The sequence below is a fragment of the Telopea speciosissima genome, chromosome 3, assembly GCF_018873765.1.
Source record: "Telopea speciosissima isolate NSW1024214 ecotype Mountain lineage chromosome 3, Tspe_v1, whole genome shotgun sequence".
In the NCBI taxonomy this organism is placed as follows: domain Eukaryota; kingdom Viridiplantae; phylum Streptophyta; class Magnoliopsida; order Proteales; family Proteaceae; genus Telopea; species Telopea speciosissima.
In genome coordinates, this window is record NC_057918.1 from 65,153,323 (window position 1) to 65,225,411 (window position 72,089).

A 72,089-nucleotide genomic window follows, 5' to 3' on the forward strand; every position below is an offset into this window, starting at 1 on the left:
CCATCACCAACAAGGCCCATCAAATTTGGCAGATGACATGGCCCAAACCCATCTAAATACGGACCTCACTGGGACTGATGTTCAAGACCCAAGCCCACCCCCAAGCTTATTACCACTTATTCACCCACCTCCTATGGTAACTACAAATTACCCACCACCCATCACTGAATCTCCACAGGTACAACGCCTCCCAAATCCCCTGCACCAGCAACTTGCCATTACCACCTCTCAGTGTTAAATCCGTGCCCAAAACCCGGTTTGAAACCCGGTCTGACCACCGATCTGGTTTGAACCTTTTATGTAGAACCGGGAACGGAGTACGCTCGTGAACTGTGGGCCATGATACTCAAGCCATCCCACAAGATTGTTGACCGTGACTCGGAGAAGTCGTTGATGATAGGTACATCGGCAGAGATAGGGAAAGTTTGTCTTCGAGGTGCATTCTTAGAATTTCCTCATTCCGAGGATCCGCCTGGCCCTCGCCGTGTACCCGTTCCCACTTACAGATGATTGGGAGTAAGTTAATATCCTAATAACTCATGAGTATAAATATTAGAATGGGCTTAGGACCTGATGTCCCTTCTAATCATATTATGGGCCTAGTAGTATAATGGGCCCAATAACTTAAAATGGACCTAAAGACCTAAGACAACCAAACATGACTTAAGACTAAAGTGAGGTAAATAGGGGTCAATCCACTATTCACCTCACAATAGAAAACCTAAATCGTGGAGAGGAAAGGAGAGAAGGAAAGAAAGAAGAAGAAGAAGAAGGAAGAAGGAGAAGAAAGAAGAAGAAGAAAGGAGAGAGGTGGAACCCAAGCTTGCTCTCCTACATTGGTGAGCATTCTCTATCTCTCTCTCTCTCTCTCTCTTTCCCTAATTCTACTACCTAAGGTTTGAATCGGTTGAGCACACCTTGAGTGCTCCATCTACTCAATTAGAAGAGCCATTAATGGCAAATCCTTGATGCTTAACTATGAAGCACCTAACCCTACCTTGAACCCATTCACCCTTCTCCATTTATGAACCCTAAGTTGGGGATTTACCTCCATTTATGGGTTTTCTTTCCATATGTATTTTAATGGAAGAAAACCTAATCGATCATGGGGTTTACAAACCCATGTTGGGTGTATGCTATGGCACCTTGGTTGGAGTTGTTCTCATGGCCAAAGAGACCCCTAAAAACCCCTAAGAATACCCCATTTTAGCCCAAGACTTTGGGGCTGCAAAACCATTCTCGGAATGGCATGAACAAGCAAGACGCACATGGACAGCACATGCAAGTGCGCGTCCGAGAAAGTAGATCGCGGTGGGAAGTCCGAGAGGGACAGGCACATGGACAGCACATGCAAGTGCCGTCCCGAGAAAGATCTGCGGTGGGAGGTCCGAGAGGGACAGCACATGCAAGTGCCGTCCCCCGAGAACCTAGATCTGCGGTGGGAAAGTCCGAGAGGGACAGACACATGGATAGGCACATGGACAGCACATGATATAGCCTTGCTGTATGTGCCGGTCCCCTATTTTAGCCTTGTTTGATAACTTATGGGGCCCAACTCTTCTAGCCCTAAGGCACTAATCTCTCCCCACGTTGTACACTCTCTTAAGGTTGACGACCGGCTCGGGCGTATTAGTACGTGGGACAGTGTACTGGCATCGAACGCCGATTTGAAGAGCTCCGTCTCGACGATTGACCGAGAATCGGTGAGTGAGTTAAGCAAACGTCTTAATTTATGGAATGTTTGTGTGTCGTGTCTTGCGAATGTCATTCATGCATGTGTGCTATAATATATAATTATTAGTAAGATATAGGACGATATAAATGTTTAGATGTTGATAGGACTTTACATTCTTGTCTTGCGATATTATTTATTTTCTTGCACTATGGTGCTAATGGTATTGGATTTAGTTATGGGACTCGGGTGCGGTTGGTGCTGGACTGGGATTCCATAATATGGACTCACTCATGGCATGTAGATCTAGGGCTTCGGAGCGGGATCCAAGTGCCGGTGGGTCTTGGGCTTGAGATTACCGTACTTGAAATTGCATTAGAGTTGTCCATTGCATTAGGTGGAAACGGGATGGTGACCGACCGACTACCTTCGGTATTCACATCTCGTACTTGTATACGCGTATGGGCTAGAGGGGCGAGAGGATAGCCGGCCGACCGTATTTGGTATCTATGGACTCGGCCTGGCTTATGCACATGCGTACCTCACTCATACAATAGGTGAATCTTGGCTAGGATAAATGTTTACCCAGTACTATGACCCTTACCGACGGGGGTTAGGTGTCGGTCAAATCCGTGGGTTCCGACCGTTATTCGGGTATACCCACCGGGAAGTTCGGCGCCAACCGTATTTTGGGCCGAACGCCGGACGGGATTTGACTTGGGGTTTGCGATATCTCTTGGTGGAGACCGACACAAGAGGCTTCCAGTGCGACTCGGGTTTGTCATCGCGGTATACCATCCGTTTATGGTACCGATGTCGGGATGCTACCTAAGGTGTTGCTATAGTACTATACCGACTTAGTTGTGTGTTAGGTGGATAACAATAAAACTATACATCATCATTCATTCATGTAGCATGATTGTAAATTGTATGTGATGTACGGTCTACCTTGGTGGTATGGGACACCTTGGTATCCGTCCATCATGTACGATTTGCGATCAACCCCATTCATTATTATTATTGTGTATGTTTGTGTGGCTTAGCCACTCATTGGGCTCGATTGGAGCTCACTCCTCGAGGAAACATATTTTTAGTTGATGCGGTACATTCGAGCGAGTGGCACGAGCACGAGACTCCCGAGGCTGGTTACGTTGATTGGTGGGCTCGGAGATCGTGGAGCATGGACCGCAGTGTTTGCGATGTGTGTTCCTTGGTGGGACGGTGACTTATGGCGGTGGCCATCTTTTGATGCACTTGATTATTCATTTTGAATTATAGGTGTATTCTTTTGATTCCTTTCATGATAGATGTATTATTTATATAGTAGGTATTACATAAGTCCGATTGGAATGATTTGTACTGGGAGGATTGCTTAAACAACATTATATAAGTTATCACGTAGATTCGTGAGACTCGATATTATTATTTTAATCTGTTTTAATCTTCTATGGTCGTGTGTATGAGTTAATCCTATTTATGCATCTGCGATCTTGGCGGTTTGGGAGCGTAAGTGCGTTCCGATTGCATTCCCGTGGTTCAGGAATGGGGGTGTAACAGCTTGGTATCGAGCGTGATGCTCTACCATGGGATTAACTCAAGATTCATGCGACCTGATTTACTCTTTATTAGGATTGTGTAATAAAAGCCTTATCAACACATAAGATGTAAGAAACCAAATGAAAAGACAGAACATAGTTAATGTGTTGATACGTCACCGACATGTACAAAAAAAAAAAAAAAAAAAACTAGGAAATACATAAAGTCTTAATGGTGTTCTCGATGAGAAGCCATATATAGGCAACAAAATGGGGAACAACTCCTAGACTTTCATCACTAATCAATGGCGGTGGTGGTGTGTCGGGAGAACTAGGATGCCTCGAACGATGCTCCATGTGAACCACCCTATCATGCATAGCTCCATCTGAGACTCGAAGCTCTCTCGATGCCGGCGGCGTTACTCGGACGACCTCGATCCAACGTAGCCGTGGGCAGCAATGAACCCCAAGCTAGGCTCTACTACTCCGAAGATGAGGCCTCGGCATCGTGCCTACCGGCAAGTCGGGCGCGTCCACCGCGGCGCCTAAGCGGGGAGAGGGCTCTCCGTGTTGGTTTTCCGAGGCTGCACATCAGCTCCTGCTCCTCACCTACCTCCTCATTTAATTCCTCCTCGTTCTCATCATCATCATAATTCCTGCCGGCTTGTCTCTCTGTCGGCCCGGGTCATCCCCACTACCCTCATTACCCTTCATGCGCATCTTTCGTATTTGACAAGGTCGAACCACGACTCTCCGTCTCCTTCCAATCTTCCTCGTCAACCTCAATGCCAAAATGACGAAAGACTTTTGTCAATAGCCTTCCGACGGTAGGTCGGTCTCGTGGGCTTATATCCCTTGCGGGCCATGTTGCGAATGATGATGTTGGGCAGGTTAAGTGGTGCCCCTCGTATAAGCAAAGAGCGATGTAGGAATGCATCAAGGAAGCTCGATGCAGGTGACCGGCGATAGGTACGAGATTTTGTTGCGCTAGTCGAGCCAATACCTTGAAGGTGGGGCGAAATGTGCAATCAATAAATCCTTTTCCCTCCCATCACTTCTCAAACTCTTCCTAAGATGGGAGTTCTCACCCTTAGTCAAGTGTTTTAACGGATTAGTCTTACCAGGGAAGTATCGGACCTCCCCTTCATTGGGAACGCCAATGATGGCCGCTAACTCGCCGCATGAAGGAAAAGTCTTGACCCTTGACCGGCTGGATATACGGAATCCCCTTCTAACATGCTCCTCGACGGTGAGATTCTTGTAGAAGCGCCTCACAAAGTGGGGGTACACCGTGTCGGGAGGATGAAGCATGCTGGTCCAACCCTGGGCTGCGAATCGTTGTCCTATCTTGAAGGAACAAAGCTCTTTCTCATCAACTTTTCGCTCACTAAGGACCAACTTTTCCTCGAGGAGGCTCCAACGGTCGGCATGCTCTACCGTACGGAACATGACATGGTTGAATTCACGAGGTTGTGCACCTCTACCTCTACCCCTACCTCCGCCTCTAACTCTCTTGCCCCCACCTTGGTCTCCCTCTTGGTCTTGTTGGAGTCGAGCCCCGCCCCTTGATGCCTTTGGTGGCATGGTAATGACCTACACGCCATAAGAGAGAAAACATGGACGACAAGTTAGGTTATGTATAAAGAGATATAAAAATAAATAAATAAATAAATAAATAAATAAAAAATAAAAAAATAAAAAAAAAAATAACAACAACAACAACAAACCACAATGCACAAAGGTTAAATAAGAGGATCATTATGCAAGAACCCTCACAACATCGAAGTATGTTGTTACTAAAGTTAAATCTATGAGAAATAAACCAAACACCATCAACCACTAAACTCATCATTCACATTTCACAAAAAAAAAAAAAAAAAAAAAAAAAAAAAGAAAGAAAAGAAGAAAATTCCCAAATCCCAAAACCCATAATTGTTAGAGGGGAAAGAAGCTTAGAGATGAAGAGAGGAAGAAGAACCCAAATTTTTATTTTTATTTTCTAAGATCTAGAATTATAGAGAAATAAAATAGATAGATTGTCTATCTAAGGTGGGTTTATGATGGAGCAAACAAAAAAACAGCAATCAATGGTGGGTCATGCTCATCACATAATACCAAGAAATCCCAAACCCTATCAAGAAGGTATTGATGATGATGGCATAGGAAAGAGAGAACGCTTGGTGGATAACCGAATACCAGGATCACTTTCCAACCATTGCAAAACCAAAAAAATATAATAAATAAATTTGGGTGGGAAGACTCACCTTGATCGAGCTTGGATGAACGAGCCTAGGAACGAATTGGAATCAACTCAGAACACCTCTAGTCGCAAGTGAGAGCTTCTCTTAAGTTGGGTTTGTCTCTTTCTTCTTTTTAAAAAGAAACAAATGGAAGTAATGGGGGGTTTTGTTTTTATATTTAAAATAGGGAAAGGGATAGAAGTCGTGGAGGATTTTGAAGTAGTGGGGTCTTTTTCTGGTTTGTTTAGAATAGGGAAAGTTAAGATCGAATGGGGTTTTTAACTTTTATAGGGACCGGCAGGAACAGGTTAGTGGGACTGGCACATGCAAGTGCCTGTCCTCGAGAACCTGATTCATGCCGTGTCCGAGAGTGACCGGCATTTGTGATCGGCGCAACACCATGACATCTGTTGGTCACATTACCCATCCGGTCACCCAAAAAAAAAAAAAAAAAAAAAAAAAAGAAGAAGAGGAGTTTCATTTTATTTTATTACTATTTTGATTGTTGTTTGTTGTTCTTATTTATTTAATTTTATCTATTGCTTTATTTTATTTGGCCTTGTTTTGATTAGTTATATCCTTGTGGGACCCACCCGCCATACCAAGACATGTATGTATGCCTGGTATTTTAATCATGTGTGATTTATGCGTGTAGTTTATTTTATTTTATTTATTCATGTATTATTCTAATAATTTGCAAAATTATGACTACGCTTAGGGATTCGAGATGGTTCAAACTCGGCAACAACAAGCGGGGATCCGCATGCGACGGGCAATGAGATCGTCGTGACCCCGACTTGAGTGATCCACCCCTCCTCCGCCTCCAGTGCTAGTCATGCCGCTGCGGGAACCGGGCACTTCCATTCCTCCTCCTCCATGGCGGGGTCTCGGTCCACGAGGTCACCACACTTGTCGGTGACATTCTTAGAGACTTTCGGGAGGAGCAAAGACAATATATGGAAACCATGATGATGCAATCGGAACAACGTCAAGAGCGTCTCTTGGCCCAAATTGGGAATCGGTTTCAGTGCCGCTGCCGGACAAGCACCTCAAGTCCGAGCCGCTCCTCCATCACTGTGGTTCACGCAGAGTTGCTATACCACCTCCCTTGGTATATCACCCACCTCCCCTTGGGCAGCAGGCCTTACCTTTTGTGAATCCGATGATTCCAATAGTTGAGCGATTCCAAAAGCTCAAACCTCGCACCTTCTCCGGACTCAATGATGATTTGCTCTTTCCTTCTAAGTGGGTCCAACAAATGGAAAAGATCTTTGATTTCCTGGGCTGCCAGACGAGCAAAGAATAGCTTGTGCCGCTTTCAACTTGAGGGAGACGCCGAGGCTTGGTGGAAAAGTACTCGACCCAATCTCATGACTCTTCATCCCAACCTCACTTGGGACCAATTCAAGACCGCCTTTACGAGAACTACTTCCTCGAAACTTTCGAGAAAGAAGGAAGCTGAGTTTATGTCACTTGTTCGGGGGTCGAAGTCGGTACAAGAGTACCAACGAATTATGAGGAATTACACCACTTCGCTCCTCCTTACCTCGGGGATGACCAAGGGAAGGCGAGCGATTTGAGAGAGGCCGAGAAACACTATTGGGGCCATAGTGTTGAGTCATAACCTCGATGTACGCGCAGATGGTTCAAATGGCGAAGTCCATCGAGGATCGAGCAGAATGAAACTTCTTACCCATCTAGTATCGGAAGCGAGTGCATCTTCACAGAGCACTCAAGGGCCTAGCAAATATCCTCGGCCATATTATGTGAACCTGCGCCATTTCGATCAGGAAGCGGAGGCACCTGGCCAATCAAATCGGACAAGCTTCATCCACTTTGATCATCTATGCTAGGAGCTCGTTGTTACAAGCCGCAACCAGTATGGTCATTTCTCTAAGTCTTGTTCGAGCAAGAAATCGGAGTCATCACATCCTCCGCTCGACCACCTATGCCTCGTCATTTTAGCCGCACAATTCAGCCTTACACTGGCAATAGGTTGCCGGACGGTGTATCTTTGTCACCAAGGAAGATGCGGAAGCGCACCGGGAGTAGTGGCAGGTATGACAACTATTTTATCAATAATAGCTTTTACTTGTCTTTTTCGCTAACCATGCATGCATGCCATGAAGTAAATCGTATCATGTGTAGTACTTTAACAATTTCTAATTCACCCGCACATGTGTTGTTTGATTCGGGGCATCCCACTCGTTCGTATCCCCTTCTTTTGCAAAGGAGATGCACGTCTCCCCAAAGAACCTAACCCAAGGGCTAGCGGTCGGTACACCTACAGCAGTGTTGTGCAGCTGGATATAGTCTACGAGCCTTGTATGGTGGAAGTATGTGATCGAAAAAGCAGCACGTCTCATCGAACTTGAGATGATCGACTTGACGTTATCCTCGGTATGGATTGGTTGGCGAGTACCAAGCAAATGTGGTGTGTGCCAAGAAGCATATAGTCTTCAAACCCAAAGGAGAGAAGAAATTCACATTTGTTGGGCACCAAGGGAAGCATAAGAAAACAATCATTTCGCTCTCCAAGCACGAAATTGATGAATTAATTGTCAGGGCTACCTTGCCTCGGTATTGGATCGAAGCTAAGATCAGGCCTTTGACCGAGATTGCGGTGGTAAGGAGTATCGGACGTGTTCCGGACGATCGACAGAGCTACCTCCCGATCGGGAAACGAGTTCATGATCGATCGACCCCGGCAGACACGGTGTCTAGGGCTCCATACGGATGGCCCCTACGAGTTGAAGGAACTTCAAACCCAATTGCGGGACTTACTAAAGAAGGGTTTTATCCGACCCAGCGTGTCCCCTTGGGGTGCACCGGTCCTTTTGTTAAGAAGAAGGACGGAAGCATGAGGATGTGTATAGACTACCGAGAGCTTAATAAGCTAACCATCAAGAATCGGTATCCACTACCAAGGATAGATGACTGTTTGACCAGTTACAAGGTGCAAAGGTCTTTTCCAAGATTGATTTGAGGTCGAGTTATCACCAGCTCAAGATCGGGGAAAGTGACATAAGCAAAGACGGCTTTTAGGTCCCGATATGGACATTACGAGTTCTTGGTAATGTCGTTTGGGACTGACCAATGCCCCACTGCCTTTATGGAATTAATGAACCGAGTGTTTCAAGACGTATTGGACAAGTTTGTCATTGTCTTCATTGATGACATTTTAATTTATTCCAAGAATGCGGAGGAACACTCCCAACACACGAGGATGGTACTACAGAGACTAAGAGAAAAGAAACTATATGCCAAATTTAGTAAGTGTGAGTTTTGGCTCCCACAGTGGCATTTCTAGGGCATATAGTTTCGAGAGAAAGGTATTGAAGTAGACCCTGGTAAGGTGAAGGCTGTACTTGAATGGGAAGCGCCAAAGAATGTCGGTGAAATTGAAGTTTCCTAGGGTTGGCGGGATACTATCGAAGGTTCATTGAGAACTTTTCTCGCATATCAGCCCCGATGACTAAGCTGACCCGAAAGGGCGTGAAGTATGAATGGTCGAGGAATGTGAAAAGAGCTTCCAAGAGCTGAAACACAAACTTGTCACTTGCCCCGTTTTGACACTCCCATCGGGAAGCTGGTGATATGACAAGGTGTACGTGATGCATCGAGGCTAGGGCTTGGCTGTGTCTTAATGCGAATGGCAAGGTAGTGGCGTACGCTTCTAGACGGTTGAAGGACTATGAAAAGAACTACCCTACTCATGATCTTGAGTCGGCGGTAGTATTCGCTTGACGAAAATTTGGCGTCATTACTTATATGGCGAAAAAAGTGAAATCTTACGATCACAAAAGCTCGAACTTCTTCACTCAGAAGGAGTTAAATATGAGGCGGGCGATGGTTAGAACGATAAAAGATTATGCGCACCATCCAATACCATCCAGGCAAAGCCAATGTGGTGGCGGATGCACTTAGTAGGAAATCACAAACCCTTTCCTTGGCGCCTTAACGATCAATGGGCAGCTCATAGAGGAGGCTAGAAGAATGGAGTTGGAAGTGTTAGTTGGTGATGCTACTATGTTATTCGCCGCCGACAATACAACCCTCATCAATAGAGAAGATCAAAGTAGCCCAACCTCATCGATGCAGAATTCCAAAAAGTGATGGATGGCATTCGGAAAGAGACGCGGAGGAATCAGATTTTACCTTATCCGAAAATGGCATCCTTCGATTCGGGGGTAGGTTGTGTGTACCCAATGATGAGAAGTTGAGGGAAGAAATTATGAGTGAAGCCCATTGTTCTCCATACTCAGTCCATCCGTGACACCAAGATGTACAAGGATTTGAAGCTACACTTTTGGTGGATAGGCATGAAAGCGATGTGGCAACATTTGTATCGAAATGCCTCACCTGTCGGAAGGTAAAGGCGGAGAGACATCGACCCTACGGATTACTACGTCGCTTCCCATCCCAAAGTGGAAGTGGGAGCACATCACCATGGACTTTGTCACAGGGTTACCCTTACGATTAGGGGTGTTGATGCCATATGGGTGATTGTGGATCGGCTCACCAAGACCGCACACTTCATTCCGATTAAGGTAACTTACCCAATGGAAAAGCTAGCAAAGTTGTACATGGACAATATTGTTACTGCATGGGGTTCCAGTAAGCATCATCTCCGATCGTGATCCCAGGTTCACATCCAGATTTTGGGATGGTTTCAGAAGGCTATGGGTACACTATTGAACTTTAGCACGGCCTTCCACCCACGAGACCGATGGGCGGTCGTGAGCGAACCATACAGACTTGGAAGACATGCTCAGGGCTTGTGCCATTGATTTGAAGGGTAGTTGGGATGAACATATCTCACTTATTGAATTTGCTTACAACAACAGTTACCAAGCTACCATTGGTATGGCACCGTACGAAGCACGGATGGTAGAAAGTGTAGGACACCACTATCTTGGGACGAGGTTGGTGAGCGAAGAATTTTGGGGCCCGAATTGATACAAGCCACATGTGAAAAGGTAGATTTGATTAGAGACCGAATCAAGGTGGCGCAAAGCAGTAAAAGCTATGCTTGACTTGAAGAGAAAGGACCTTGAGTTTACTATAGGTGATAAGGTATTCCTTGGGTATCACCAACAAAAGGCGTGCTACGATTCGGTAAGAAGGGGAAACCGAGCCCTAGGTACATCGGACCATATGAAATCCTGGCAAGGATTGGACGATGGCATACTGGCACTTGCCCCATCTTTAGTCGGTGTTCATGATGTATTTCACATATCTATGTTGAGGAAGTACGTTGCGGATCCGACCCACGTGTTGACCCAAGAATTACGAACTCTTCGAGGACGACTTACGTCGAGGAGCCTGTGAAGATTCTTGAGAGGAATGAGCATAATCTTCAAATCGTGTCGTCTCTTATGTTAAGGTACGATGGAGAAATCATTCGACGAGGAGGCATCTTGGGAGCGAGAGCGAGATTCGAGCAACGCATCCCCATCTATTCAACATGACAGTCGTCTTAATTTCGAGGACGAAATTCTTATAAGGTAGGGAGGATGTTAAATCCGTGCCCAAAACCAGTTTGAAACCGGTCGACCACCGATCTGGTTTGAACCTTTTATGTAGAACCGGGAACGGAGTACGCTCGTGAAGCGTGGGCCATGATACTCAAGCCATCCCACAAGATTGTTGACCGTGACTCGGAGAAGTCGTTGATGATAGGTACATCGGCAGAGATAGGGGAAAGTTTGTCTTCGAGGGTGCATTCTTAGAATTTCCTCATTCGAGGATCCGCGGCCCTCGCCGGTGTACCCGTTCCCACTTACAGATGATTGGGAGTAAGTTAATATCCTAATAACTCATGAGTATAAATATTAGAATGGGCTTAGGACCGATGTCCCTTCTAATCATATTATGGGCCTAGTAGTATAATGGGCCCAATAACTTAAAATGGACCTAAAGACCTAAGACAACCAAACATGACTTAAGACTAAAGTGAGGTAAATAGGGGTCAATCCACTATTCACCTCACAATAGAGAAAACCTAAATCGTGGAGAGGAAAGGAGAGAAGGAAAGAAAGAAGAAGAAGAAGAAGGAAGAAGGAGAAGAAAGAAGAAGAAGAAAGGAGAGAGGTGGAACCCAAGCTTGCTCTCCTACATTGGTGAGCATTCTCTATCTCTCTCTCTCTCTCTCTCTTTCCCTAATTCTACTACCTAAGGTTTGAATCGGTTGAGCACACCTTGAGTGCTCCATCTACTCAATTAGAAGAGCCATTAATGGCAAATCCTTGATGCTTAACTATGAAGCACCTAACCCTACCTTGAACCCATTCACCCTTCTCCATTTATGAACCCTAAGTTGGGGATTTACCTCCATTTATGGGTTGTCTTTCCATATGTATTTTAATGGAAGAAAACCTAATCGATCATGGGGTTTACAAACCCATGTTGGGTGTATGCTATGGCACCTTGGTTGGAGTTGTTCTCATGGCCAAAGAGACCCCTAAAAACCCCTAAGAATACCCCATTTTAGCCCAAGACTTTGGGGCTGCAAAACCATTCTCGGAATGGCATGAACAAGAGATGGCACATGGACAGGCACATGCAAGTGCTGTCCCGAGAAAGTAGATCTCCGGTGGGAAGTCCGAGAGGGACAGGCACATGGACAGGCACATGCAAGTGCCGTCCCCGAGAAAGATCTGGGTGGGAGGTCCGAGAGGGACAGGCACATGGGACAGCACATGCAAGTGCAGTCCCCGAGAACCTAGATCTGCGGTGGGAAAGTCCGAGAGGGACGACACATGGATAGGCACATGGACAGGCACATGATATAGCTTCTTGCGTATGTGCGGTCCCCTATTTTAGCCTTGTTTGATAACTTATGGGGCCCAACTCTTCTAGCCCTAAGGCACTAATCTCTCCCCACGTTGTACACTCTCTTAAGGTTGGACGACCGGCTGGGGGCGTATTAGTACGTGGGGCGGTGTACTTGGCATCGAACGCCGATTTGAAGAGCTCCAATCGCGATTGGCGAGAATCGGTGAGTGAGTTAAGCAAACGTCTTAATTTATGGAATGTTTGTGTGTCGTGTCTTGCGAATGTCATTCATGCATGTGTGCTATAATATATAATTATTAGTAAGATATAGGACGATATAAATGTTTAGATGTTGATAGGACTTTACATTCTTGTCTTGCGATATTATTTATTTTCTTGCACTATGGTGCTAATGGTATTGGATTTAGTTATGGGACTCGGTGCCGGTTGGTGCTGGACACAGGGATTCCATAATATGGACTCACTCATGGCATGTAGATCTAGGGCTTGAGCGGGATCCAAGTGCCTGGTGGGTCTTGGCTTGAGATTACCGTACTTGAAATTGCATTAGAGTTGTCCATTGCATTAGGTGGAAACGGGATGGTGACCGACCGACTACCTTCGGTATTCACATCTCGTACTTGTATACGCGTATGGGCTAGAGGGGCGAGAGGATAGCCGGCCGACCGTATTTCGGTATCTATGGACTCGGCCTCCGGCTTATGCACATGCGTGCCTCACTCATACAATAGGTGAATCTTGGCTAGGATAAATGTTTACCCAGTACTATGACCCTTACCGGCGGGGGTTAGGTGTCGGTCAAATCCGTGGGTTCCGACCGTTATTCGGGTATACCCACCCGGGAAGTTCGGGCGCCAACCGTATTTTGGGCGAACGCCGGACGGGATTTGACTTGGGGTTTGCGTATATCTCTTGGTGGAGACCGAACAAGAGGCTTCTAGCCGACTCGGGTTTGTCATTGGTATACCATCCGTTTATGGTACCGATGTCGGGATGCTACCTAAGGTGTTGCTATAGTACTATACCGACTTAGTTGTGTGTTAGGTGGATAACAATAAAACTATACATCATCATTCATTCATGTAGCATGATTGTAAATTGTATGTGATGTACGGTCTACCTTGGTGGTATGGGACACCTTGGTATCCGTCCATCATGTACGATTTGCGATCAACCCCATTCATTATTATTATTGTGTATGTTTGTGTGGCTTAGCCACTCATTGGGCTCGATTGGAGCTCACTCCTCGAGGAAACATATTTTTAGTTGATGCGGTACATTCGAGCGAGTGGCACAGTACGAGACTCCTGAGGCTGGTTACGTTGATTGGTGGGCTCCCGGAGATCGTGGAGCATGGACCAGTGTTCTTGCGATGTGTGTTCCTTGGTGGGACAGTGACTTATGGCGGTGGCCATCTTTTGATGCACTTGATTATTCATTTTGAATTATAGGTGTATTCTTTTGATTCCTTTCATGATAGATGTATTATTTATATAGTAGGTATTACATAAGTCCTGATTGGAATGATTTGTACTGGGAGGATTGCTTAAACAACATTATATAAGTTATCACGTAGATTCTGTAGACTCGATATTATTATTTTAATCTGTTTTAATCTTCTATGGTCGTGTGTATGAGTTAATCCTATTTACTGCATCTGCGATCTTGGCGGTTTGGGAGCGTATTGGTACGTTCCGATTGCATTCCCCGTGGTTCAGGAATGGGGGTGTAACACTCAGTCCCAGAGGACCAGGAATACCAGAGACCCAAACAAAATACCGTCAGGGGAGTCTTCAAAGAACATAAGACAACGGCTGTCAAGCGTCACTATGCAGATGAAGATTAAAGCAAAAAGGAGAAGCATTGAGCAGATTTGGAACGCTCAGGATGACCACGAGATCAAAGAGGAGCATTTTTTAACGGCAAGCCCCATGGAATCTGTCGTCGAAAATCCACGGGAAGCAATGAAAATCTGAACACCCAGACAGTTCCAACGGCAAGCCTCGTGGACTCTTTTACCCCACAGGAAGCAATGAAAATCCTTAGCTGGAACTGCAGGGGTATGGGGAGTCCCCTAACAGTTCGAGCGTTTCAAAACCTCTCCAAATCTGAACACCAAGATGTGCTTTTCCTGATGGAAACTAGGTGCCCTCAGTTTAAAATCGATCAAGTGGCTAAGAAGATCAAATCGGCCAATATTTTCTCGATTAACCCAAGTGTGTCTACCGGAGGTGGCCTATCTCTATTATGGAATGATGCTTATAAGGTAGATATCCTCTTTGCAAGTGATAGGATTATAGATTGTAAGGTCTCAGCCCCAAATGCTCACTCTTTCTTTTTAATAGCAGTATATGGCGACCCCATCAAGGTGAAGAGATAGACGGTTTGGGACACTCTTGTTGAGATCAGTCGAGGAAGGGATGAATGTTGGCTATGCCTAAGAGATTTCAATTCTTTTCTGGCTTGGCATGAGAAAGATGGGGGGAATTGCAAAGGGGGGAGAGATGTTCACAACTTCAGACATATGGTCGAGTCCTGCAATCTTATGGACCTGGGAGCTCAAGGCCCAACATTCACATGGAGCAATAAGAGAGTAGGATTGGCAAACATCAAGATTCAACTTGACAGGGCGTTTTCAAATACAATTTGGGGAATGAAATACCTGGAAACTGTTGTTTTCGCTAAGCCCGCAGTTGGTTCTGATCACACACCGATCTAGGTGGATACTGACAGCAAACCAAGTGAAGGACCAAGGCCGTTCAGATTCCAAGCAATGTGGATTAAACATCTAGACTGTAAGAGGGTGATTACAGAAGCCTGGAATGAAGGTAAAGATGAAAATCCGAATCTTAGCCTTCGGAGGAGGATGGGTAAGTGTGAAAACAGTCTTAAGGAGTGAAACAAGTCTACCTTCGGCAACCTTCAGAGCTCAATTAAAAGGTTGAAAGATGAGTTCGCAAAACTTCAAAGACTCCCGACAGTAGCCGCTTCCCAAGTAAAGGAAAATGTCATATCAACATCCCTTGAGGAGCTCCTCGCCTGTGAAGCAGATTTTTGGCATCAGAAATCCCGTACTGAGTGGATTCAAGGAGGGGATCTTAACACTGCATATTACCATGCTTCTACCATCCAAAGGCGTCAACACAACCGTATATTGAAGCTCAAGACTATCTGTGGTGCTTGGATTGAATCTGAAGAAGAGGTATACAAGGAAGTGGAGAGATACTATCAAGAGATCTTCACTTCGGAAGGGGTGGATGATGAAGCTCTTGAAATGGTGTTGCAATCCGTCCATTCAAAGGTCTCGAAAGAAGACAATGATTTATTCAGTTCCACTCCCACATTGAAAGAAACCAAAGCTGCTCTGTTTTCCATGGGCCCTCTCAAATGCCCAGGTGTTGATGGATTTCCCCCTCTCTTCTTTTAGAAATTTTGGGAGCTAACATACTTGGACCTTTTTGCTTTTGTGGTGAGCATTTTCTCTATAGGTTCTGTCCCATCCGCCTGCAATAAGACACTCATATGACTGATCCCGAAGGTAACCACCCCTGAATCCATTGAGAATTATAGGTCGATTAGTCTATGCGGAGTTGCCATCAAGGTTGTTACCAAAATTTTGGCTATGAGATTGAAGACTATCTTGCCTCGGTTTATTGACTCAGCCCAATCAGCTTTCATGCCGGATCGCAACATACTGACAGCATCTTTATGGCTCATGAGACATTCCATTATGTTAAAAAGAAGAAGAGAGGAAAAAAGAAGTTTCTCATCTTGAAGATGGATATGAAAAGAGCCTACGATCAGGTTGAGTGGCCTTTTATTGAAAAACTTCTCTTACATATGGGCTTTGAAAGGAAAATGGTCTCCCTTATTATGAGCAGCCTTACCTCAGTGCATTACTCTATATTGGTGAATGGAGCTCAAAGATGCACTATCAAGCCCACAAGGGGTATTTGCCAGGGGGACCCCCTCTCTACAGCCGTGTTTGTCATGTGTGCCCAAGCCCTTAGCAGTCTTATTACCCAGGAGAAGTCTAAAGGTCACATATATAGAATTAAAGTGAGAAACCGTACCCAGCCACTGTCCCACCTCCTCTTTGCTGATGATTGCCTCCTCTACTCCGAAGGCAAGCTCCATGAGATCCACAATTTGAAAGATTACGTTCAAAGCTATTGCAAAGCCAGTGGTCAAGCCGTCAACACCAATAAATCTAGCTTGGGCTTTAGTCCTAACACCCCTTCAAAAATTAAAAGGTGGTTCTCTCGAATCCTAAAGATGAGATATGGTGACGGACTGACAAAGTACCTTGGCCTTCCAACAAGTGTGGGTGTTAACAAGACTGCCCTATTTCATGAAATTTCAAATAGGATGATCAAGAAGATGAGTGGTTGGGCCAAAAATTTCTTAACTCATGCAGGCCGCGAGGTGCTTCTGAAATCAGCCTTCCTTCCATGTACTAATTTTGTTGCGATGCACTTCAAATTACCAATGGCTTCTCATGAACGCACTCGAAAGGAAGCTACTCACTTTTATTGGGGGGGGGGGGGGAATCATGACAGTTCCAAGACTCCTTGGATCTCCTGGGAGAAACTTTGTCATTCGAAAGAGAGAGGTGGACTTGGCTTCAGGGAGCCGGCTCTTCACAGCAAGGCTTTATTGTCTAAAGCAGCTTAGAAGCTTTTCACCTCGACCCATGAGCCTTGGGCTAGGTTTTTAAAGAAGATCTATTGTCCAAATTACGACTTCATGAAGGCAGCAGTTGGAATCAACCCATCTTGGGGCTGGAGGAGCATTATTGAGGGTCGGAAGGTCATTGAGATGGGACTCCTTTAGAAGGTCGGTAAAGGAGATAGGGTTCAAATATGGAGCGATACATGGATTCCCACTTTACCTCACTTTACTGTTTAAACCTCAAAACCCCCAAGCTCAAATGAAACTTCGGTTTCAGATCTTATTGATGAGGAGAACAGAATGTGGAAAGGCGACGTTATTGATTCTCTATTTGACCCCGAAGAGGCTAAGGCAATTAAGAGCATTCAGCTATCTCTTCCCATCTGATGATCAGCTTGTTTGGGCAGCTGCTCGAAATGGAAAGTACCCGGTTAAATCGGCATATCACCTTCTGTGTAATGCTAAGGATGAGAAGATCAGGGCTTCTCCCTCCTCCTCAAGAGCTGGTAGATGGATCGCTACCCCTTAGTCTGCTTGGAAAGCGTTGTGGAGTTACCATACGCTCTCCAAAATCAGATCCTTCCTTTGGCGCGCATGTGTAGGGGGGGCCTGGAGAGGCTTGCTCTTTGAGAAATTTTAACTTGGATCCTCACTACTTTAGGTGCGGGGATACGTTGGAATCCATTGAGTATACAATCTTTCACTGCCCCTTCTCAAAGGCAGTCTGGTTCGGTTGCTCCCTCTCGATCAAAATTCCGGATGACTTTAATCGGCCCATTTCAAGTTGGATCGAGGAATGGATTAACCTCCAAGGCATGGAGACTAAGTGCCATAAGCAAGCTAACAGCCTCTGCAGTTTTATCGCATGGTACTCGTGGATTTCCCGTAATGATGGAGTTTTTGAAGGCAAAGCTGGTCCCCAGAGGAGGTAATCCATTCCGCAACTGCTACATTTTTGGAGTTCTCTCAAGTTCATAAGTCCGCCAAGCTGCCCCCTGCTCCACCCAGCTCTATTCCTGCTCCAACATCGACCTCGTGGAAGACGCCAGCCCATCCTTTCAGCAAACTAAATTGCAATGCCAACCCAACAAAGGTGAATCAAGGCATTGGGGTGATTATTAGAGACTTTAATGGCAACACCCTATTTGCTAAATCTGAGGTATCCCACTTTCTCGACATTGCTGAAGGGTAGGCTCTAGCGATTAGACCTAGTATGTTGGAAGCCCTGGCTTTGGGTATGGACTACCTCGAGGTGGAGTCAGATAGCAAGAGGACTATCGAACTGATTTCGAATCCTGGAAGACCAAGCACCTTTCAGGAACAACCTATTATTTCTAATATTCTCTTCCTAGCCTCATATTTCCTCGAATGTAAGTTTTCTTTTATTTCTAGGGAGACAAACCATGTGGCAGATTCCCTAGCAAGGATGGCCCTGTCTTTGCAGAATTCGGCAGTTTGGCCTTTGTCCAGTCCCTGGTTGGTTGAGGGATCTTTGTAGTTCCCAATCCAGTGTTTCTCTTTTGCTGATCAATAAATGAAGTTTTACCCCCAAAAAACTAAAAAAAAAAGGGAAATAAAGGGAAGAGAAATGTAATCAAATCAATATAAAGATGAAATTTTTTTATAGTCATACTGTACCACTAAATTTGATTATTAAATTTCACTTTATTTTGCAATCAAATTCTTGTGATTTAAAAGTAAAATAGTTTATACATTTGAAAAAGTACATTGGGAGAGATCGCAGTGCCATTTCCCACGAGGGGCAATTGAATCTTCCAAAAGGGGGTTTTAATGAGAAGAGAGAGTTGGATCCACAAATAGATGTGAGGGCATGTGCAGGAATTTACACAATGGTGTCATGGCAATTCTTTTCCCAAAGTATATTTACCAACTATCGTAAGAGTTATAAATTGGTTATACACAATCATAGTAACAAAAATTAACTAATTCTTTTCAAAAATGTTTTCAATTCCCTTGACTTCCCTTGCAACCAAATGGAGCCTTCATTCATCATCACAAGGGCGTTTTTGCATTCAACATTTACCTTCTATATTATTAGTTTATTTGATTCTCCACTTTCTTAGTAGAATACAGAGCTATCAAGGCTACTATGCAACCCAAGGCATTGGAGGGGCGTTTACCTAAGTATTGCTTAGGCACCTACGCGTGTCGTATATGTTTATATGTAATATAGCAATATACTTATGCTTGTCTGCAAAATAGAAGTCATATCAATGCAATATGATACAATTATGCTAGTAATGACCTAATATGAGAAAATCAACATATAAATAAACAAAAATTGAATATAATACACTAATATTCATCGAAAACTAAGCAATAAGTATAAATCAACGTAAAACGTACTTTTGCCTTGGCCCAAAGAAAGAGCTTGGACACCGAAGTGGTACCAAGGTAACGCCTTGACAACTATAGTAGAATATCAATTGAGATACACTTCCAGGTTTTTTTTAGCGGGGTAGGGGGGGTTAGTGGATGTAAAAGAAAGAATCAACTGGATAAAATCCAAACTCCATTGGAAAAAAAAATTTGCAACCAGTCATTGTAAAACAGCCAGCTTTATTGGGTGATCTCTCGGGGTTTTCAGTAAAAAGACTTCTAAATTCACTTCTTACTGTGAATTTTGATTTTTCCAAACCTACAAAATGTGTTACAATGAAAAATCAATTGGTGAACAGGTTTCACTTACGATACAAAAATCTGAATGGACACAATGGAATGGGAGGAGCAAGTGATTCCCCTAGTTTGCAGTTGCTTTAACTGCTTTCTCAGCTGCATCATCTAGATCTTCTGCAGTTATCAATGTCATTCCACTCTCCTACAGATACATTAGTGGTCAGGAAAAAAATTTCAATCAGCTGATATCTTTAATTCCTTTTAACTTCGCAAATTTTCCATAGATAGAATAAGGTCTCATGGATAATCAGATAGCGGAGTTGGACTAGAAAGCAGACCAGGTTTCACATTTACCTTCAAAATTCTCTTCCCTTGATCCACATTGGTGCCTTCAAGACGAACGACCACAGGTACTTTCAAATCAACCTTCAAAACAAACCCCAACAAATGCTCTTGTCACTTTTACAGCAATTATTTTCTAACAAGGACACAATTATTAATTATGCCAAATTTAATTGCCACAAAGTTAATCCAAGCACCAATTTATACCATAACTTTACTTCTCAATGCTGGAATTGGAACTTACAGAAAAAGATCCATCTTATTAATCAAGTTGAAGAGAACCATGGTATACATGCACACGAGTACCCAAATCAATTGAATGCATATGCAATATATCACCTGTTTGGCAGCATTGACGATCCCACTTGCAATTACATCACATTTCATGATCCCTCCAAAAATGTTGACCAAGATAGCTTTCACCTTCTCATCAGATGTCAATATTTTAAATGCCTCCACAACCTGCTCACCATAAGCAGTAAATATCAATAAGAGCAGATACGAATCCATACTTTTAAGGGTATTACCCATCCTTGATGCACATGCTTGAGCTTCACTGTAATGGAAGACAATGCCTTTCATGATATTCCACAAGGAAAGCCACTAACAGCCACACAATGAATAAAAAGAAAAAATCTAGTGGTAGTAACATCAACTACTACATGATCCACCAACATTTTGGCCGTTCTTCTTTAAAATAAAACTTGTACATGGAAAGAGAATTTGGATAGGCTAAAGTGTAAAGTCATTTTTGGGCTGGGCTGTCTGAATTTGACCATTGGCACTCTTAACTTAGAGCTGAACACCATGATGCTTCATATGAACATATCAAGATATTAAATTCTTATGCATATGCTGAATTTAGTACACATGGTCAAGCAAACATGTATTCCGCAAAATATCTAGATGCATGACAGACTCCATTATGTTGAGGACTGCAAGATGGACTACCACTATTGACATATTTAGGGGCCTTCACCTCTGCTGAGGATTGTTAAACTGAACCCTCACTCTCTCTTTTTGTTTTTTTTGAGGGGGGGGGGGGGAATTTGGGGTGGGTGGGGAGGGGGTGTACTTTGTTAAATTGAACTTTTCTATGGTGCTTTGGTCCAGCTGGGATTGTTGGGGTCTTTAGAAACAAAGAAGGGGAGATCCTATTGGTCTTTTCTGGTCCAACAAGGAGAGCAGACTCTGCTACAACAGAGTTGAAGGAAACTAGTAAAGGTTTAGAGATTGCCATTTCTAAAGAGTGAGGGAAAATTTCATCGTTGACGGAACTTGGCTGTGACAAGTCGATGGATGAAGTCCCTCTTCGGAAGTCCTTGAAAATAGCTTCATCTGATCCACAAAGCTAGATCACCTCTAGCTCAAGGAACTCTCTCCATCATGGAGAAAGAGATCAGCTAATTTAGTGGCAGACACTTTAGCTAGAGGATGGGACTCCACGGAATCTTTTTATTTGAAAAAAACCTCTTATTATGTAATTAGTTTCTCCTTTTCCTTTCCATCTTCCGTTATGTAAGCCTTGGCCTTTCTTCTTCTGCTTGATTTTACCTCCTTCTATCAATAAATTTTGTTACTTATCAGGAAAAAAAAAAAAACAGATTTTATGTTTTTCAAATGCAACACATTACCTGGCCTTCTGAGGCATTCCCACCAACATCTAGGAAATTGGCAGGAGTTCCACCATGCAACTTAATAATATCCATTGTAGCCATTGCCAATCCTGCACCATTAACCATGCAACCGATTTCTCCATCTAAACCAATATAGTTCAAATCTGCTTTGGCAGCAGTAACCTGTCAAAAAATGAAGAGCATCATAACAAGAAATTCAAAACTAACAAGTTAATGATCCTCGTCCCACCCTCCCCACAACTATTTTGAGTTTTTTTTTTCTAACCCTTAATTAAATCTTTCTTGCTTGCTCTTTCCCCAATATGTGAATAACATCAAGTAGGGGGATTCACCCAAAAAAACATCAAGTAGGGGGGACAAAGTCTTAGGCCTACAAATCTCCCAAGAAAATTCACAGATTGACCAACAGAACCTCTCAAAACTTCAGCTGAAGATGAAAATAACATCTTTTGGCACAAAAGCAGATTCTTTACAGTTTTGTATCATAATTTATACAACAAAATCCTATGATTACCCCTCCCCAGGAAAAATTGCTGAGAACAATAAGTTCAGCCTAAGGGAACAAAAGATAACAGGAAACTACCATTGTAGTTTAATACAAGAGGTGTTGGCACCTTGCTGCCCCACAGTTTTGGAAAGACTTGCAACAGCCAGATTTTGGCAATAAATTCCAAACTTCTATTCATACTTTGGTATTCTGACCACAGAACATGATATAGAAAAATTGCAAGCCATCTCCAAACTTTAAGTCAGCAGGGTCCTTGTCTTATATAGATCATTATATGAACGAAAAGAATACCTCCCGAGGGTCCTCCTGGGATGAATCACGAAGAGCAAATATCTCTTTATGGCGGAAAGCAGCATTATCATCAAAGTTCAACTTTGCATCAGCAGCTACCAACTGGTTATCAGATGTCTCGGCAATGGGATTGATCTGTCCAGGAAAAATCAGGCATACTGAAGCCAGCAACAAAGAGAATGGACAAATGGAAAAAACTTATGACCAGAAGAAAATGACCATTTGAATGTTGTTTGATAGAAATAAGTTTACATGCTCACCTCCAAAAGTGTGCAGTCAGAATCGCAGAAAAGTTTGTATAGCTTTTTCACTTGTTCTATGGCAGAATTTCTATCTGCTCCCTTGAGAGCCAAACCATCTACAACTTTAGCAGCATCTTCATCTGTGATACCCTCAAAAACGTCGATAGGAACCTGGTTGAAAACACATGATTAGATTACATATCTAAACATAATATGAGGGGGGAAAAATCAATGAAAATGTCAGCAAATGCTGAGAGAAGACGTTAATAATAACCTTAATGATCATGTCAGGGAATTTCTCTGCAAGGTCTTCAATGCTGGTCCCACCTTTACTACAGGCAATAATGATCTGGAGAAGAAGACATGCACATACCACATAGAGTCATCATCATAAAACATCCATTTCTAACATGCAAGAAATAAAATCCTTCATGTGGAACTTACTAGGCAATGGTTTATAGTAAGAAGTGAGAGCAACGTACATCATGAAAAAACACACACACACACAACATGAAGAAAAGGATGTGAAGGAAAGAGAATGAGGTAAACTTCATCATTGAAATAAAAAGTAAAATTCAATGAAAGCAAACAAAAGTATAGTATTACATTTGGAACTTACCGGACCAGCAGTTTTACGGTCAAGAGTGATTGCAAAGTACATCTCATTGACAAGGGATAACTTTTCACACAAGTAAACCTGCAGAGAGGGAAAAAGTCTTTCATCGTAGGTCCTCCCACAACTGGTTTTTTTGAAACGTAAGTCGGTAAATACTTTCACAAAAATAGAAGTTAGAATATAAATTTTCAGTTCTTGGTGCATACACAAAGAAAACAACACTAAAACACAGTAAAATCCTAAGAAGAGCAAAGATACTTGGAATATATCTATATAGAAGTTCATCTTTTGTTATGCATGATATTTTATGTGATAATATTATGGAGGTTGATTTAAGTCCCATAAACCAAAGGTCCAAATCCCCAGCAGCATTGGCATACATTTATACTCCATATTGTTGCCCATATATGATAAAAAAACAAATGAAAAGGAATCCATTTCCTTTAACCCCTGACGTACCCAGAAAGTTGGAGAGAAAATATTTCTATCTGTAATCTATCCATCATAATTGTAATAAGAATAAAATCATGATCATCTCCTTCAAACAAGAGGCAAAACAGCTATTCAAAAGTTAGAACTGGCCAACAAAAACAGTAGGACATCAAAAGTACGGAAAGAGATTTGGCAATACACGCTAGAATCAAATCTTAATGAGTTTATTCAAAAAAGTTCAACAGCTTTGACGCAGGGCAGCTGCCGACAATTAATGCAAGGTGTAACAAGAAGCAGATAGGGGCAATGAATGGCAAACATGATCAGCAAGAAAACCAAGGAAATGAATCAGCCAATTCTCCTCTTGTCACTGCATCCTCCCCAACCTCAACCCCAACCTGGCTCACTGCTTCTTCCCATTCATTGCTTCCGCACATGTCATACAGTAGAAGGTAATGGTAAAATGAAAGTTAAAGTTGAAGGACAAAAAATGTTCAGGAAAAGATAGTAGTAAATTCTGGTGGGATGTCGACAAAAAAACTGTCACCAGATAAAGAAACAGTCCTAAAGAAAAGGAGAGGGGGGGGGAGAAGAACCTTAACCTCTAGCCGTCCCTAACTCTTCCCACTGCCCCCTATGACTTGATCACTAGACTTTATTTTATTCTTCTACACATAAAGTCAGAAACATTAATAAAGGGCTGAGACTAAAGTCATTAGGGCGGAATTTATAAAGGGGCTGGGCATATACTACTGATCCTTCAGTTTTCTGGATTCTAAAAAGAGACTTGGACAAAAGCTTGATTCTTCTTATCCCATTAAACATTTCTTCCCTGACCTTGCTAATGAAGAATTTGAATCCATTACCACACATAAACATAGTTGTCAAAGTGTCACCTAGGTGACGGCTTGGCGTCCGAGCAACTTGGTCACCTTGCGTAACACCTTGGGTTGTCTAGACGTCGTGATAATAGTTGTCAAGGCGTCACCTAGGCACCACCTAGGTGTCCAGGCGGATTACTAGGTGCCTAGGCGGCTGCCACCTTATTGTAGGACGCCTTGCACTGGTTTAATTGGTATTGAACCAGGTTTAGGCACTTATTTATGCCAAATATCATTTAAGACTTAAGATATTATTCATAAATAAGTAAATACCCCCTATTTGAATCCAATAAAAATAGTTAAAAAATCAAATTCCAAAAGGATAAAAAGTCAACCCCCCAGTTCAAGAACAAAAACTCGATTTTTAGCGGTAGGTGAAATTTTTAACTTTCTAATGTTGTGGTTTTTCTCAAATAAAAAAATTCCATAAATCTTAGTATGGTAAAACATTGCTAAAAATTAAAAATATGGTAAAATATTCATTTGTTTTGATATTTAAAAAAACATTTTCATTCAGAGTGATTTTGGCAACATTCGGGCACACCAAATAAAGTTTGACCGAAACATAACTCCTTCAATATAAATCAGATTTAAGCAAAAAGTATAATGTATAAAATCATTTGACCAATCAAACTCTTAGAGAACAAAAACATTTCTCTAAATCGAGAGCAGGTTAATTACTTATTGATAAGATCATATTTTCTAAAAATAGTATCAACCAAATGTGAGACTAGGTATGCCTGAAAATGACCAATTCCAAGAACTTATAAACCAAATGTATGTTTTGATTGTTTCAAACTTCCAATAACTTGCTTCTTCAGTTTTGCTGTCTTCTATTTCTATGTTGATTTTTTATGACTTGATGTGGTTTAATATTGATTTTTGATCACTTGATGTAACTTAATGTTGATTTTTGATGACTTGATGTAGCTTAATGTTGATTTTTTATGATATAAGGTACATATTGTAGCATACTAAATAATGTTAAAAAAGAGGGGAAATAAAAAATAACAATTGAGCGCCTTGGTCGCCTAGGCAGGCACATTGTCGCCTAAGCGCTTAGACACCCCTCCACCGCCTTGACAACTATGCTCATGACAACTATGCGCTTAAATGATATTTACAAAACTCTTCTTTCTTCTTCTCCTTTACTTTTCTTTTTTCTTTTTTTCCCCCTTTTTTGAGAGCAAGCCCAATAAAACATTATTACTAAACTTTTCTTATAAGATTCATGATAAAGAAAAACCAGGTCCACACATGATACAGAGGACTATCCAAACTTCATGCTTGATAGTGTTTACTAGAAGCAGCAAAGAGATGGGATTCTTAAATAAATTATCCACAAGAACAAATAAAGAAAAGACTAACCTTGCTAACGATTTTCCCTTGGGGCCCAGTTTGTTTGGTGACCAGTACCTGTCCAAGCATCTTCCCTGCAAACAATAAGAGCTGAAAAAGGTGAAAACTCTTCAAAATACAGAACCATCAAGCATGGCAAAAAGCTATCTACATAATATGCACCAAAAATTTCAGCCACACAGCATAAGACCCAAGTCTTAATTAAGATCAGAAATGTGATGCAAGTAGAACTTTTAAAGTCAAATGAGAAAGCTAGGATCAAGACTCTAGGAGAAACAACGATTTGTAATTTTTAAAGGGTTTGATCATTATTAAAATGGGTATAAAAATGGGGAAAAAACATGGTAGTTGATCCGGAAAAGCCTTGAATGAAACCCTGAGTGATATATGAAAATAAGTGCAACCGAAGGCCTTGGAAACTTGTTTTTCTTTTCGATGTGTTGGAGGAAATCATCAGACATAAAAAATGAATCTAATCTTCACCATTTCAACAAGTTTTGGGGACTTACATTGTTCAAATCACGAATCAAAATAGAATTTGGGCGAAAAAGTGGTAAAGTTGCAGATCTCTTGTTTTTATTTTTTTTTTATGCACAAATCTGTTTTCTTGTTACTTTTTTTGGTTATGCATCACTAGATTAGGTAAAAACAACTCAAATCCCCGCATCAAGCTGATATATATTTACATATTGCATAATAAAGAGTTTTATGCTTCAAAACTCTATTTTATATGTATCATAAGCACATCCATGCATATCTTTAACGTATCTTGCATCTCTCTGGCACGATACAATACATCTCTTAAAATCACCCCTTCGATTCGATACCCGATATCGATACTTAAATCCTTGACTATATCCAACCAGCTGATTGACTGTTGTTGCTGTTTGGTGCGCTGTACTGAGACACTTGTTGTTGGTCTACAAAAGAGGTTTGACTGAGACAGTAACCAGAGCTATCACTTGCGTGGTTCAAGTCCTGCAACTGCTAATGACTGGGTTTTTCTGCTGCCTCTATGATTCCTTGTATCTCATATTCTGTTCAGGATCACTGAGGTATTTGAGAGTTGTCTTTCCCCATTCGAGACCTTCCATTGACCAAGGTTTTAGGACCCGGTTTCTCCCAGCCACGAAATCGAGTTATGCCAAGATCTCAGCGAGTTTATGTATTTTTTCCCATCAAGACTCAGTGGTGGATTTCGGTGGCCATTTGGCCAAGATAGGTCCTGAAACTTCACATCCACCCTATTTTAACCCTTCTAAACACAATTGAAACATTAATTTTTACAAATTCAAACCCAAAATGGTACTTTGACTTCGGAACCTAGGTTGGTAGTCTACAGCATAGGTGAGCTCTACCCTAGGCTATTCCACACAATATTTAAAACACATATAATTAAAGTAGAGGTGTAAAACAACTTAATTAAGCATTAGGAATTAAAAACCATCAAACCATAAACCATTTAAGCATTAGGCATCATATATTCATAATCATACATGGTGATGGTTTGACGGTTTGTTAATTATTGTTAGAAACTTGGAAAGAGATATAGATTAAACAAATACAAGTGCAAGGGTGTAACAAGTCCTACCATTTGAGAGTAGCTAGTACTTAAACGAGTTTCAGGCCGGATAATCAAAACAACCATGTTGTTGTTGATCAAGTTTCTATGAAAAAATAGTTTTTTGAGAAGTATTTTTTTACCTAAAACTGTTCTTGAGAAGAAATGCAGCTCCCTCTCTTGAATTTGAAGCTTCAATCTTCAATCTCCAAGCTTTAATCTTCAGTTGATGTGAGATTTACCAAAACCCTCACTTGGAGGTGATTTTCTTCACAGTAGAGTGAGAGAGGTGAGACAGAGGCGAGAAAAGGTCGAAATCTTGAGCGAAAATGTGCTTTTATAACTAAAGTTTTGGTCTGGTTCGACCGAGTCAAGTCGAGATCGAAACTTGAACCAAGATCTTGGTCGAGATAATGTAATACTTGCATATCGCCCTATGTTTCGACTCGAAAAACCACGAAACCGAGATCTTAGAGATCTCGGCGAGATCTTGTACCATGCCATCGACACTAATCTCAACCTCATCTAATGGTTGGTTCTGCTACAAGTTAGTAAGTTACCAATTCTGTCCTTACTAATTCCATGCCTTTGATCCTATCTTCCAATCTGACCATCAATTTGATGTAATATTTGGAGGGATGTATCCAGCTATCAAACCCTACCTCAGACTCTAATTTGGTGTTGATCTGACCAGCAGTTAATTAGGTATTAGTTGTTGCTAAATCTGTCTCCCTACTTTCTATTTTTATTCTTCCTATTACAACCATCGATCCAACCCTTGGATCACCATCAAACTTTGGGGTACTATTCCTCTACCCTATCTGCCATTCGACCAGAACTTGGGCTTGATCTGAGCCTGGTTCCTTACCCATTAGTCCTCTTTTGTTGCAGGAATTCATGTCCTACAGTCCTACTTGTGGCTTGGGTTGACTAATTGCGGTTTTAGTAGGTCTAGCCCACATTAGAAAGCAAAAGTGCTTTAAGCTACTATGTCATAGTGTCGTAATATGGGTATAAGGTTCCCTTCTATTATAAATAAAGAGTGGCTTTTTTAATATTGACACAAGCCAATTATTCCCCAAATCACATCATGGTATCAGAGCGAGGATCCACCTTGAGTTTGGATCCAAACCCTAGTACCACCGCTCTCCCATCTAGTCGCATTACTGCCACTGTCCTCGGTGGTTAAATCCTTCTCCACTGAGGGCCTTGCCTCTGTTTTTGCTCTCTGGCCTTGAGCTATATGGCGTGAAAGACCTTGTTATTGTGTTGGAACCCATCTCACAAGAGCGTTTGGCACTATACTCTGGGTCTGGTTCTCAGTCTCGGGGTGGTTTTACACGCTCTAGTGATCATTCCACTTCTGAAAGGAACCTTTCAAGTGCGATTAATGTGGTAAAGAGTGTCATACGAAGGAACATTTCTGGAGACTTCATGGACGACCAACAACTTCATGTGGACATGTACATGGTCGATCCAACCAGGCTCATGCACACCACACAGAGACATTTGATGCGGCAGTGCTGCAACCATGGGTGCCTCTTTATCACATGATGAGCTGCTGAATCTCTGGCATCTGCTGACCAAGTTAGAGCCTTCATCATCCTCTCCATCATCTGCTGCCTCTATTGCCTCTGTCCCAGTCACATCGGATTCCAATTATACTTACTCAAGTATTCCGTTCGGTGGTCACTGTGCCTCAATTGTATCTCGTCCTTGGATAATCGACTTAGGCGCTACTGACCATATGACGGGTTCCCCCAATTTATTCTTTAAGTATTCTCCATGTTCAGGTAGAGAAAAAATCCAGGTCACTAATGGTTCCCTCTCCTCTGTATCTAGAAAGGGCTCTGTTCAATGTTCCTCCTTGTTATCTTTATCCTCTGTGTTACATGTTCCTAATTTCTCTACTAATATTCTCTCTATTAGTTATCTTACTAAGGATTTGAATTTTAAAGTCATATTTTTTCCAACTCGTGTCTTTTAGGACTTGGTGACGAGGAAACGATTGGCAGTGGTAGAGTGCATGGTAGCTTATACTTGCTAGAAGATGGTCTTCCTTCAGAGTCAGAGATCACCAATCAGGCACATCAAATGGATTCTATTCAATCTGCATTATCTAAGTTACATCAGTGGCATCGGCATTTGGGTCACCCTCCACTTGGCACTTTAGCTAAAGTTTTTCCTAGTTATTTCAGTAGTGTAATCCAAATAATTTTTTCTGTGATGCTTGTGTCTTTTCCAAGCAAACCTGTAATGGTTATCCCAGTTCAGATAATAAAAGTACCACTCCGTTTATTTTAATTCATTCTAATGTATGGGGCCATGCCCTCTGTGCCTCTGTTTCTGGTTATCGCTGGTTTGTCACCTTTATTGACTACCATACACGAACTACTTGTGTATTTTTTCTGCATCATAAAAATGAGGTTTTTTGCTGTTTTCAAATGTTTCACAGCATGATTCAGACACAGTTTGATGCCAAAATTAAGATTCTTCGAAGTGACAATGCTAAAGAATATATCCTTTCCAATCTTATCTTGGCGATCAGGGTATTCTACACCAAACCAATTGTGTTGATACCCCTGTTCATAATGGCTTAGCAGAACGAAAGAGTCGTCATCTAATGGAAGAGGCTCGCTCCCTCATGTTTGAGAAGAATGTCCCTGCTCAGTATTGGAGTGAGACCGTCCTTAAAGCTGCCTATCTCATCAACAAGATGCCCACCTGGGTTTTAGATTTTCGTTCTCGCCTTGATGTGCTCCAAGGCTTTTCTTCATTCATCGTCCCTCCAAAAATCTTTGATTGTGTTTGCTTTGCTAGGAATCATCGTCTTCACGGCAAACTTGAACCTAGGGGTCTCAAGTGCATTTTTATTGGTTACTCGGCTACACAAAAAAGATATAAGTGTTACCATCCACCTTCTCGTCGTGTGTTGGTAACCATGGATGTGGTTTTTCATGAGTGTAAGGCCTATTACTCATCATCGGCACCTCTTCAGGGGCAGAGTGCTACACCTGGGGAAGATGTACCGATTGTCTTACCTCTTGACAGTCCGTTGTTTTAGAAGGATTCTTCTGTTGAGAAGGATGACCTTCTAGTTTAGGGGGAGACAAATGAAAGGGAGACAAGTGCGAGACCACTACAAGTTTATGTCCATTCTCAGAGACAGCAAGTAGATACCACCACCACTATGCCTACTCTACCCAGCCAACCACCATCCTCTGATCCAGGATCCATTCTGTCTGGTACTTGTTTCCCTTCTAGTGCTAATGATCCTTCTCTTGATTTACCTATGGCTGTTCGAAAAGGAAATAGGACTTGTGCCCAACACCCTATCTCACATGTTGTTTCATACAATTCTCTCCCCCTTACTATCGTGTTTTTGTGTCTTCCTTGTCTTCTGTTTCTATTCCTCAAAACTGGCAAGAGGCTCTGGCAGATCCACGATGGAAAGACGCTGTGATTGAAGAGATGAAGGCGCTTGGAAAAAATGAAACATGGGAATTTGTCTCTTCCTTCAAATAAGAAATCTGTGGGTTGCAAATGGGTCTTCATAGTTAAAAACAGAAAATGGATGGAATAATAGACAATTAAAAAGCCAGGCTTTTTGCCAAAGGATTCACCTAGACCTATGGGAATGATTACTAAGAGACCTTTACTTCAGTTGTGAAAATGAATACTATTCGGGTTACCTTTTGTGCGCAGTTAACATGGGTTAGGAACTGCAACAACTTGATGGCAAGAATGCATTTATTCATGGTGAGCTTGAGGAGGAGGTGTATATGGAGATTCCCTTAGGTTTTTCATGCAAGGAAACTCAAGGGAAAGTTTGGAAACTGAAACGGGCGCTATATGGGCTGAAGCAATCACTCAGAGCATGGTTTGGACACTTTCATAAGGCTATGGTGTTAGTGGGATATAAACAAAGTAATGTTGACCATACATTGTTCATCAAGCAGTCAAGTGATTACATTACAATTTTTAGTATATGTTGATGACATTGTTGTCACTGGGAGTGACCCAACTAAAATATCCCAACCAAAGGCCTATTTGGGAAAGGAGTTTGAGATTAAGGATTTGGGAAAGGAGTTTGAGATTAAGGATTTGGGAAAGCTATGGTACTTCCTTGGCATTAAAGTTTCTCGTTCCACACGAGGTATTTTCTTCTCTCAAGGAAGTATACCCTTTATCTCTTATCTGAGACCAAGATGCTAAGATGCAGATCTATAGATACTCCAATCGAGGCTAACGTCATCTCAAAAACAAGGATGGTGAACCAATTGATAGAGGCAAATATTAGAGGTTGGTTGATAGATTGATATATCTCTCGCATACTCTGCCAGACATAGCCTATGCCATGAGTCCGGTTAGTCAATACATGGACGATCCCTATTCCAAACAGTTGGATGTTGTGTTTCGTATCCTGCGGTACTTAAAGTCTGATCCAAGGAAAGGTGTTCTTTTCTCTTCTCATGATCATATGTGAGTTGAGGCTTTTGCAGATGCGGATTGAGCAGGTTCACCTAATGATAGGAGGCCCACGAACCAGTTATGGTACCTTCGTTGGTGGCAATCTTGTCACCCAGAGAAGCAAGAAACAAGCTATGGTAGCTGGGTCTAGTGTAGAAGCAGAGTTATGTGCTACGGTCCATGGTATCTGTGAATTATTGTGGCTTTAAAGTCTTTTACAAGACCTAGGTGTTCCCGTCCAGCTCCCAATGATGTTGTACTGCAACAGTAAATCAGTCATTAGCATTGCTCATAATCTAGTTCAGCGTGATAGGATGAAGCATGTGCATATTGACACTCGCTTCATTAAGGAGAAGTTGGATCAAGGTGTTATTTGTGTTCCCTTTGTTAAGTATGTCGACCCATTAGCTGATGTTTTCACTAAGGGTCTTAGTAATAAGGTGTTTCATCCTATTGTGTGCAAGTTGGGCATGTGTGACATCTATGCACCAACTTGAGAGGGACTGTTGTAATATGGATATAAGGGTATATTCGTCCTAAGGGTATCCTTGTACCTATTCTCTTCTATTATAAAAAAACAGTGGCTGTTGTCATATGGACACAAGCCAATTATTCCCCAAATCACATCACATAGACATATTAAACCGTGTAAGGAACAGGTTCCTTAAATGCCACAGCAAGAAACCCATAATAACAAGATTATGACACAGATATGATTCTCAAGCATGATAGCTAAATTTGCAATTTGAACTAGAAATTAAGCAATAAGATAAGTTCAAGTACGCTAAAACTGAGACAGCTCCATAATAAATGCATAAAGCAATGCCAACAGTTGGCTTTTGTGACACCAAGTTTTTTAGCTTCTACTCTTATATGGTTGACATGGTAATATGGTATGCAACCAAGAAATCTAGAACATGATGATAGTTATTAAGTTCAAACTGATAAATGTGGAACCTCCAGTGCTGAAGCATATCATACCACTAAAAAACTTGGACAATAATTTTAACTAGTGTTACAGTGTGGTGCATAAGAAATTGGAAGTGGAAGGAGGAAGAAAATCTCATTCATTTAAATTTCAATGCATACTTGGGATTATCAAGGAACCAAATTTGGAGGGAAAAATCAACCCAAAGCTACAATCTTAAGAATAAAAAAAAAATGCCATGGTACCAGCAATATCTTCAACTTCGTTAGTTTTGACAATATGCACTCCACCCTTGAGACCGCTCTTGAAGGTTCCCAGACCACGACCACCAGCAAGAATTTGGCTTTTAACCACCAACTACAACAGAATCACAAATGAAATAAATACTAAAAAATCAATACATGAAGTGCTACCAGACCCACCCTGGAAATTTAACATCGAATATAAGGTCACAGAAGTTCCATAAAGCATAGCAAAATCCATAGGCATATCTACAACCAAATCTCCCTGGCGCAAAGACACCTTCTTTTTTTTTGGGGAGGGGGAGGGGGGTTTAGGCCCTTCTGCCTAAATGAAGAACAGACGCAATACCTCATTCTCCTTGGGGAAGACATTCTGAATAGCCTTCCTAGCTTCTTCAACAGAAGAGACGGCAGCACCCTTGGGGACATTAATTCCATATTTGCCCATCAACTCGGCCCCCTGATTGCAAGTTCATCAAGGAGACAATTTCAAACGCATACACAGGATCATGTATATAAGGTACAGTAATACAATCATGAGAATCTTAGATCGCATTCGATCATTTAATTTTCAAAGGCAAAGAAGAATTCATCAAACACAATTTGATCCAAAAAAAATTATGAGATAACAAATCTTCTCGTTAAAAATACTGACCTGATATTCGTGGATGTTAAGACGCCGGAGCTGTTGTTGCTGCCACCTCCCGGCGACTGAGAGAGACCCAGAGACAAGCTTGTTGAGCTGTCCCCTCACCATTTTTCAGATCTTGTGGTAGCGTAACGACTGATTCGAAGGAACTCAGACAGAGAACCCTAGTCAGATCTTGTAAAAAAATTACGAGAGAGAGGGAGGGAGGGAGGAAGGATTTGACAAATGAAAATGAGAAACCTAATTTTCCTGTTTTTTTAATTTTAATTTATTTTGTTTTATTTTTGTAATTAATTTAGGGGAGTAATGGGAAAGAGAATATTTCAACTCTTCCTGGATTGTAGCGTTGGGTGAGTCACGCCCTCACGCCGCCGACGACAAAGCATACAGAGTGGCTACTGTCTTGTAAGTCTTAACCCTGCCCATGTATAATCAGGAAAATTATCTCCTCCAGTTTGCTGACCCGCCCAGTCCCCAGTTCCTCTAATAGGGGATGGTGGATCCCACCTGGGCAGAGTGTTTGGGCATGGGTAGAGAGGTCATTTCAGCCTCCCTTTGTTAGAGGAACAGGGGAGCTGGGCCGATCAGCAAACTGAAGGTGATAAAGATCCGTATAATCAAATGGAGAATTGGAGATCCGGCGGTTTGGATCCTCTCTTGCCGAACTACCAGACAGGACCGTCTTGCCAAGACACGGTGAGGCGTGCAATGACGCCTTACCCCCACTCGGGCAAGGCACTCGAGCGGGGTAAAGCAGTCTTTGCGCACCTCATCATGTCTTGGCGACACGGTCGTGCACGGTCATGCCGGGCAGCTCGACAGTAGAGGATCTGGATCCCGGGTTTATAAGCACATACCTATAGACCCGATTATAAATCACTACTTTTGAATCTTTAGACTCCCACAAACCTACAGTCGATGTTGCTTCTCGCTAATTGCCTTTTGCCTTTCATCCTAAATGAAATTGGACTCAATATTGAAATATTCGGGTTGGGTTTAGCAGAATTTATGCTTAATTTTTCATGCGGGTCAAAAATTGAACGGGTGACGTAGGCCGTTAAATATGTCAATCTACACAAAAGAGAGAGAACACCAAAGGTGACCCGAGGCTGAACCCGGTGTAATCCTCCAATGCCTAAGTCAGTTCTCAGGGCAACCAGTCAAGAGGGAGAGACAGGTTTGAGAAGAAACGTAAAACCAAATCAGGGTTCTTCGACGGTAGTCGAATTACATCTAAAACTAATTCTAAGATGAGGGTTTGAGTTCAATCTACCTTACAAGTGTCTTTATTTGACCGCTATAGACGATCGGGAAGATATGGTGGGATGTGACATGATGGGACGTCAAGCCCTTATGCAACCCAAGATTGATCGACTTACACAAGCATGACTTAAATGCGGAAGGGTTTGTCAGAAGATAATCAACCCCTTTCGATGGATATTAGATCACCTTAAGCACGTCTTCAATAAATGCTGCCGAAGTGTAGCATGATTAGATACTTTGAGACGATATCCCTGTTTCCCTAGGACGAATAGATATCTTCTGTGTTGTCCTGATGCCTATGTCAGACATAGGTTTCACATCCCATGGAATAGCGGGCTAGCCACCCCTGATTCCAAAGGCTTCTAAGAATCAATGTCAAATCATGTTCCTTTATGAACCGACACCAAGACTTGCCAGGCGTCATCCATCCGTGGAACAAAATTTTAGTGACACATCAATTTCATTCAAAATTCATCAATTTCTCAACCCCAAGTCACTCCAAATCACCATAATAAGCAGATAATTTTTCAATTTATTTTTATATTTAAGCCATGTTTATTTTGTTGTAATTAATACTTTTTGTGCAGGTGATGGTTAACAATAGAACCTTATTCCATTTAACATAATTTTTGTTAAATTGAAACAAAAAGTGGGGGTTACCCTTTTCATGAGGGTTTTCTTCTTTGTAATTAGGTTTTTTCCCTCTTATAAGGGGTTTTCTTCCTGATCATCGTCGAAATCGCAGTGATCTGCTTCTCATCAAAAGGGGACTAACTTGGAGTGAGACCTCAATGATCTTCATATTTACAACACTTTGGAAATCATTCTTCTACAAAAATATGTCTCATCAGATCTGACTCACCTATGGGTTTTTTTTTTTTTGTTTTTTTTTTTTTTGGAGACAGGAGGGGTATCCGACTTTAGGCCAACTAAATCCCCCCTGGGCTTGTACATGACCCCCACGCCACGCACAAACCGGGAGCTTCTGGGCCCTATTGAGCCTCAGGCGGGTGGTCCCAAGAAATTATGCAACGACGAAGGTTTGATCAAGAGACCTCGCTTCCTGAGGCGGAGTCTCAAAAATATGTCTCATCAGATCTGACTCACCTATGGGTTTTACTATTGTGGATAAACCAACTACAACCTGGGCTTCAATAAGAGTATTTCCTGGAAATAATACCTCGATTGTCTATGGGCTTGTGACATTACATGGGCTTATGGACCTCATTGCAATGGAGGAACTAACTACATCATGGGTTTCTTATTAGAACCCAATTATACATGGACTTCCTCTAATGGGTCAAACCTTGCTAGACTTGAGCCAAGTGGTCACAATACTGAGTCGGCTCTGACTATCGTGATGAAGATAGTATTGATTTTCAATCAATCTAAGATGCCTGTCGATACACATTCTTTTCGTAATTGAGGATCGGATATTGATCCTCAATTCATCATCCCCCATAACCTCCAGGGCGCACAGGTCGGGTTGGGCGGTTTTATAGAACCTTAGCCCAACCCTTGTGCCGGCCCAACCCGACCCCCTCGGTCCCGGCCGGCCCTAATTCCGATCATGGGGAGGGAAAGAAATGCATGGGCTAGAATGGGTGGAAAAACATTATCAATTTTACATAAAATAATAATATAATAAAATATATTATAACACTTATTGTCTTCATATATAATATATTATATAAAAAAATGTGGGTGAAATTTAAAGTTTATAATATATAAATTATATCAATATATATTTTATAATCATGGCCAAGATATTATCCCGATCCCAACGCATAACCTCCAAAGATAAAGGAGATGATTGGTATAAATCCCATACTAAAATATTTCAAGAAACTCCACATCAGTCCTATTGCGTAGGTTGTTATTATCGGCAACCAAGTGCAGATCAGTGATAAGAAGGTCATTTGGTGTTGGTGCAATAGCTACATGGAGTTTTTGAGATACCTGCTAATCGTCATGTGGAGGAGTTCAAAACATAAGAAGTGAAGATCCGTAAGTCAGATTTCTAGGAAAATTTGAATCATGATAAAACCAATATCGAAGTGGAAAGTTATGGAATGATCTTCAAGTGTGGCGTGATAGTTGGAGTCAGTAGTGGTTGCACATCAGTCAAATTCAAGTTAATTTTTGGGAACCTTGCACTCTACTTGGGTTGAAGATGTCTTAATATGAAATGTAGCTTTTCGAATCTTCTTTCTAATACTGTTGGAATCGGGTCATTTAGAGTTCGGATGAGGCAAATATAGAAGTTTGAGTAGCTAGAATCAAGTTGGCCGAGCCCTCATAATGGCCGACCACTCAAAATGGTTGACCTCAATATGGCCGACCTCAAATTGGCCGCCTCAAAATGGCTAACCTCAAAATAGCCGACTTCATATTGGCCGACCCCATTATGGCTGACCTCAAATTGGCTGCCTTAAAATGGCCAATATGAAAATAGCCGACCTGACTAGACTAACTGAGTTGAGGAGTCTGACCGGCCTGAAGGTGCCGACTGACCTAACAAAGTATCTGACCGAATGGACGTTACAATTCACCTATCTTTAAGCAGATTTTTTAGCATGATCCGAGCAGAATCTAGACAGGACTATTTCTGGGTAAATTGTCTAATTTTGAGTTTTCTTTCATATGCAATAAGAATCAGATCATTTGGAATTTTACATAGAAAGTTATGTTGGTTGGACTAACCAAAAGTCAATTTGTCACTGATTTTTTTGGAAGAAGTACCTCTAGGAGTTAATTAGGCAATGACGTTAAAGAAACTATTACCAAGTGTAGACATAATCTTACTAAGGATCTCTTGAACATCTACTGCTGAGTTGATGCAAGTGGGAGCAACAATAGATTTACCCGAATTAGATGGAACATATGCCACCACTATATGGGAACCAGAATCAGATGACGCCGATGATGCTGTATGCTATGGAAATTTAATTATATCGATATCGTTGTTGGCCCTTTCACTACAAGAAAGTCGGCCTTTAGAGGCATTCGTGAAATGCCTCTAATACTTTTAGGTGTATTTTCTACTAATGCCGCATAAACGTCTCTATATGTCGTGTCACAAATGCTTAGAGGTGTTTACATAATTAATGCCTCTAAATATGTACAAATGATGGAACTTTTGAGGCATTTATTACTGTCGCCTTTAATATGAAGTTTTAGAAATAATATTTTATTAATGCCTCTAAAAGCATTCTATAAACGCCTCTAATGCTTCATTTTCTTCAAAAAATTTTTTTTTGCTTATGAGGACAATTATATTTTAAGTAGTCCATTTTCATGAGAATAATTGCAACGAACTTTGGACAAATCGATCTGTCTCATGGAAGTGCATGGCAGTCCCAGAGTAGCAAGAATAGTATCAATATCTGGAAGGTGAGAAGTGTGCTTCCGAATTTCTTCAACTTACAAATGAAAAGGGAGGTTGGGCCAAACTTACATCATTAAAACCTCCATTTTAATGCCATTTCATTGTATTGGGTATAAAAAATAACATTACAGTTTTTGTTTACCACCTTCCTTATTACAAACAAAAAGACAAACCCTTACCTAAATCTTTATTAGTTGGTATTATGTGAATTGAAACACTTTCTCATCCCCAATACCAAGTTAGTGGCCAAGTCATTTGAGTGAATCTTTATATCCACTCCCGGTTCACCAATCTTTAAAGGAATAAACCTAATAAAAGTTTAAAATTCAATAGTTAATTGCTAATGCTTTTGTCCTATTGGTGGTCAAGCACTCAAGCTGCGTAGCGTACTCTAGTGTCTCCATGTGTCCATCTCTCCTCCCTCTTATAAAATGATATATATACCCCTTATTCTGGGAGGAAAGAGATAGATACAGGGAAACGATAGTGTATGTTTCATAGCCAGATAGAGAACTCAATTAATAAAAAAACGAATGATAGAGACTGACAACTATAAAATTTTTCAATGCCAATGTTCATATTGGAGTCCCATCCATTACTTATTAGGGTTTGGTAGGAGTTTTTTTTTTTTCTGGTAGAATGTTTGGTAGGACTTTCAATGGATTAATTTTTTTATGTATATATTATGCAAGAATGAAGACCTCTAAAGTATCCACCCTGATTACAATGGCCACCTCTAGCAAGTTAGCTTTCAAATTTTCTTATTGTGCACATCATCATCTACTCATGTGATAAATTTCAATCCAAAACACGACGATGAAACTACCTTTGACCTTTTGACAAGCACAATAGCTGAAAGGTCAATCAAGGTAGCTTAATAGTTGAAAAGTCAATAATAGAGATACATTGTATGATAAATTATCTTAATTAAGATACACATTGTATGATACATTGTCTATCTAACTACATGAAAGCAACCACTCTTCTAGATTCTAGAGTGGACTTATTGGTCTAGGAGACATGGTCTCTGCTACTAAATACCCAAAACTGTATTTTTGGTAAGCTTTATGAGACCAGGGCTGAGGCAGGCTTACATTGACAAGCCCAAGCCCAGGCCCAGGCCCAGGACTGTTCAAATTAAAGTATTTTTTTAAGTGTTTTACATGAGATCCTTTAAGGACCAGGAGGAACACTTCCTATTGAACATTAACAATTACAATTAAATCTTGAAGAAATGATCTAATGTACAAAAGATATCAACAAGACAAACAAGTGAAGTGGCATAGCTCATCTTTCACTGAAATTAGGAACCTTGCTGTTCAAGTTTTCCTTCACACTCAGCTTAAGATGAGCAAAGGCATAGTTCCATTGTCAAAGAAAATGTTCTTCATTCTCATAACATGAAACCAAACTTTGAATGCCTTCTTCTGTATGTCTTGGGACTTCTGTACATGTCTATGACTTATAATGTCCTTTCAGTCATCTGAATCTGTCTCGCGGAACGGTAAAGGAACCGTCTTAACTGCCCTAAACTTGCCAACATTGTTCAAATGCTCATTCTCCAACCTGTTTAATTAAACATATGTATTGGTACCTAATGTTAGAAGAATGGTCATTGTCATAATTAATAGTGTGTGTGTTTAAGGTATACCTGTAGAAATTCCAATGCCCGCGCCGGATTATCTCAAGTGAGGCCAAGAAAAAGTCGAGCAACCGGCGATACTCAACCGATCCGAGATTAAAATGCATGACAGTCTCTACCCAAGCTAATCTTAGAACCAAATTTATGACCTAAATAGTTCAAATCATTGTTTTCCCAAGTAAGATAAGTTGTTTAAATTTCATAGAAGATACATAGAAAGGTGAGAAAAGAGGCAAAGAATTAACTTACAATGGAAACATAGTAGATACTCTTGTTCTTTAAGATTAGTTCATCCCTAAGCCATGGGTTCTTGGAATTAGGGTTGAGGAATCCCCAATCTTTAACAAAATCCCAATATAATTGATAGATTGTTGCTATAGAGGAGGTAGCTATGACCATGACCTTCCAAAGCAAGGTAGGCTGCATTACAAATGTCAACCGCGCACCGGCTGCTACCATTGCCGATACATATTTCCCCAAATTAGCCAAGTGATTTACATCACCTTCATCAAACCATCTTCTTGCACACTTGAAATTAAATTTGAGATAATATATGTTAGGTAGGGTTTTGATTACATTATAATTAAACCATAATTATCAAGTTATTTTTAATTTCTAAACATATTTGTACCTGCATTGCACGCCAATAGTATGGTAAAAATGAAATAACATAAGCAAGCTCCCTGTATGTCTTGCTAGAATGGCAGGTCTGGTATTGATGAGTTTTGAAGCTACCTGCAAGGAGGTAACAAGCTGTAGACTCCATGTGTCTCAGCAATGGAATCTGTGAATAAAATGAAATAATTAAGTGTCATTTATTAGAGATTAATGACGCAAAATTAATTGAAAAAACAAAAAACTATTCAGAATGGATTGTTCTTGCTTTTTATGAGGGGTGAAACAGGGCCGGGTTGGGCCAGGTTTTTTAAAACCCTAGCCCAACCCTGTGTTCTCTTAGTTCAATCAAGCCCAAACCGGCCCTCGGTCGGGCTCAGATATCTCAGCCCAGGCCCAACCTTGTCGGGTTCAGTCCAACCCAGCCTGGCCCTGATTGGGCCGGGGTAGGTCAGGTTGGCTCTGATTGACCTTGATTTTTGTCAAAGGCTGGGTTGGTCTTGGTTGACCCTGATTTTTGCTAGGGTCTAGTTCGTCCTGACTTAATCTGTTTTTTTGCCATTTACATCGTTCTATGCATTAAAAAAATTGGTTTGTTTCATACTAAATTGGCTATTATTTTTCTTTGAGTTAAAAAACTTAGCCCAATCTTAAATTTGTAAATATTTTTTTGCTTAATAAATAATTAGTTTTTTTTTTGGTAAACCAATAGATAATTAGATACTAAACAAAAATTGCAAAGTGTAAACAATAAATTGTAAAGCATAACCTAACACAGGACTGGGCTAGGGCAGGCTGGGCTTAGCCCGAAGCCTCAAAACTTTTCCATCCCAACCCTGATCAGGGCCTGAAAATTTCAACCCTAACCCATCCTAAGGGTTGAAAAATCCAGCCCAGACCCTGTTCAGGCTCAGGGTGACTGGGCCAAACTTACAGTCCTACTTTTTTTTTTTTTTTGGGGGGGGGGGGTAAGACACCCTACTTTATATTCTTCATAATTAATGAAACAAGTTTGCAAATTAATATTAATATTGTAAAATGGTGCGGAGCTCACCTGGCTAGTCAATTGGTCAGCCATGAAAAAATCTACCATTAATACCTGCAAAATGTGTCACTTTACAATGTAAGGAAAAATTACAGTTAAAGCCATGAACAAAGAAAATGGAGAATATAAAGAATTTAAACAAACCTTGTACAATGGGGAACAAACAATGTTACGGATAACCCGGATGAAGTAGTATCGGGTTGATCGGTAGAAAATGTTGAATGGGCATATGAGTACCCCTATGAAGAACTGCAAAAAGTGGTTTGAGAAGTTATGTTCAAGCTCTAAAAACGGCTTACATAAATAAATTCATTTGTGAGTGAAAAAATTATTTCACTTCAATAGATTTCTATACATAATGGAATCTTAGTTAGAACACAAAGTTAGAAAACTGAAACTAGGTACATTATATAATTTTGAGGGAAAAAATGTACTTACAAGAAGGAGAATTCCGGGAATGGCATCGACTTGAGTTGGTGAGAAACCATTGGATCTTAAGAGGAGATGAACAACCATGGCTCCGACGACTGCAGTCATTAAGGAGGTGCAGATCAAGAAGAGGTCTCTGTACTTGAGAGCAGTGCTTGGAGAGAACTCAAAAATGAAGTTGTAATTGATCCTTGTGTTCTTCCACATGAAAATGTTGCATCCATACAAGAACAAGTGCAAGCTAAGCAATGCAAATGTGCTGCAAAACATAATCAAATTCTACCTTGTTAGTTTTAGTTTGATTGACATAGTTTTAAAAAATTGAAATAAAATAAATAATTTTAAGAAAATTGTTAGGTATTTGACTGATACGCCAAAAGCTTCAGAGTTGATGGAACACGTTAAATCAAGTCCTTTAATTTATCCTATATTCGACTGGTCCAATCTAGCGCTCATACACAAGATCGGACCCCATTAAACACATAATAGACCACCACACTTCTACAACCGTCTTCCTTGGGTTTTTGCCTGGCGACAAGTAATAACCATTTCTTGACAGCTTTCACTCTATTCCAGATAGCCCACTCCTAGATAGCCCTTTCCATGACTCGAATCCATTATGTGGAACCTGTCTCTGATAACAAATGTTAGATCCTTGACCTATACGCCTAAAGCTCCGGAGCTGATGGAACGCGTTAAATCAAGCCCTTTAACCAAGTTCATACTAGGTTGGTTCAATCTCGTGCTCATAAAATAGATCAGACCCCATTAGGCACATAACAAAAATTCAAAAAAATTAAAACTAAAAGATTTTTTTATAATAAATAATAAAAAATTAAATTTGCAAAAAAAGGGAAACCCAATTTGGGCTCTTTTCTAATTCCGAATGAGTGCATTGATCCTGCTAAGGCCCGCATGATAAGGCCTTTTTGGTGGCCCATATATCTACCATGGCAATTTAGTTTGGACTCAAATTTTGTGAATATGTTAAAGTTCAGCCCAAAGGGAGTTGCCAAATGTAAAAAGAGAGGGTGGACCTTGGCGCAATGGTAAGGTTGCTCTATTGTGACCTAGTGGTCATGGGTTCGAATACGGGGGTGAGAATGTAAGAGATCAAGATGATAATGGGTAGTACCTGAAAACAGGATAGATGGTTTCCACATATCCTCCGGCATCTGTTTTGGAAGAGAACATACCCAACAAGTGTGCCAAGAATGCATAAACACTGAAGAGTGTCACAAAACAACCAGTGAAGAGACCTGAAAAAAAAAGGAAATTCACCACAACAATTAGTTCCTTTTACCTAACTATATCTAATAAAAAAAAGAAGCTAGATTTGATTGATCATCAAAGCAAAAGAGTAGGTCCCATTAATTCTTTGATCTTCCTCAGTGGATCTTCTTTAATTACCTTCGTGTTTGAAACATAAGAAGGTGAAGTCACTCTCTTCCTTTTTCTGGTTTTGCTTTTCTTTGTTAAGAGATGAGAAAAGCCATGAAAGATGGAGACATATATGGAGGAGAGTGATTGTTCTATATAAGAAAAACAAATAGAAATGAAGAAGATTACCTACTAAAAAAGTGATCATATGAGAATCTTTCTGTTGTTGAGGTCTTAAGAACTTCATTGCTTTCTTTCTATCATTGTTTACAAAGTGCTTCGTGAAGATGGATTCCACTTCATCTGATAATCTTACCACCTTCTCATCCCACACAGAAAATTAAATAAGTCCTGAAGCTGTTAATTTAAAGTTTTAAACTAATTTGAATAATAATCCCACTCCATAAAGCAACTTCCACAATTATTATTAATTATAAATAATTATGATTTCCATTTTATAATGACTACTTAATTAAAAGCTTACAGCAATAGAATGTTTGGTTATTGTACCCTTGTCATCCATGGGCTAGGCAAGAATTAAGAACCAGCCAAGATTCGGGTCTGTATGGCAACGTTTCTGTTCTAAAATACTGTTTCTAAATCAAAAACAATTTTTTTTTTGTGTTTATGTGATTTTGGAGTAATTTTGTATCTGCCACTAGAAAAGAAAGAAACATGTATGGATTGCATATTAAGAGAAGAATTTCTTTTATTTTGGTGGTGGTGGTGGTGGCAATGAAGGTGGAGGTGGTGATTGTGGTGGCTGCAGCAGCGGTGGTGGAGGTGGTGGCAGTGGTGGAGTTGGTAGTGATGGTAGAGGTGTGGTGGTGGTGGTGGAGGTGGAGATGGTGGCGGCAGTGGAGGTGGTGATAGTGGTGGTGGCAGTGGCAATAGTGGTGGAGTTCGTGATGGTGGTGGTGGTGGTGATTCGTGAATATCGAGTCTATATCGTGCACATTTTTGCTTTCAGTTTGTGTGTCTGTTTTTCAGAGCTTCTTTTCGATGTTTCTCAAAACTACACTAGAACCATTTCTATCACCCGATTCGTTTCTCAAAAACACAAAAACAGACCGGATAACACATGCACTCATACAGGATCTATTCCATTTCTACCCCAGTAACATAAAAAAACACTAGAAACGATTTTTTGGAATGTTACCCTACAGACCCAAATAAACCCAATAAAATCATATCCATTATCAAACATATACCACCATACATATGTATGGTAGAAAATATATATATATAAATATGGATGAACCAAAAGCATCTATACCACACACTATACCTTATCGGAGCTGACAAAATGCGACCTCTTCACCACTTTCAAATATTCCTCCGATGCTTGTTGGTTTGCTACCTGCGCACATTTTGACCTTTCCCTTTAGGTTCCATTTGGTTTCATGTAAAAAGGTGGAAAAGGAAAATTTTCTTGTAAAAGAGAATTTTTCACTGTTTGTTTTAACTCGTAAACTACAAAAAAATACATTAGAATTTTTTTGTTTTAAAAAGAATGAATACATGTATGTTTGGTTTTATTTTAATTTAAAAAAAAAAACAAATCTAGAAACCAGTTTTTTCGTTTTTTGCTCTTTTATAACAAATCTAGGCAGTGACCCTTGGTAACTAATATATACTTTCCCATTATTGACTTACCTTGTCAAACTTTTTTAGTATCTTTGTGAAAGCCAACATATTCAATGATCTGCAAATATTGAAATATAAATAGATTTGTTAATAAAATTTCTTTTCCAATTTTAGAGAAATTAACAACAGATATTTTCTATCTTTAAGTTCTTCAAAGTTAAAAGTTTGTAATTTATTAAAGAGGGCTGATGAGGAGAGGTGTCAAGTCACAAGTGTGAGATCGATCCTTATGAATTGAAGAAGGTTCACCTTCCCTGAAAATGACCCAATTCCAAGGGCAAAACAGTCATTTACTAGCCATTTGCAATCTTTAATTGACATGTCTAACCTTCCAAATATCTCAATTGAACCCACGTTCACATGAAATCCCATGCAAACTCAGCTTTTACGTAGGGTGTAGGGATATGTCAATGACCCATTTACCCTTGATGTGGGGATTCCAATCTCTTAGTCTCACCAGTTTCTTTCCCATATTAATTTTACCTGTAAGTCTTGAGGAGGCCAAGCCCTTTGTAGAGCTCCACAAAGGCACCTCTAATCATTTTCTCAGCACACTGGATCTTCTTCCTGTTAATGAAATCTCCTGGACCTTCTTTCTTAGGGTTATTCACTAGATCTTCCCAAAGCATCGATGTGATCGCCGTGATCGTTCGTGTCGGTGTTGTTGCCGGGATATCAATCCTCACTGCCGTCTTAGGCTTCCCCTTCTTCGCCTTTGTCCGCATCGCCGCACTGATAACGTTTACACCGTTTCTCTCAAAGGCTGCGATCACATCATCCGTCGTTGAGGCCTCAGATTGTGTCTCATCAAGTTCTGTCATGCCTTCTGCATCGTTACAAAAGAAGATTAGAAAAAGTTTTCCACTACCTAAGGTGAAGGGAACACCTTAATTGCTCCACCTCCTATTGTACGAAGTCGATAATACCCCTACTGTTTCCTTTTAGGATTACTTGCCCACCCATTTATGATTCTATGATGAAGTTTCAGACAAAAATAGTATGGAACTTGGGCTTCTAAAGGCCCAGCTCAGATTCAAGCGAGCCCATTAAACAAAATGATGAATAGCCATAGCATGAATTCTAATCCAATGGTTTCAAGAGCAGGGATCAGGTGAAGCTGGTTTCACTGAATCACTGTTTTAAATTAAAGATGAGATGAGAAACTGAGAAAGCATGAAAGAACAGACGAAGTGGGAAAAGTAGAGTAAAGAAACACACCTGAATAGTCGGAGCTCCGGCCGGAGGATGAGCGAGTGGGAGTTCCGGAATCCGATTTGGATTGGAGATTTCTCCGGTGATGATCATTGAGGACTTGTTTGAGGTCAAGGAGTATCTGAAGCTGCTTGTTAAGGATCTCTCCTCTCTCCATGAACTCACGTTCTTTGGTTTTGTAGAACTGATTCACTTTGTTTAACTCTTCATCCAATCTCCAGAAGAACTCTTTAACCTATATATTATATATGAGAAGAAAACCAAGAAAAAATTTGATCTTTCTTAAAGTAATTACAATTCTCACCTCATCTTCTTCAGAAAAGAGCTGTGCAAGCTCTGTTTGATAGATATTTTCCTCATCTCCCTCTCCTCGGTTAATACTCGTCACCTGCAATAGAACAAAGTTTCCTCATTTTGGTTTCTTTAAAATTGTGAACTTTTATTTCAGTTACTAACTCACGATGGTTTCGTGACACTAACGGTTTCCCCATTTTTAGTGTCGGCGATTGTGATTGAGGGATTGGTTTCAGGACACGACGATACAAGCAATCTTAAGTGAGAAATATCGTCTCTGTTTTTTTGAGAAACATTCCCGGAAAACTAATTACCCATTTGCAGGAAAAAAATTAGAAAATTTTCTGCTTTAATAATTGCCCAGAAAGAGAAAATTGTAATATTGGAAACCCAGATGAAGTTCAATTTGAATGAAGTTGGAAGAAAATTTAGAATGAAATGACTCAACCCATTTCTGTTATTGGCTTAAGCTTTTACTACCTGAAGTATCTTGCTTTTCTGACTACCGTTACGGAATCGGTTAGAAAGGTTCTTGGCAATGAAGCGAATTGGATCCAAGATTGAGAAGCCATACTCATCTTCCTCTTGGATATCTATTGATACTCTGTTTCTCGATAGCTTTATCTTCTTCACGTTTTTCTTCAGTTGCCAGTAATTCACAAACGCATCCTTCCATTCTGGAATCAATTGAGCTTCCAGTTGCTTTGAGAACTTCACCATTTCTTTTTCTTTGGAGGTCTTTCCTCGAATGAAAAAGAGATAAAGAGAAGAGAATGAGAAGTTGCAGAGAGTTACCTGAGGTTTATATATAGAGTTTTTGGTTGGGAAAAGGGGAGGTTTGGTCGCAAAAGGATTTAGTTTTTTTCCATTTTTATTTATTTATTTTTCTTTTTGGGTTTTCCGTCCAAACAATTTATTCATTTTTGCTTTTCATAGAGAAGTTAAAGACTGTTAGAGAGTATCATAAGCAATCACCAGTGCGTGTGTGTGTCATGTGGAGCGACGGACCGAGACGAAAGGAAAGTCATTTAAATCTCCACTGTTTTTTTTTTTTTTTTTTCCATTTTTCTTGTTTATGAATTTTCATAAATAACCCTACCGCCACGAAGGACAAAATTATTACATCAGCATAGTGGGGCCTACCATTATCTTTTTCTTAGTTGCCATCTACTGCCACGTGGTGACTTGTATACATAGTAGTCTAAAAATTTAGGTCTAGCTACGGCCAGCATGGTTCACTATTTTAAGTGGTTTTTTTGTGGCCGGTTTCAAATCCGGTGTGGTTGCTTAAATTGGCCGTTTGGAACTATGGATGGCCTAACCGGATTTGAGTACAAACCCGGAATGGTTTGCGAACTTGGTAAGAAATAAAATACCGGTATTGCAGACTGGATAGGCCAATCAATAGACCACAACATATATTTTTCGTTCAATTAAGAGATTGTAGCCAATTGAAAGGATCTTCTTGATCAATCTAGAGATCGTTTCGATTCTAATAGTAATGAGAATTTGAAATATCATACATTGATCAATCAAAGAGTTATTCAACAGTTAAAAGGAAAGATCGATTCTTTAGGATCCTTCCTTTCTTAAGACGAAACGAACATAAATAGAATCAAACCGATATTCGTAAAATGTCATTCTGAATATAAATCGATGTCCCTATTATTTACGAAACATAATAAGTAGATGATTATAAAAAAAATAGTACAAAAGTTTTAGGTGGAGGGGTATCCGAACTGTAATGGAGAGACATGCTTAAACTCTTATGAGTCCTTGATTTCATTATCAAACCATTAGAGAGCATAAATTAGCTATATGCTTCTTAAGGTACTATTTCTTGAGCAAAAAATAATCAAAGGGAGAGGGTTTTCCACATAATGAGGACTACAAAACCGCATGTAAACTGGTTGTGAACTAGATGATGAAAATCGAATAGAAACTAGTAAAATCAGATTGGATGCAAAATGATTCTGATTTTGTCTAATTCCTATCCAGAGCAGTTTTGATTTGCATCTTGTCAAAATGTAGATTGAACCAGAACCAAATCGATTGACACCCTCGGGCATATGTTAACAATGCATTTTAGTTCCCGACGCACGTCAGCAAAACCAATAAACCGTCTAGTATAGGTATAAAACCGTATTTTTTTTTTTAAAAACTAAGTCTTCTAATTGATAATTGGCCCAAAGGAAGAACTCAAATTTCATATTAATGAATTTCTTTCTCTCTATCTCTTGCGATCCTCATTCAAAAAAAGATCACAATTCCTTATGTTGTTCCCATTATAAAATATTGAATTTCTATCTAGTAATGCAAAGGGATCGAGAGAGGGAATATTCCCTCTCCTCCTTTCCCGTCCGAAAATGTAATTGGTTATGCAACTTGATTTCGGCCACAGATGGTAGCCCTTAGGGGTTGTTGCCGGCTCGATTGAAGACTACCTACATCCCACTACCTTTCCGGAGTTCTGACACCAGTCTGAGAGCCGAAAACACCTTTCCAAGAAACCAGAAAATAGAAGGTATAAAAACTAGTGGGCATTGTACATCTCAAGTGGTCTTGCTGCCCACGGGCCACGACTGGCTAACCAGAATACACCAGTAAGGCTTATGAATGCTAGCAACAACTCGATAGTGGTCCAACGGCCGAAAAACTTACAACTTGAGAGTAATGGAAAAATGTAGGATATTTTTCTTATTTTAATAATATAATATCTCTATTTTTTAAACCCATCTGACCGAGTTGCATAGACATTGCACAACGTCTCTCAATTTGGACTTCATTTCTCTTATTTCTAAGGAGATTGTTGTAGGTACCGTGGTCCAAAATCCCTGCTCTATCGGGAGTGGAGTCGGGATCTTTCGATCTGGTCATATCGGCGACTTTAAGGGAATTTTGTTCCTGAGGTGTGAGAGTTGAGATCATGCTTCATATATCAAAAGAAATGGAGTTGCCACTTAGGATTTGAGCTTAAGACCTAATAAATGTGATTTTATTGAGTAAAATCATGTGATTCCAAATGGTCTAGTCGAAGAACGGGTAAGGGGTCAGGTTACGAGAGTGGGAAGGTATTAGTACCCCATCTCGTCTGGTTAGACCGATCTTCTAGTTTAAATGCTTGATGTCAAATATTCTCTCTCGTATGGTATTTCCATGCTATTGTGTGAAACTATACAACTTATCATGTATTATGCTCGAATTCACTTACAAAAAGACATCCAACTACTATATACACTACCACGATGAGACTTAATGGACTACATTGTGATGAAGTGAAAGATGACGATTATACCTTTATGTAAAAGATGCAATAAATCTTAGAATCTCGATCGTCCTCAGCTCAGGCGGAGCTTCAACCCATATGGACGTCAAGGAAGTGGCTATTTGGACAGAATAACGATTGTATCAGAGGCTCTTATTATTTGTATGCAAACAGAATAACGGTTATATAAAAAAATTTGTTATCTGTATGCAGACAAAATAACGACTGTATTAGGGGTTTCGTTATATGTATGCAGACAGAATAACGATTGTATTGGGGATTTCAAAAGAGACCCGATCGATAGGATCATTCCTCAAGCGGGGTAATCGACGGATCTACCCATACAGAAAATGACATTCGAAAGATTGAAAAAGGGAGAGAAATCACTCAAGAAGACGCAGGAATGGGGGCCTGACCTCTCTTTTTTTCCGTTATTTTGAGGGTGGCGGTCCCTCCTATTTATAGGGGTGACCTTCACCTTCACGCCGCTGCAGATTAGTTCATCTGGCTGATGCGCCGCCACAGATGAGTTCATCTGCAGATGAGTTCAGACTCTGATTATGCTAGATGTCTCATCAGTAGGAAGTCTACATCAAGTTATATCTTTCTTCTTACTAGTGGAACAATTTCTTGGAAATCCAAAAAGCAGACTTGCGTCTCTACTTCTACCATGGAATCAAAGTTTGTAGCATGCTTTGAGGCTACATCTATTGTAATTTGGTTACAGAATTTTATCTCAGAGCTTTGGGTTGTTGACACCATTATGAAGCCAATGAGAATGTTCTGTGATAATGTTGCCCTGTGTACTACTTCAAGAATGATAAATACTCAAGTAGAGCGAAGCATATTGACGTGAAGTACAAATTTATGAAAGAAGTCTTTTTGAAATAAAAGGTGTCTATAGTCTATATAAAAATAAGTCTGATGATTGTTGATCCGGTGACCAAGGCATTAGCACCTAGACTCTTTATAGATCTTGTATTGGACAAGAGTTTTGTTAGAGTGTAATACATTGGTCACATTGTAATAGATTGTCTCTCATTTGTTTGATCATATTATTGATGTTTCTGAATGTTTTTTATATCTATCTTTATGTGAACATTTACCTTGATTTGAGTGAGATATTATTGTTTTGGACCATTATGTTTCTGTTTATCCATTTTATATACCCGGTTTGAATGAAATTATTGATGTTGTAACCATATAAGTGAATTTGTCACTATAAATGACACATGACTGCCATGATTTGCATTAATAAGACTATTCACTCAAGGTATTATGTTACACAACCAATAATAAAATATTTTATTGGATTCGAAGTATATTTTTTTTGGGTGATTATGGTTACATGGTCCAAGAGGTGGGAGATTGTGGATATTTTTTCTATTTTAATAATATAATATCTTTATTTTGTTGGTTCATCTGACCAAATTGCATAGATGTTGCACAACGTCGCTCAACTTGGACTCCATCTTTCCTATTTCTATGGAGGTTGTGGATTAGTGAGATACTCGCTCTCTATAATCTCTAGCCGTTATGGGAGGCTAGAGGTTATCTATAAAAAGAGGAGACTCAAGGTTCTCTTTCCACCAATACACGTTCAAATATTCTCATTGTTTTGTAAACATACAGATAAGGTGAGGAGAGAGAAACCAGTCTCCATCAAAGTGATACAAGTGTTGATATTAATGGTTTCATCTTCATCAGTTGGAACGCATGGCTCAATGATGAATAATATGTCTTGTTCACATATTAATGTTTATGATTCAAGCATGTATAGGCAAAACCATGTTAGTGTGTATGAGAGAATTAATCCCTACAAAAAAATTCATGGAACATCGATTGATTGATTACTAATAGAAAGGGGAAGGAAATAATACAATGCATTATAATGTATCATGTATAAAACATGTATGAATTGGAATGATTAATAATTATAAATATTAGGTACAAAGTATGGTTAATTATATTGGAGAGCTGACTTGTTAACAGCTTCTAAAAGCCTATTATAGTGTGGCCTATTATAGGGTTGCTAATGTAAAATGATCATAAATAGACCAAGGGACCAATAAATTAAGAGAAGCTAATGATGGATTAATAAAACCAAATTCATATACAAATGGGTGATATAGTGGTAGTCCTCACTAATCCATTAATTTGCAACATTCACTTAACCCCCCACGTTAGTAGCACTGGTAGCTCAGTGGTGTTAACATGTGGTTTGATGGGTCATTAGCAATTATGGGCCTCAATAACTTAGTATGTGGGCCCACATGGACTTTGCTGGTACTTGTATCAATCATGAGTCAGCATGACGACAAGTGGAGCTATTGTTACCACTAAAAGAGACTCTCAAGCTGTTGTTGGATATGATATTTTCCAGTTCAATCACGTTAAAAAGAGAAACCAAAACCGAAAATGATAACAATAATAGCTTTTTATGGTTTTGGGGTAGCTAAATTTATTATATTGACCATGTGGCACCTAGGTGGCATTTTCTGAGAGTGTTCCACGTGTCATTCAATTTCCCTCACGTGACTCCCACAAAAGCTAACGGCTGTGATGGTTCCATTCCCATATGAAGGGGAAGTCTGCGGCAGCTAATTTTGACAAGAGGATTAATTAGTAAATAATCTGAATTAAGATTAAATAATTTTTTTACAACAAAGGGTATCTTTATAATGGTGTAGGTGTATTTAGAAGGTGACATCTTCTTTTAATTACCTTTATTTTATTCTCAAAAGTTTCTTAAAAATAAAAGATATAAAAAGATTTTTATAAATAAATTAGAATTGACATTTTATTATGTTATTATCAAAAGGTGTTACTATCATGTAAAGGTGTAAATCAATCTGGAATCGGGTATTCTGTTTGATTTTTTATTTGATTTCAGGGAGTATTAGTGTGATATAGACTCAAACCAAATCCCAACTCGTTTCTAAAAACAGAACTCACACCGAACTTCTACGGTTCTGGTTCCTACATGGTTTCGATCTAGTTCCTGTACTTGGTTTATACTATATATATAATATATTATACTATAATATAGTAGTATTATAAAATCTATAATAATATTAGTAAAATATTTATTATAATATATTGGTACCCAAATTCGGTTTGGTTTCAGTTCTAAGCGCCAGTTCCTATGTTGATTCGAAAAGTAACCAAGTCCTGCCTCGGTTCTGTTCCTTAGTTTTGGATTGTAACTAAATTCTATTCGGTTCGATTTGATTACGATTTTTTATTTTAGTTTTAAATTGACACCCTTGCTAGCCTATATTTCTGGTATAGATATGAAATGACAATACTTACCCTCATTAGAAAAAACTGTGTATAATATGAAAATCCCTTTTGTAATGGCAAAAAATAAAGGTTAATTTTTTTTTAAACATCTTAAAGGGTGTCAATATGAAAATCCCTTTTGTAATGGCAACAATGTGCAACTCCATGATTTAAGTAATTGGTGTTAGGCTAGTCTGTACTAGTCAAGAATTTAGCAATTATTATTGGTCTCGGTCGATACTAATCTGATATTGATACGGATGGTTTGGATCGAGCAGTTTTACTCCTAGTTTTCATTAAAAATAATATTTTATTACATTTTTACCTTTGATCCGTAGTAATCCATTGATTCGGGATTAATCAAGAATCAATATTGGACTCTACCAATATCGATATGAATTGACCGATCCGATCCATCTGATACCGATTCCTTAAACCATGATATTAGTATGTTGATACCATTATCAATATCGATTACTTAAACCATGGACAAGTCATTTTGGCATCCTAGTGATGAGATTCCTTTTACCTCTAGTGAAGGAAAACTTTTGCCAAATAAATAATTATGGAATAAGATTTAATGATTTTTTGAGAGAAGACGTAGCCTTTTTTTTTTTTTTTTTGATTCTTGGATTCGATTAAATTTGACAAAGATGTTTTTGACTTTATGTTGACAAAAATCATAAGGTCTTCTCCATTTGTTTCCTTGTAAATAGGCATAAAATAAATTTTTTTCTTCTAAAAAATGATTTCACATTATTTATTAAAAATAATTTGTGGGAAAAATTTTACAACGAAACAAACCGGGTATAAGAAAATTCTAAAATTTACCTAATTGGAAAATTCTGAATGGTGGGAAGGCACCCAACCTAATTCCTTTCATGGATGTCTCAAAAATGGGATCACAATCACCATTCCATTACAATTTTAAAATCTATTTTCCGCCTTACCAAAAAGAAAAAAATATAATCTATTTTCCGGGTTAATCGATCAATTCTTAGACCAGCGTCGGTGAACAAGTTTCCCTTTTGAACTTGTCTTTTCAATTAGGATTAAAACATTTGAGCTCCCTCCCTCTTGTGCTATTAGACACCCTCAGCTCAATGTTTTAAAACCCATTAGAACCACTGTAGGTTGGAAATCAATTCAAAGAAAATTTCTCTTCGACCCTTTTGGAGAGGATCATAGTTAGTAAATTAGGGTATGACAAAAAAAAATATACATAGAAATAATATGATACGTGTTTAATATGTGTTTTATATCATTTCTCATGCATTTTTAGTCTACGAATGCTAAGGGTGGATCATCAGTATGGAATGGTATCGCTAAAAGTTTACTTTATTTCCGATCTATGGTGTGTTAGTGATGGGAAGAATATCCCCATTTGGTGTGATCCATAGATCCAATCTTTAGAGAATTTTTTTTTTGTTCCTACTTATATTAATCAAGTTCCATCTTTTTCTAAAGTTAGTGATCTTATTATTGATAATAGCTGGAATGTTCCTTTAGTTTGTTCTATTTTTCCTTCTCGATCATGTGTCTTAAGACATATTAAAAATTTTCTCTCTCCCGGATGGAGAACTTTCTCTCAAAAAGGGAAGTAGTTTTCTGTCCGGGAGTGTGGCCTACACCAGCACTCCCATGTGTCTATCTCTCTCCTTCTCAAAACAAGGAGGTAGAGATGTCTTTTCAAATGAGGAGGAGAAAGATAGAATCATGGGAGTGCAGGCATAGGCCACACTCCTAGGCAGAGAACTTTCTCCAAAAAGAGAATATAGTGATTATCCTATCATACATAAAAAGTAATACATCACCATCTGACATACAACCAATGAAATCCAATAACATATAATCCATAAAAGGAAAATGCATCAGTTGTCCACATCAATTGGTTCTTGTATTTCTAAACCATGTGTGAAAGAAATGGTTATATATCGTCGATGACTTAGATCACCATAAAAAATTTGGAGTGTAATATCGTCATACGTAAGCGAAGATCTAATCCTCAAGTTTCTATTGAGCCATGCAATTCATGAAGAAGAGAGAAATTTCATTGTCGTAGATTGTGGAGATTGTTATTGTTGATTGTAGTTGGGTTGCAAATATTGGGAGTAATCGTCTTGTGATGTGTCTTAGTGATTGCATTATTTGCATAGCATTATATATAACTACGTTTATAATATGCATATTATACACGTGTGTTTACTATGGACTGAATATGCATGGTCTAATTATTCAACTCATGAGCCAATCATTTAGTTGGTTTGTATCCTCCGCTTTTAACAAAAAACAGATTTTCAAATTGAAATCTCCTAAGGTGTCAATAGATTTGTAACATTAATTCTTTTAGTATAATACAAAATTTTTTTCAATAGTTTTTTTCCTATAAGAATAAAATATTGGAAAAAAAATTGTCATTTCAAAAAAATGCACTAGACAATGACAATTTTTCATAACATAATAAGACACTTCTAAATTATTTTTGAAAACCCTTTTATACCCTAACTCAAAGAACGTTTGGAAATATGACAATGGGCAATTAAATGACGATACCAAATTCTAAATATACCTATAGAAGTGCATTTCGGCACTCACTTTAACAAATGATGCAAAACCTCTCCATTACCAATCAACACCCGGCATGTGTGCATAATTAGGGTATTTTTTCTGAGAGCTGATGTTCTCTGTGCCGCAGTGCAGGCTGTTTCCAGACACATGGGTTTGCTACTCAAGGGGGCAGGGTGGTCATTGCGCCCACCTCCATATATCTGAGCATAGTTTGCACCCCCGGCACAAAGAACATTCTCCCTTTTTCTGATTACATGATTGATATATGGGCATTTTTATTTAGTTTCTGTATGCAGGTGGAAGAGGTTTTTTTTTTTGGGTAAAGATCAGTAAGATTTAATTGATAAAAAAAAAGAGTTACACGTGGAAGAAGTTCTTTAAAACAAGAAACCCGACACATTTTCCATTACAATTTCAAAGGGAGAAATAAAGGCCCAAAATCTGATGCAAAGATGAAAAAGGATTGTATGATTAGGTGGTAACACTAATTAGCATGCATTACATATATAAGACAAAGATATCATTCGTTAACACTTAAAACAAACATAGAGATCTTGATTTGAACTCTTCAATCTTAACAGTATCAATAGCCCCTCCCATCAAGGCATCAATCACCACAAAATCTTGAAAACTCTTCCATCTTGAGGTAAACAACCCAAAAATTTAATTCTATTAAATTCTATCCAAAAATGTAGATTCAAAGATATGGATATGTTTTGGCTTGATTTGAACTCTAATTATATACCTAACACATATCAGATCTCCCTAGGCATTATAGCCCCTGAAAAGAAGAAAAATGAATCTCTTACATACGTCAACAATCATATATTAATACTATTTTCAACACTTAATGAAGATATGATTATGAGGGCCAGTCACTGTAAGAAGAATAATAATATAAACCCATGATAGTGAATCCTAATCTACAAAGCCATTTCAATTTTGAGCCCTTTAAAGATAAATTCATAAGATAAGTGTTAATCGAACCTGGCCAGACGCGGTTCGGGTTTGGCGTCCACCTATGGGGTCGTCGATTGGACCAGGGTGGGTTGGCCACCCAAGGAGGTGGCCTTCTCCCTTTGGGTCTCTTCCCTCTTTATATTTCCTATGTAGAGTGGGACACGGTGAGGAGGTGAGACTGATTATATATAGACATAATCAAGTCACCCCTAACCCTAATTTGTATTCTTGCAACATTGATTTCTCTCACTCTCAATCTTGTTCACTAAGTTATTAGTGTGTTCTCTGTGGGATTTCATCCGTTCCTAAGGATTTGTGGTGTGGATTTCTCAGTGGAGAAGCCTTTCGAGATATCTAGAGATTGTAGAAGATCAATCGAATTCGCCAAACTTATAATCAAATCCGTAAGAAATCTTTCTGATGTGTTTCCATCTTCATTCAGATAACACTCTAACGGGTGGTGATTTATTTACAATGAGAAAAAATTGGTTCCAAAAAACTGAAAATATTTATGACAAATTTGCTTTTACCACGTACCTATATACCTAATTTGGGTAAAATGACCAATCCAAATGATCCACACTTTATGCCAAATTTCACTAATTATTTCTCATTAATTTATCTTTTTGCTTACTAATTTTACAACATAAAATTGTGCGTTTAATGGCCTACCAATGGGTTTTGATGATTAATATGATATTATTGAAGAAGGATTAGTGAATCATAGATTAGATTAGATTATGAACTTAAACTAAGCAGTTTAATTTGCTTTCTTAACTCCCACTAACAATTTATTTTATGTTTTATTACTAGTGAAATTAAGAATATTCTCTCAAAATGGATACTTTGTACTAAGACATGATTCCCCCACCCAAAACTCCGGAACAAATTCTTGAGCCCACCATGCTTAGGTCAAAATATATAAAGGAATCATCTTCAATAGTTTTCCATTTAATCTCTCACACTGTAATATGAATAAGGGTTTAAAGGGTTTAAAGGGTTTAAAGGGTTTGACTTGACCCAATAAAACAAAGGTTAGTACTGTTAACTAGTTGTTAAACACAGTGGAGAGACATGAAATTGCTTTTAATAGGATTTACTGATGAAGACTGAAAAGAACCAATCATTTTCTAGCACTAAAACCCACATGGTATTCCCCCACTAGGAGAGGCTCTCAAAAATTAATTAAAAAAAAAAAAAGAATTTGTCTTAATGATGATGGGACCTTTGGGTTAAGGACAATTAGGGGTTTTGAGTTAACTTGGTGAGTGGAGGGAGGGGAGCAGTTCCATAGCCATTCAGCTTAAGGAAAACAGAATTATTCTTATTAAGTGATTCTTCTTTGCTATATTTATGAATGTCCACTTCCCATAAGGAATGCAAGATTGAAATAAATAAAATGATAGGGTGGGTTTAGTGAATCACTTTATAGATCACCTTAGCTTTTCCATCCATTCTTCCAATCTTTACTAATAAAATGACATAATGCATGTTCCACTAAAACTCAATCTCTCTATCTCTTTTTACAATAGCCAGGTGCCTTATTTTTCTTCAATTCATCTTAACCTTTTTAGGGTTATTTAAATCTTTAATATTGTCTCCTTTAGTAAAACACTGAAACTCAGTGCTGTGTAATCCATTGTTGTTGGATCATTTAAGGCTGTACAGACATTGGACATGATCTACTAGATTTCAACTTCAACTTCTCTCCTCTCTCTCTCTCTCTGTTCTGCAGGAAATGGGTTGGTTAGAGTTGCACTTAAATTCCTTAAACCAAAGAGGAAAAGAAGCAAAATTAGATACACTTTGTCTCTCATTTATCTTGAGAAACCTCTATCTCATCTAATTTTATCCAAATGGAATACGGTATTTGGTTTAAATAAGAAATAGGGTAAATTACATGTCATCCCCTGGTTTTCAATCGAAACTCAAATCACCGGCCCCCTATATTAGACCCCAATATGATAAATTAAATTAGTTCCTACCGTTAGTTTTATGCTGTTAAATGATGATGTCAGCCAGTTAAATAAATTTAAATCTCTAAACTACCCTTGACATTTCAAACATAGATTTTGAAAGGTAGTATTATAAATTTAATTCAAATATTTTAGTACAAGGGTAAAATAGTCATTTTATACCAATAACTAACAGTAGACTAACACCGTTACTATAGAGGGGGGACGAATGAGTATTTTCAAAAACTAAGGGGTGACGTGTAATTTACCCTAAGAAAAAGCTAATGTGATAATCTGCCAAACAACATTAATTGTAGTTATCGAAAGAAATTAATTACTCTAATAAACCTGTTTGCATGGTTTAAACTTATCTCCATGAAGAAAACGTTGTTTTAATTTTACTACATATGGGAGAGTGGGTATGAAGGCTGGCTGCTAATAATGGGATTCCAGAGTTGCATGTATTAATTAGATGATGAGATGATAAAGAGAAGAGAGTAGTAGACATGCACTAAAAATTATTACGTAAGATCGCATCCAATGCTCCCTTGACCCTTCTGTCACCTAAGGGACATTAGTACATGAACCTTCTTGGATTAAACCTTTTTTTAAGAACTAATATATAATGGATTAATCATTAAATAATTAAGTGGAGTTTAGAATTTACCTTTAACTGTTAATCATTCTCTGAAAATATATAACATTAATTCTTCTTCTTCTTCTTCTTCTTCTTCCAAACCTTCTCTTTATTTTCACTAGTAAATAATAAAAAAATAAAAATGTCTTAGGTTACCCCTTGGACCGCGGAAGAATTAGTCAACATTATCTAATCTTTAACCATTGGGTGGTATTGCTACCTTTGGATAACAGTGAACACTGTAGGTGATTCTAATATGTTATTTCTAATAAATTTAGGGTTGTCAAAAAAGCCCGGCCAGCCCGAGCCGGCCCTAACCCGCCCTGAGCCTGGACAGGCCTAGGCCTGGTTTTTCAGCCTGGAGGGTGGGCTTGGGCTTAATAGTTTCCTGGTTTTGGCAAGGCCGGGTTGCCCATCCCGGCTTATATATATAATATTACAGTTAAAATTATAATATATATAATCACTGAATTACAATTAAAATTCAGGGTCAATCAGGGCCAACCCAACCTGGCCTGATCAGGGTCAATTAGGGCTGGGCCGGGCTAGGATAAACCTTGGCAGAGTCGGGCCTTGGTTGAGGGTATGTTAGGCCTTGGCAGGGCCGGGGTGGGCTTGGGCCGAGTTTAAGATCCCTAGGGTTGGGCTAGGGTTTAGGGCAAGCCTGGCCTAGCTCGGCCTGTTGACACCCCTAATGTTTTGGGAATTGCATCTGTCTCTCTCTCTCTCTCTCCCTCATCTAGTTAAGAATCTCAAACGATATGGATACATTTATTAATGCAAGGTAAGGGTGTTAATCGGTTCGGTTTTGATGTAAGCAGTTCGGTTCGGTTCGTTTCGGTGCAAGATTTTGTAGGTGAAACCAAAACCAAACCGTTTATTAAACAGTTTCAGTTATTAAAACCAAAACCATTTAGTAAACGGTTTTGGTTTCTCAGTTTTTAAACGGTTTTAGATACTCAGTTTGTCTATTTTACATGGAATTTAATGTTGGTTGGATGTCCTCAACAAGCCTTTCATTGGAATGGACATGATTCTAATTCATAGAAAAGCCAAAATATTCATAGAAACATTGAATACTATTATACTAATGTATTTGAATGAATTGAACCCAATTAGTTTAATTCAAATTTCACATATACACTTCTACCAATCCATGTTTGACTCTTATTATTTTTAATTTTAGCAGCAACCTATTGTATGAAAGCACTAATGGTTAATTATTGCCATTACATATTACTAATATTTGTTTCGGTTTAAACGGTTTACCAACGGTTTAAATGGTTTGGTTCAGTTTAAACTACTTAACTAAACGGTCCCAGTTTTTTAAAACAAAAAAACCGAACCATTTATTAATTATAAACGGTTTCACGGTTTCGGTGTAAATGGCTCGATTCGGTTTCGATTTGATTTTGACACCTTTAATGCAAGGTAGCGGCTATTGGCATAATTCACAAAACGACCCAAACCAACTTGGTTCTTTGAATTTGTGAGTTTTGCTATCGGGGAAATCTGAGTGAGGTGAACTTGGACATAGAGAGCTAAGAAACAAAGCTAAAGAGCTGAACAAAGTGGGCTCCGGAGGGGACTCTCTCATGCCTAAGTCAGAATTTCGGGAAACAACAGTTAAAGTGGAGAAGAGAGAGCAGTAGACTTAAAATTGTATGATTTCACCTTTTGTACTTTGAATGTTGTTCATCTATTTATAGGACGAGGAAGGAATGTCTTGAGTTCATGTAAGCCTGAGGTTCATGTAGTCCTGAGTTCATGTATATCACGAACACTTGAGTTTGTACGGGAACCACTGAACTGAATTTATCTTTTCTTGTAGCTGGCATCGTGGAGAGTCCCAGGTTGGTTGGTCATGTGAAAAGTTTTGATCATGAACTTGGCGTGAGGAATCTAGTTTCAATGTTTTTCATTTTGGCCTTAAGCCGGTTATATGTTGGGCTTGCTTATGTGGCTTTAAGCTTGAGTCCTTGCCACTTGGTGCCCGCTCATTGGAGAGATAATCTTACGTATATTAGGTTTCATTCTAGATAGGGCATTTCCAGAATCAGCCTAGTTACCAATAAGCCGTCTGGTTCTTCTTGAATTGGCCTAGTATTTTTTACCGGGTCTGATTTTTGGTTGGATTGTTTAATGCAATCGCCCCATGGCTTGCAATTGGTTTCTGGTTTGGTTTTTCTTTCATTTGATAATCCAAATGTGGTTCAAGTTGCATTAATTCTTGACCTTTAATAAGTGGAAATTAAAGCCTAAACTTTTAGGCCTTATTTGCTTGATGGAAAAAAGTGGGGTGGGAATAAACGGGTGGGATATTTTGAAGGTTTACCATAAAATTTCAAAACCTAAAGTTGTTTTTTACATGGGGTGGTAAAGTAAAAGATAACATGCATTAAATACTAAAATGCATTAAATGTTTTGTGTGCATATGTGGATAGGGAATTATACCACCTCGGCCTTCTTCAAAATCTTGCCATATTTCTTATTTTATTATTATTATTATTTTTGATAATCGAACTTTATTACCGAAGGAACGGAGTTCTAGAGGAGTCAAGTACAAGGAAAGAAAAATATAAGGGGGCAGGGAGTCTTGCCAGATACAATAAGATTGAGAGCTAGCTCCTACAAAAGCTAAACGATCAGCAATAACATTGGCTTCTCTGAGGGTATGTTGAAACATGACCTCTTCAAAGCAAAGGCTGAGATCCCTACAGTCTGAAATGATTGGAACAATTTTCCAAGGGATGGATGAGGACTGCCTGTTTAGGATGTTGATGATCGACAAGTTTTCGCTTTCGATAATTAGGTTCTTGATACGCCTATTGGCAGCCATGAGAAGCGCAAACCGAACAGTGCAAGCTGCCACTGTTAAGGCGTAGTTCCACCCAATGCCCTTTGAAAAACCAAACAAAAAGGAGGAAGATTTAGATTTGCAGACGCCTCCAATAGCTGCATTACCTGGATTGCCAAGACTAGCACCATCCACATTGAATTTGACAAAATTGATAGGAGGGGGGTCCAAATCGCTGAGCATATTCTTTGGGATTTAGGCTGTTGAAAAATCATTGAGTAAAATCTTTAGCATTAGCAATAGCTCTGAAAATGATGGAATTACTGATGAAGCCTGCTTGGTTGAAAACTATATCCCAGTGACTAATCCATATATGCCAAATAATGTTGCAGAAAAATGATGCCTTTATGCAATCATCCCTCCTAGCAGAATGCTTGGAGTTTATGACAAAAATAATTCCCTCAACAAGGTTGTGATTTACAAAGATATCGCTTAGGCCTGCGAGCCGTTAAAGATCTTGATTGATTAGACATTCAACAAAGAGATGGTTGGGCGATTGTAGAGATTGATGGCAAATGTGACAAATAGGATTAAGATTAAATCCCCTTTGATTGAGAATGTCGGGGAGTGTTGCGTGTTCTCCGATGCTTGGTTCACCCACGGATGAGCCTGCAAAGACCAAGTGATGAGCACAAGAGAGCAGGTGTGGCTCCGGCCTAGGACTCTCCGATGCTGAAGTTAGATCACCAGTGCAACAACGTAATAGCTAGTAAAAGTGAGATGAGGAATGGTGCTCCATACCTGGGTATTTATAGAGTGAGGATGAGATGAGGCGGTTGGGAGAGTCCTGGTATGGTAAGAGTCCTTCTTTTGGAAGGCTCTCTCACATAGAGCGGAGTGGAGAGTTATTCCCGGGGTCGGGCTCTTATTAAGGTAAGATTCCATGTAAAGTATGATTTCGTATTGCGCCAGGATCGTGGCTCAATCCTCATCCCGTGATTCTCGGGATGTACTGACGTGGCCCCGCGATCCCCGGTGGGGCGCTATGGTAGCTTATGTGGAGGAGGGCTCGACCTGGAAGGTCGGCCTCAGAGCTCGGCTTAGGAGCTCGGCCCCGGCCCGCATGACCTGAGGGTCATCACTAGTTGTGTGAGCTTGGCCACGCTATGGTGCTCCCATCCAGACCGACCTGAGTAGGCTCGGACCGTGGAGTCGGCGGGCATGCTGCTCAGTCGTGATGGGGGATCTCTGGGTTGGTACTGGTCTGCCGTGCTATGCGGGCAAAGGTCGGCCGAAGAGCTCGGCCTTGTCCGACCAGTATGATTTTGGCTCAGCGTCTGGTTGACTTGGATGTGTCCGACGACCTCGGCCAAGCAGTAAGGTTCATCGAAGATCGGGTCGGCCCGGTCTTCCACCGAGCTTGGTTCGGCCATGTGGCAGCTTCTGATTGGTGGGGTGTTTTATGCCTTATCACAGGCCCCCCACTCATCAGGGATCGGCCCGGCACTGATGAGTGAAGTTTCCTGGTCTGCTCATTTGAAAGATTCTTGCGGCCGAGCTGAGCTCATTTTGTTGGGGATTTGACATTGTACGGTCTGACAATTGGGCGTCAGTGCCATGTCAGCAGAGTCATTATGGCAGGCTCAGGAATTCAAATCGTCTTTTGATCTGGACCGTTGAATCGTCCTGAGCTCTCCTTGGGCGTTGGATCCGTTCAGCCCTAGAGTTATAAATAGGTGGCTCCTCCCTGTTCATTCTTCACTGTTCCAAATTATTGACTTCTCGGCAAGCTCGGATTTCTTAGCTCTGCAGCGCTCGGTGCTTTCTGGTTCGTGATCAGCTCGGCTTTTGCTTCGCTCGTCTTCAGCTCTTCTTCAACCAGTAAGTCCTCTCTGCCCAGTATGTCAGTTGGTAGTAGTCACATGGACGAACTACTGGCCGAGGTGGCAGAGGGGGCTAGTCTAAGCCGAGAGCTCCCTGCTCGTTCTCCCACAGTAGACTTGTTGGGCTAGACTTTGGACGAGCCCGATGTAGTGGAGCCTCGTCAGGCCTCCATTGTCGAGCCTCTGTTGCCAATGGAGTCCAGCCTCGTGGCCCAACCAATTATCGGGGACCGAGCTGATAGCTCTGGATCGTCCTCGTTCGATGATGAGGAGTTAAGTGAGGGCGATTCTTCAAAAGTGGGGGTTAGTTCGGTCAGCTTGTCCGCTGACGCCCCTGAGCTCGAAGAAGGGAGTGTCGGCACCATTCTGAGCACGATCATGGATGCCGACCTCGACTATCTGAGGACGACCTATGCCATCCCCGAGGACATCTAGCTCCGAGCTTCTAACCCAGGGGAGATGGTCTGCTACATCAGGCCCGGCGAGGTGGCTTTGTACGAGTTGCCTTTCAAGTACGCGTTCAGGCTCCCCGTCCTCGGCCTGGTGGACTAGATCTTGGATCACTTCCACCTGTCCCTAGGTTAGCTGGTGCCAAACTCTTGGCTGGCTGTGTACGACTTCTACGCCCTGTTTTACGAGATGGGCCGAGGTGCAAGCGTGACGCTTTTCTCTCGGCTCTTTTTCTTGAAGAAGTCTCCCGAGAAGGGGTGGTACTATTTCAGCCGTCGATCTGGGAAGAGTGCGGCCCTGGGTGGCCACAAGTTTTTGGTCGGTACACCGAGCTTCAATAAGCATTGGAAGCCTCGTTTCCATTCTAAACAGCCCTCTCCGAGCCGAGTGGAAGGAGATCAACTTGAACTATGTCAACAGGGTACTGCCCCTGACCGAGAATGAGCTGACCTCGCTCGACTTGATCCCCCAGCATTAGCCCCTCGATGTCCTCCAGCTTCAAGACGAGGGGTTCCTTCAAAGGTGGCATATGACCCCTGGTAGGAGCCCGCGCTGAGCCCGTTTCTGTCGCCCGAGCTAACCCCTTTACTTAGTCTTCTTTTCTCTTTTTTTTTTTTTGTTTTTGGTTTGTTTCTGACGTTTTGTATTTCTTGCAGTGGTCGGCCATATTCCCCCAATGGATACAGCTCGGCTAAGAGCCGAGACCATTAAGGACCGGAGGAAGAAAAACGTCGAGAAGAAGCCCCAGGGCGAGTCCTCCAAGGCCCCCAAGGGCAAGGTTGTGCTGCTGAGCCCGCTAGACGCTGTGGTCGGCCTTCAGGCCGAGAAGAGTACGGACCCAATGCGGTCTCCAAGGAAAGGGAAGGGCTGAAAAGGCGAGAGGAGCCTGCCGAGAAATACTAAGCGTAAGAAGCTCTTGGTCAATCTGAAGAGTGGTGGCCTTCCGCCCGTGGCCTCACCCCCCAACATCTCTTGATATGTCTTGGGAGGACCTCGACTAGCAACGTTCCGGTGAGGCCGACCTGGCGCCTCTTCCCAGGGGACTCGGCATTGACGTCGGCCGCGCATGCCAAGGAATGGCTGGATGCAGGTCGGCTACCAGCTGACAGGGAGAAGCTCAAGGTGCTGTCCGACCCTGAGCTCTTCTCCACCTTGTTTCAGGACTTTAATATGGTAAGTTTCCTGTTCGTCTCTTGTGATTAGATTCGACCTGTGTAACCCGACCTGACTTTTGTTGTAATGCTTTCTTGCAGGGCTTCGCCAAGGCAGTGGAAACCATGCTTCATTTTGAGCGGCTCTTGACCGAGAACCACTACTTGGGCGTCTAGTGCAAAAAAGCCTACCAGGATGCTCAGGATGCCGTTCAGAGGCGTCGGGAGACTCAAGAGAAGCTTACTGCCTTCGAGGTCGAGGTGAAGAGCTCTAGGGCCGAGGTGACCAGGCAGAAGGAGAAGGTCAAGGCTCTGCAGGCCCAGCTTGACGAGGTGAGGGAGAAGGCCATGGAGGACCTAGCCCTGGCTTGGGAGGAGGCGATCAGCGACTACCTCCAATCGAAGGAGTACGCTGACATGTGCCATGAGATCAGGAAGCCTCCTTATGCCGAGGGTTTTGAGGCAGGCCGGGCTGATCTCTTGGCCGAGATCCAGGCGGCCTATCCCGATCTCAATCTCTCACTTCTTGACAATGATGCGACTACTTTTGCTGAGGAGTTGGGAGATGAGGAGGGAGCCGAGGTCACACAGGCTCTGCCAATTGAGGACCCTACGCAGGCTAACCCCCTCGCCCTGGTCATTGAGCCCTAAGACCTCCTTGCCGAGCATACCACCATGGATGCTGCCGAGGTCGCCTCCAAGTCTACAGCCGAGGAGATTGAGATGTAATCATTATTTTTTTATTTTTTTTTTTACGGGCCAAACTGCCCACCTTGTAACCATGCCGAGCAGTCAGCTTATACTGAATGAAAAATCTCTTTTTCTCAAAATTTATCCAAGTGTTTTAGCTCGGCAATTTTAGCCTCCTTTCTCTTGTGTATGTTGTTCCACTTGATGCTATGGTCGAGCTGACAACCCGTTCTGTTAGTCGAGCTTAAGGACTTGGCTATTTTTTAGCCGTGCTTTACTGGGTCATCGGTTCGGCCATGCCATGTCCGAGGTCAGGATGACTTTCGCCTTGGTTAATTAATTCGCTGTTCCCAGCGGTCAGATCAGATCGGCTACCACTGGTGGCTGCGCGGCCGACCAGCCTCCTTGGCTGAGCGTAATGCCTTAGCTTAGTTTTAGACTTTATTCAGCTCGGCCAAGGGGAGAGTTTGCTCCTGTTGGTTCAGACGTCGGCCAGTCTTTGTGGGCTGGTCTTATGACTTGATTGCCGACCTATGAGGGTCCTGTTGGGTAACCTAGAGGGGGGTGAATAGGTTACCACTAGTGGATTTTGCCTCTTTTTCGATTGGTTGCACACTCTATATTAAATATAAAAAGCAGTATAAATGAGGCACAAGATTTATAGTGGTTCGGCTAACTTAGCCTACATCCACTCCTCTCAACCTTAAGAGAATTCCACTAGTATTTCCCTTTCAATACAATAGGTGGGAAAATGACACCTTTACAACTCTTTTTAACAAGATAAGAGGATCCTTACAATCTTAGTTCCAGGACAAGAGTATCCTTTCAATCTCTTAAGGATGAGAGGGTCCTTGTACTAATCTAAGTACAGTCTAGATTAATACAACAATGCTTTATCAAATCTAAAGCATAAACAAGTAAATACAATAGAAGTTTGGTATAAATACCTATCAAAGAGTAGTGACACTTTTACCCTTTGAGTGATGGTGCTCAATGATATGAATGAGAGTGATGCACCTTGAGTCTCCTAGATGACTCTCCTTGATGGCATGAGTTGAGAGAGTGGAGAGTTAAGAGCTTGGTAATATCTCTTTGAAGAGCTTAAATTGAATAATTTAGCTCAATGACAAATTCTCACTTTTGTACTTTCTCAAATGTACTATGCACTTTTTCTATCAAAAGATGTATTTTGTTCCTTGTTTGGATGTGTTTTATAAAGCCAAAAGTTGGAGTTTGTTTGTTCTCCAACGGATATAAACTGTCATATTTTTAGACTGTGGCCGACCTATAAAGTTGTTGGCATCGACCATCAAAAAACTAGCCGTTGAAAACTAGCCGTTAAGCCCAAGTTTGGGGCTGTAGGTCGATTGTTTGCCGACCTATGGATCGACCTACAAGTGTCGACGATACCGATAGATCTCTTGCTTGCAACCGACAAAGTATCTATGAAACAGTCTGTATTTTTATATTTCATGTAGGTCGACCGGCGTAGTCGGCTCGACCACTGCATAGCTATCCTAATTTTTGATTGTCCTGTCAAGGGATTTTTGGTCTAGCTTGCTTGGGGACTTCATAGGTTTTTGTCTAACACTTTAATGGCCATGTTTCTTGAGTCTAGGGCATGGGAATGAGTTCCTCCTAGGGTCTCTTACATGTGAATGCAATGTGTGTGTAATGTGATATGTACATGTAATGAAATGTGTTCTAATGCACTTGAATCTTCTTGGAGAGTCTTTGTCTTGTTAATTTTCTCTTTTCCTCGATGCCCTCAAGTGCGGGTCAAGATTTAGACCGCCCGGCTATTTTAGTTGAGTTGGGAATATTTTATTTGTGGGTCCCCCTTATTTAAGGGAGCGTGTGATGGGCTTATAATCCCATGGTGGATGGACCCATCCCCAAGTGGGTTCTTTTCTATTTGAAACCTATGGGCAGTGCCCATTTAGTTAAGAGGCCCATTCAACTTGAGGGCCCATTTGACTCTATTTGACCCAAAGATGGGTTAACCCATTCCTGTATCCTAAATAAGACCATGGGTCAACCCATTAAGCCCCTTGACCCATTTAACTTAAACTACCCATTTGGCCTAATGACCCATTTATCTTGGATCCACCCATTTAATACTTGACCCATTTAACTTAAAGGACCCAAGCCCATTTTCTATAAATAAGACAAAGGGGGAGAAGCATTCATTTTCATTTCTTCTCCCATCTAGGACCAGGTCGGGAGGAGATGAAGAGGAGAGAAAGGAGAAAGAAGAAGAAGAAGAAAGAGGAAAGTCAATCTTTGAGGTCAGCCAGGAGTCTAGGAGGAAAGGAAAATCTTGGATGAAGGCTTGGATTGCCGACCTATGAGGGCCCTCTCACGGAGCTTTAGACATTGGGGCCAAGGTAAGCCATTGAGGACCCACATCTCTTCATGATTTTGATTTTGGAGGTTTGGGAAATGGGATCGTTAAGTGGTCGGGGAAAGACTAGATTATTTGAGTTATTTCATTGAATTACAAGCCCTGGGCCTAAGAAGCTTTCCATTTAACAAATTTATGCTCTTCATAAACCTCCTAATTTAGGTTCTCTTTGTTTACTTAAGGAAGTCCATGGGATTACATGGAAAATGAGGTTTAGAACCCTAATGGACCTAGGGAAAGTTTTCGAGTTGAAGGCTCGTACCTTCGCCTCGGAGTTTGAAAGTGATACGTCCCTGGCGAATTTGCTTGGAGACTATGTATAGGCCTTCCCAATTTGGTGCTAACTTTCCTTGCTGCCTTGGTGGATGGGCTGAGCTTTCGAGGATGAGGTCCCCTTGATGAAAGTGCGCTCTTTTACTCTTGAGTCATAATACTTTGCCGCCCTTTGTTGGTATGTCGTGTTTCGGAGTAGGGCATTTTTCGAACTCGTCGAGGAAGTCAAGGTTGGCTCTCAGCCCATCTTCATAGGTCTTCTCATCGAAGTTGAGCACTCAGATGATGATGCCATAATTTTGATGGGCGAGGCTTCGGTCCCATAAGCGAGGCGAAAAGGGCTCTCCCGATTGTTGTTCTTACCGTCGTCCTATATGCCCATAGGACACTTGGGAGCTCTTCCACCCATCTTCCTTTGGCCTCATCTAACATTCTCTTAGTGCCGGCGAGTAATGTTTGGTTGGACACTTCTACTTGTCCATTTGCTTGTGGATGAGCTACCGAGACGGGTCGAAGTCAATGTAGAAGTGTTCGAGAACTCTTAAAAGACCGGGTTGTTGAATTACGTGCCATTATTTGTGATGAACACTTTTGGTAGTCTGAACCGATAGATGACCTTATCTCGGAAGAACTTCTCCATGTTCTTCTCGGTAATGGTTACCAGGGCTCGGCCTCGACCCACTTAGTGAAGTAATCGATCGCCACCACCACATACTTCCCTGTTTCCGATGCCGGGTGAAATCTCCGAGAATATCCATTCCCCACATACAAAGGGATTGGGCTCAAGCATTGAGGTCAACTTTGTTGTTGGTCGGCTCGTAATTGGTGCAAATAGCTGGCACTTCTCGCACGTCTTCACATACCTCATGACCTCTTCTTGCATTCTTGGCCAATAGAATCCTTGCCGAAGTATCTTGTATGCAAGAGCTCGACCACCCAAGTGACTCCCGCATATTCCCTCATGTACCTCGGCCAAGGCGTAGTCGGGTCCCTTCTTGGTCCAAGGCATCGGAGGAGAGGTGCCGAGATTACTCTTTTGTAGAGCACTCCGTCGATCATGGTGTACTTGGTAGCTCGAATCTTGACCTTTCTTGCTTCGTCTCGGTTCTCCTCCGAGTCCTGGTCACCCTTCTAATGTATTTTAACAATGGGGTCCAACCAGGTCGGCCCGTCCTCTTCAATGTACTTTACGCTTTCTTCTTGTAAGGATGGCTTCTCCAAGATCTCTATGTACACTGATTGGCTCAGATATTGGAGGTCGGCCTTGGCCAACTTTGACAGGGAGTCAGTCGCGGCATTCTCTTTTCTCGGTATTCGAGTCATCTCAAAGTGCTCGAGTTCGGAGATCAGATCTCGTGCTCGGCTCAGGTAAGCTATCATCCTTTCATCTTTTGCCTCATAGTCTCCGTTGACCTGGTTGACCAGGAGTTGGGAGTTTCCTTGCATCTTCAACCGCTTTATGCCCATTGCCTTACTGACTCGAAGTCCGACTATGAGGGCTTCATACTAGGCCTCATTGTTCGAGGCGGGGAACTTGAACCTTAGGGCATATTGAATCCGAAACCCCTCGGGGCTCACTAGGATCAGGCCAGCTCCACTTCCTCCGGAGTTGCTCAAGCCGTCGACGTTCATGGTCCAGGTCGGGTCGGCCATAGCCCCAGCCTCTTCTGCTGTCTTCTATTCCCCGACTTCGAGGTCGGGCCCAGTGCACTAAGTTGGCAAGGTCTTATCTTTTTATCATCGTCCTTAGACGATAGCTTATATCGTACTCACTCAGCTCGACCGCCTAGGTGACCAGCCATCCTGAAACATCGGGCTTGTGCAATATCTTCTTGAGTGGCTGGTCGGTCAGTATCGTAATCGGATGAGCTTGGAAGTACGGCCTTAGCTTTCTTGCGGCCGTGACCAGAGCGAATGCTACTTTCTCAAACCCGGAGTATCTCATCTTGGCGTCGACAAGAACGTGGCTGATGTAGTATATGGGTTTTTGAGCTCGACTTTCTTCCCTAACCAACACCATGCTGACCGCCACCGGGGTAGCGGCTAAGTAAACTTGAAGCTCCTCTTTTGGCTCGGGTCGGTTGAGAAGAGGCGGGTTCTCCAAGTATTTCTTCAGCTCTTCAAAAGCTTGCTGACACTCGTCCGACCAGACAAAGTCCTTCGAGTTCTGGATGTTCTTGAGGGCCTTAAAGAATGACAGACACTTGTCGCCCGACCTCGACATGAATCATGCCGACTCCACCACTCGCCCATTTAGCCTTTGTACTTCTCAGATCGTCCTTGGAGGGCTCATCTCTTGGATGACCCTGATTTTTTTTGGATTGGCCTCGATGCCTCTGACAGAGACCATGAAGCCCAGGAACTTTCCTGAGGTCATGCCGAATGCACACTTGGTGGGGTTCAGCTTCATTTGATTCTTCCTCAATACGCCAAAGGCTTCTTCTAGGTCGGCCAAGTGGTGTTCGGCCTTTAAGCTCTTCACTAACATGTCGTCCACGTAGACTTCCATGTTTCTTCCGATCTGCTCGCGGAATATATAGTTCATGAGCCGCTGGTATGTTGCTCCGGTATTTTTCAATCCGAACGGCATGACCTTGTAGCAAAAATTTTCTTGGTCAGTTCGGAATGCCGTGTATGGCTCATCCTCCTAATGCATCATGATTTGGTTGTAACCAGAATATGCGTCCATGAAGCTCAGCATCTCGTGGCCTGCCGTGGCATCGATCAAGAGGTCGATCTGAGGTAGCGGGTACTCATCTTTTGGATAAGCCTTGTTGAGGTTGGTGTAGTCGACACACATTCTCCACTTTCCGTTTGGCTTGGGGACCATGACGAAGTTAGCCAACCAGGTCGGGAATTTCTTTTCTCGGATGAACCCTGATCAGCGGAGCTTCTCCACCTCTTCCTTGATCGAGGTTTGCTGACCAAGGGCGTAGTTCCTTCTCTTCTGCTGGATTGGCTTTCGGGTTGGATCTACGTGGAGTCGGTGCTCAGCTATATGCCTTGGTATGCCAGACATGTTGGCAGTTGACCAGGCGAAGACATCGGCGTTCGCCTTTAAGAAAATTTTGAGCTGATTTCTTTGATCTTCGTTCAGTAATGATCCGAGCTGGACCACCTTTGCTGGGTCTTCCTCGCTGAGGGGGAA

The 72,089-nt window shown here is 40.9% G+C and overlaps 2 protein-coding genes and 1 long non-coding RNA gene across 3 annotated transcripts; 1 reads left to right on the plus strand and 2 right to left on the minus strand.

The window, feature by feature from the left end:
* The first annotated feature begins 14,579 nt into the window (after positions 1 to 14,579).
* Positions 14,580 to 27,235, plus strand: LOC122655881. The gene is made up of 3 exons (XR_006332010.1): positions 14,580 to 14,592; positions 16,833 to 16,839; positions 27,051 to 27,235. It is a non-coding gene; the product is annotated as an uncharacterized LOC122655881 (long non-coding RNA).
* Positions 19,480 to 33,974, minus strand: LOC122655878 (succinate--CoA ligase [ADP-forming] subunit beta, mitochondrial). Its single transcript, XM_043850253.1, has 12 exons — positions 33,718 to 33,974; positions 33,412 to 33,522; positions 33,066 to 33,177; positions 25,871 to 25,935; positions 23,193 to 23,270; positions 22,848 to 22,922; positions 22,592 to 22,744; positions 22,332 to 22,466; positions 21,530 to 21,694; positions 20,235 to 20,357; positions 19,908 to 19,979; positions 19,480 to 19,755 (listed from the first exon to the last, which is right to left on the minus strand). The coding sequence occupies exons 1-12, from the start codon at positions 33,817 to 33,819 to the stop codon at positions 19,678 to 19,680; spliced, it is 1,269 nt and encodes a 422-aa protein (XP_043706188.1). The 5' UTR covers positions 33,820 to 33,974; the 3' UTR covers positions 19,480 to 19,677.
* A 5,573-nt stretch (positions 33,975 to 39,547) lies between these two features.
* Positions 39,548 to 47,437, minus strand: LOC122655879 (phosphate transporter PHO1-like). Its single transcript, XM_043850254.1, has 15 exons — positions 47,107 to 47,437; positions 46,637 to 46,720; positions 46,339 to 46,567; positions 45,604 to 45,946; positions 45,130 to 45,178; positions 44,762 to 44,833; positions 43,663 to 43,792; positions 43,229 to 43,352; positions 42,103 to 42,352; positions 41,809 to 41,913; positions 41,674 to 41,718; positions 40,636 to 40,788; positions 40,254 to 40,532; positions 40,014 to 40,153; positions 39,548 to 39,928 (listed from the first exon to the last, which is right to left on the minus strand). The coding sequence occupies exons 1-15, from the start codon at positions 47,344 to 47,346 to the stop codon at positions 39,838 to 39,840; spliced, it is 2,334 nt and encodes a 777-aa protein (XP_043706189.1). The 5' UTR covers positions 47,347 to 47,437; the 3' UTR covers positions 39,548 to 39,837.
* Positions 47,438 to 72,089: the final 24,652 nt, after the last annotated feature.

What these genes read in the sequence shown, in the direction of transcription:
- LOC122655878 (XM_043850253.1), bottom strand. Translation starts at nt 33,819, where the DNA reads ATGGTGAGGGGACAGCTCAACAAGCTTGTCTCTGGGTCTCTCTCAGTC. An exon ending in ACCGTAAAACTGCTGGTCCG is followed by an intron (nt 22,923 to 23,192) that starts GTAAGTTCCAAA and finishes CTTCTTCTCCAG; the next exon opens with ATCATTATTGCCTGTAGTAA. An exon ending in CCCAGGAGGACCCTCGGGAG is followed by an intron (nt 21,695 to 22,331) that starts GTATTCTTTTCG and finishes ATTTTTTGACAG; the next exon opens with GTTACTGCTGCCAAAGCAGA.
- LOC122655879 (XM_043850254.1), bottom strand. Translation starts at nt 47,346, where the DNA reads ATGGTGAAGTTCTCAAAGCAACTGGAAGCTCAATTGATTCCAGAATGG. An exon ending in TTCCCGGAATTCTCCTTCTT is followed by an intron (nt 41,914 to 42,102) that starts GTAAGTACATTT and finishes CACTTTTTGCAG; the next exon opens with TTCTTCATAGGGGTACTCAT. An exon ending in GGGCATTGGAATTTCTACAG is followed by an intron (nt 39,929 to 40,013) that starts GTATACCTTAAA and finishes TTAATTAAACAG; the next exon opens with GTTGGAGAATGAGCATTTGA.